This window comes from Polypterus senegalus, chromosome 3 (assembly GCF_016835505.1).
Source record: "Polypterus senegalus isolate Bchr_013 chromosome 3, ASM1683550v1, whole genome shotgun sequence".
Taxonomy (NCBI): domain Eukaryota; kingdom Metazoa; phylum Chordata; class Cladistia; order Polypteriformes; family Polypteridae; genus Polypterus; species Polypterus senegalus.
Genome location: NC_053156.1, coordinates 249980146 through 250052234, shown reverse-complemented (window position 1 = coordinate 250052234; position 72089 = coordinate 249980146). Strand labels below are relative to the sequence as shown.

The following is a 72089-nucleotide window of genomic DNA, read 5'->3' as shown; positions in this document are numbered from 1 at the left end:
TTCATGTTTTTGGTAACGTATAAATCATAATATGATTTTCTTAATATTGTTCATCATCTTAAATGCCAGGATAGTTTCTTAAGAAATTAATTTCACAACATAAATTATGATATATTGTATTATAAGCTCTGATACCTAAAGTTTACAAAAATACACGGAATATAATGCACCCAAGGAATGGACTGGGGGCCCATTCCAGACAATCAGTGAGTGATTGAAGTAATGAAGTAATTTTTTTTTTTTTTTCTGTTTTTTCAGGTTGTAATAACAAGCAACCAACAGCAAGTCGGTTTCAGACAGTATTTAGGCAAATGTTAATGCAGTGTGGCATCCTCTATCAACGTGGAACTGGAAATACAGCGCAGGGGAATGGAGATTTTTTACTTGCCATCTGGGCCTACACAGTTCCTCCTCTAAATAAAATCTCAGTCTTGCCATTTTCTTCTGCATCCCTAATGCTTCCTAACCAATGCTACACTTCACTTAGATTAAGGTCACTTCTGGAAAACTGTGATTTGTATGTTGCAGGTTTGGTGGTCAGAAAAGCCATGGAGTACATAACATGCCCTGAGTGTCGTTGTGCTTTGGTGGCAAAAAAGTTTCCAGTAAACTTTTGCAGTCCTTACCATCTTCTAGAACTGAAAAATGATGGTGGCTTGTTTGTTGCTTCAAGTGGAACAATAAAAACCATAATGGCAGCTGAATGTGCCTTACATGAACTAATCAAAAGTGGATACCATTCAGTTTCAGAACTGAAATTGCAAAGTATAGTTCTTACTAAAATTGGCAATGTTGATGTTTTTGTTTTAGGAGAGCATATTACTGAAACGGAATGTGGCATCGATAATCACCTTTCTAATTTGGTACGAACACTCGTTTCTGTATTCTACCTTTTGAAAAAAGACAGTATTTCAGAAATCCTCAGGCTGAAGGATATAGTCTACCCCAGGTCCTTGAAAGTAAAATAATTAATGCAAAAAATACTGCAGTTTCATTTTCAGTAAGTATAAGTACAGTTTGAAGTTTGAACCAACAGGAAAGGAATGTCAACTGTTTTTACTTGCTTGTTTCCCTCCTAAATGCCAATACGTTTACCTGATATAATGGTATTTTCAGGACTTTAAATGTGTTTTCTTTAGTATGCATTAAGTATGTTGTACTTATTTATTCAAAACTAATATATTCTAAAAAAAATCATATTGGCAAAGAATACACTGGCAAATAGGTGGAAGATCCAATGTAGGGCAGTTACAAGAAGATGTCAGTGTAATGTGTAAGTTGACTTGTTCTCACATGATGCATGCTCAGCTGCCCTGGTGATCACAAATCCTGCTAAATAAGTGAAATTGTACAAAAATATATTTTGCACTCTTGTCATACTTGAAGTTCCTTTAAATTGTATGTGTACTTTATGGAGGACAGCCTTAACCAGGAATATGCAAACCTTGGACAAAAGTGTGTTTAGTCAAAAACAAAATGGCTATCTTTTATAAAACTGAAGCCTGTTTTTTTTTTTTTTTTTTTTTCTTAATAGTTTGGGTATTCAGCCACCCGCAGCTAATTAAATAATTTGAAACATCAAACCTTAAACATTCAAACAGTGGACTTGGGAAAAGCAGGTGCAAAATAGAAAATGTGCTTAGTTAGAAATGGACTGACATAAAAAAAGTGAGGTACAAAAAATTTTTGTATATACCCATTTAATATGTAATTAGTTTGTCCAAGACTATTTTTATTTTTTATAAGTAGATGATGTTCAGTGAAAATAGTATTAATTAATTTTCTGGGGTATTTAGTTGAAAATTAGCTGATGAAGTGAGTTGTCAGTTGCTTTGAATTGTTTTTATCTGCACTTTTAAAATTTGATATAAATGTATATGATGAACTGCTGGTCATGCCCACGTACTGTATCTTATAGTGTTTTTGATGGAAAGTTATGCTCAGTTAGATAATAACTTAAGCAAATCTGACAGAAGCTCATATTTAAATTTTTGTTAATATTAATTTGTAAATAAAATCACTGAACTTATTCTAATATTAAAGAAGCTTGAGCAGCCTTTCTTTTCCCCTTTTGAGTTTTATAGTTGCACTAATAAAAGCTCATAGTTTCATTTAAGTAAAAACAAAAGGGTTTACTGTGAAGCAGGGACTATGAGCTCAGAGTTTTGTGTTATTTCAAACTTTTTTTTGGGATGGCATTTAATGTCAGTTTTGGATTGATGTATTGAACAAGAATCACAGTGCTTAGTTAGAAAATATACAGCTTGATTATAGAAGCTGCTGCATTCGTTATAGGTTTTAGCAAAAGTTAAATACATAAAATTAAAAAAATAAAGATTTATTTTGAGCTAAAAAAAAATTCTCTAAAGAGCTACTGACATTTTTGGATAATGTGAAATTCCTAAAGATTGTAAGCTTGTAAATTGTGTTCGATTACATAAAGATTTTGTTCCATCTGATACCAAATAAGTAAATGCACCTTTAGTATGTTATTGTATGTGTATCATGGGTAAATAATGGAACCAATTAAAGATCAAGCAACAACTTTTAAGTACCAGTTTATTAGTGAATAAACAATATGGGTTTGGATGGGAAACATTTTGTTTTACTAATGTGCAAGAATACTGTGAGGAAGAAACAAAAGCATTTGATCAGAAGAGTGCATTATTATTAAAGATCTTGAATTTTAAGAAACTTTAGACAAGGTACTGCATGAAAAGCACAGGGATGAAATTAAAAGAAGCAGGAAATCACAATGCAGTGAAAGACACAGGTGCTTTTCAGTCAGTCAGTCATTCTCCAACCCGCTATATCCTAACACGGTCACGGGGTCTGCTAGAGCCAATCCCAGCCAACACAGGGTGCAAGGCAGGAACAAACCCCGGGCAGGGCGCCAGCCCACTGTAGGGCGCACACACACACACACACACACACACCAAGCACACACTAGGGACAATTTTGGATCGCCAATGCAACAGGTGGTTTTTCTGAATTAAATTATTTTAAAAATGGGTCTACAGCTGTTTTTCATGACTTTAAATGTTCCTGATAAAATGTAATTAGTTGTCAATTGTCTGGAAGATATGAGGATGCAACCTACTACTAGCATTATTGCAAAAATCTTAAAAATATTTTTAAAAAATGGTGATGATGCCCATACGTCTTAAGCCATACAACAAACACCAAAAGGCCGCCCACCATCTTATAATTCTAGAAGAACTAGGGGGGCTCCGCCCCCTGCTCACTTCACTCGCCCACCCCTGTGTTTGGTTTACTGGATATTCAAGTTAAAGAGATTGTTACTTTCGTGGGAATTGTTACATATGCATTATTTTCACTTTTACTTTAAAAACTTTTGTAAAAACAATACTTGTCCTTTATTTCTGGCCTCAGGCGTGGTTGCATCTGTTTCTCGCAGGACGTATAACGCTGCTCGCGTTGTGAAGGGGGGGTGGCTGAACGCACGCTAAGGATATGCCGTTGGATCATCTGCTACTGGTGAGCTGCCTGTTCTGCTTGTCGCATGTAGTTGTTTTAAGAGCTGTGAGCACACCGAATTGTGTTTTCTTTGAAATTCAACTTGTCATTGCTTTAAACTGTTCTGGGACCACAGATTCTCATAGCGTATGGTCCATTATTGTGTAAATCTACGTTTTGTGCATTGAATGATGTGAAGGCAAAAAAGACTTTTTCTGCTCTTTGCCTTTTATTTCTGACCTCACTTTGTCCTACTATTTTTTCAATTACACCTGGTCCTGATGATTAATTTCCTTTTGTTTGCGATAATGCGATCTTTACTATCTTTTTTTTTTGATACTGTAGTGACTGACATAATAAAGTGTCACAAAAGTTTTACTTGAATAATTGCCGACTTCGTAACCCCAAACACAATTTTCTAGCACCCTCTCCAACCCCTCATCCCCCAGATCTCGCCCAATTTACTGCATCAATCAATACCCCACTATCAGTCTTCCATGCTGTACTCCGCCCTCCCTCAATCGTACCTAACAGTCACTTAAAACAAAAAGGCTTCAACCTGGCTGGGACGCTACAATACTTTCGAATTGTACTGCTTTCATATTCTTTACCTTTCTCTGCATGTGTATCATGCCATTGTTTGTTTGAGCCTTTCGAATTCCACTGCTTTCATAATCTCTTATCTGCCTTTTTTTCTCTCCACTTTTGGGTCACTTTTCTCCGCGCTGCTCTTTCTTCTTTGCTTAGTCGTTGATGTTTCGTCTAGAACGTATTGTCCTTATATGCTTTGTGTGCTGAGAACACAGGATCTGTGTGTGCTACGTGCCTTTACACGACTGAGTGTTTGCTGGCTGTGCTCTTTTATTTGATATTGTTTGCGTCTCACGGGTCTTTTAAGCGTCTTCCAAGAAGATCACGTCTCGTCGCCCTGCTTTTCCTTTCCAAGATTTTTTTTATAATAGATCTCTTTTCCTTTATTAATTAGAAACACAAAGTAATAACGAGGTTTCACTTTCTATTTTGAGTTTTATCCTGAAGTTGGTGTTTCTGTAAATATTACAATGTGAGCAGTTTTCTTGGTTATTAATCTATCCATGGATATTTGGTAAGACAGGAATCATCTCCGGCCTCAGGCTACTTGTCTTGCTCCTATATCATGTGACTGGCCATGTGACTGCAGTGGTAGCTGGGAAACCAAAGAGGTATGGAGTAGAAAGAAGAGGGGCAGGAGTGGCATGTGCTAAACAGAAGCAGCACAACTTTGGCTGCAATGGGCTCCAAGCACAGAGCTTTTTTTTTAAATTGACATTTAATGTGATGAATTACTTATTTTAATTTTAAGACAATTTTTAATGTTGATGCAGGTGAGTCACCATTAGAAAAAGCTCTTGTGTGGCCTGCTGTCTTTGCTGTCTCGTTAAAGGAGTCGCACACTTTGACAGCCCGGCTGACTGTCATACCAGGTCCGGTGTCAAAACAAGTCAGAGCTACCTCTCCATTCCTCCATGTGGCTGTAATGCTTCTTGCATTTGCATGATTTTTTTTTCTTCTTATTTATTTTCCATTGTTACATTGCAGTGTTTCAAGAGATTTGCAGTGGCTTTTCCAGGAAGGATCAAACTCTGAAGAAATCCTGGATAGATCACCCCTACATTACGGACCTCGTCACTCACACTTACACACTACACTGCAAGGGTTTTGGATGTAGCAAGAAGTGCAGATGTGTAAAGATGGTGCCATCAGTGGAATTTGAACCTAGGACCTTGGTACTAACCACTGTGGCAAAGTGTGGCCCCAGTTTATTTTCATAATTCTAAATTTCTTTATAATTGTTACTGTTTTAAGGTACAGTGGGATGCAAAAGTTTGGGCAACCTTGTTAATAGTCATTATTTTCCTGTATAAATTGTTGGTTGTTACGATAAAAAATGTCAGTTAAATATATCATATAGGAGGCACACACAGTGATATTTGAGAAGTGAAATGAAGTTTATTGGATTTACAGAAAGTGTGCAATAATTGTTCAAACAAAATCAGGCAGGTGCATAAATTTGGGCACCGTTGTCATTTTATTGATTCCAAAACTTTTAGAACTAATTATTGGAACTCAAATTGGCTTGGTAAGCTCAGTGACCCCTGACCTACATACACAGGTGAATCCTATAATGAGAAAGAGTATTTAAGGTGGGTCAATTGTAAGTTTCCCTCCTCCTTTAATTTTCTCTGAAGAGTAGCAACATGGGGGTCACAAAACAACTCTCAAATGACCTGAAGACAAAGATTGTTCACCATCATGGTTTAGGGAAGGATACAGAAAGCTGTCCCAGAGATTTAAGCTGTCTGTTTCCACAGTTAGGAACATATTGAGGAAATGGAAGACCACAGGCTCAGTTCAAGTTAAGGCTCGAAGTGGCAGACCAAGAAAGATTTCAGATAGACAGAAGCGACGAATGGTGAGAACAGTCAGAGTCAACCCACAGACCAGCACCAAAGACCTACAACATCATCTTGCAGCAGATGGAGTCACTGTGCATCGTTCAACCATTTGGCGCACTTTACACAAGGAGATGCTGTATGCGAGAGTGATGCAGAGGAAGCCTTTTCTCCATCCACAGCACAAACAGAGCCGCTTGAGGTATGCTCAAGCACATTTGGACAAGCCAGCTTCATTTTGGAATAAGGTGCTGTGGACTGATGAAACTAAAATTGAGTTATTTGGGCATAACAAGGGGCGTTATGCATGGAGGAAAAAGAACACAGCATCACAAGAAAAACACCTGCTACCTACAGTAAAATATGGTGGTGGTTACATCATGCTGTGGGGCTGTGTGGCCAGTGCAGGGACTGGGAGTCCTGTCAAAGTTGAGGGACGCATGGATTCCACACAGTATCAGCAGATTCTGGAGACCAATGTCCAGGAATCCGTGACAAAGCTGAAGCTGCGCCGGGGCTGGATCTTTCAACAAGACAACGACCTGAACACTGCTCAAAATCCACTAAGGCATTCATGCAGAGGAACAAATACAACGTTCTGGAATGGCCATCTCAGTCCCCAGACCTGAATATAATTGAAAATCTGTGATGTGAGTTAAAGAGAGCTGTCCATGCTCTGAAGCCATCAAACCTGAATGAACTAGAGATGTTTTGTAAAGAGGAATGGTCCAAAATACCTTCAACCACAATCCAGACTCTCATTGGAACCTACAGGAAGCGTTTAGAGGCTGTAATTTCTGCAAAAGGCAGATCTACTAAATATTGATTTCATTTCTTTTTTGTGGTGGCCAAATTTATGCACCTGCCTGATTTTGTTTGAACAATTATTGCACACTTTGTGTAAATCCAATAAACTTCATTTTACTTCTCAAATATCACTGTGTGTGTCTCCTATATGATATATTTCTCTGACATTTTTTATCGTAACAACCAACGATTTATACAGGAAAATAATGACTATTAACAAGGTTGCCCAAACTTTGGTTGTGAACCTATTGAGTCCACCCAGACAAGCTGCTTATTTTCTGTCTCGGGGACCCATGAATGCAGTTGATAAAGTCTTTCAAAAAATTTTTGCCTTTTAGGATTGTAGACTTTTCTGTAGCTGAGATCAGCAGAGGATGCTAGCGTGATCCTTAAGTTCTAGAATTTTGAATCCATAAGACCCTCGTGATTTTCCAGGACAGGGTTACCGGGACCTACTGCTGGAGCCAGGCTCGTAGTTGGCATTTTGTTAGCGAATGCCTGGTGACAGGTGACCCACATATGTAAATTGGGTTCATTCTGAAGAAGCAATGTAAAGTTTCCATGTGTGCTTTAAGGTGAAGGATGAGGGTCAAGTGCAGTGCTAGTCAACTGACAGACACGTGTGAGATAGATCTGGACATAATACACCTTGCCAATGGAAACTGTCACTTTGGATGTAGAATGCAACTTCTCTAGCAAGAAGTGAACTGGAGTTTGTGCAGGAGGTTAAAAAACACTATTGACTTAGTTGGAGTTACTTCCATGCATGGCACTGGCTTTAGAGCTAGACGTCTTGGTTGAGAATGGTCTCTCTCCTCCTCCTCTTCTGGAGTTGTCCCATGATAGAAGCCCCAGTCACTTTTGGAGGTAGTAGCAGAGAAGAGACTGAAGACTGCATTGATGGTCAAAGTGAACAATGCTGCACATCTTCTTTGACACATTGTCACTGAGGGATTTCAGACAATGAATTGTTCAGCAGAAGTGTGTGAAGAAACACAACTGGGGCTCCTTCACACCTACAACAATACACCTGCATAATTCCTCTTTGTGACTGTGACTGATCTTTTATCATCTTTGGCCAAGTCAGAAGGTTTTTCATCTTTTTTTGTAATTTGTGAATGTATCTGAACAAGGTGGAAGTTGTCATCTATCATTTAAACTCTTCAGCTTCATTTGATGTTATTTATCATTTTTGCACAGTAAGGGCCTCATTTCAACCCTTGGATTGAATACTTATTTTTTTTTTTCTTCATGCAAAAATAACAACTGATTTTCATGAAAATTTGTAAGTGATGCTCAGTGTTGTTCTAATTAACTAAAATTAAACGAAATATGTTAACTAAAACAAATAATCATTTTGTTAACTAAAAGTAAAATAAAAATGACAAAATATCAGAAAACTAAAACTAAATGAAAACAAGAAAACAAAAAGAAAATGAAACTGTTTTGAGTTATTTAAATCCACACAGTCGTATATTTGGTTGGAAAGAGCACAGATTTGTGTGCATGTGCAAGTGCCCCTTACTTTTGGTGTCTGAATCTGTACATTTCATTGGTCATTTCTTCCATCAGTCAGTTTTTCCATCTAGAACTAAGAACGAATACCAAAGCTCCGTCACTTGTCAGTTACTTATTCTGTGAATTTCATTGGCCATAACTGATTGTCATTGACAGACTGCCCATTGTTTTGTCAGCATAAACCTCAAGGAAAAGGTGCCTAAATTAAAACGTGCTACATGTTACTTAGACAAATAAAGTAGTTTTTTAAAGTAGTTTTAAAATTAGAGCCATGCAGGATTTGTCAAGATCGAATAAACACCTCTACATTTCAAATTCAGCCAATACTTAGATTGGAAATAAGGTCATCTTTATATGCCAAAGAAGGCAGGAATTTCAGCAATTTCATTTTACTTTGCAAAGATAGTACTTGTTTGTCGACTTTACCTCGTTACCTTGTTCATTATCGGCCGAGACGACAGTACACATCTTGATCAGGTTTTTGGCAGTGATTAACATGAGGCGACTCTGTCTGCTGTGTTTACTTTGCAGCACCACGGAGGCCAGGTTGGGAGTGTTAGCTCTGAACTGAACAGCAAACGAATGAATTGGTCGATGTCCTTTTAGCAGCCTTTGGCTGTAAAACTGATCGCCAAATCCGCTCCTGTCCTGTTCATTTGTCATTAACACTGTGGATGATTGTAACATCTACATTTATCTTCCTACATGTAATTGTACAAAAAGTGTGTTATTTTTCCATGGTTTTCTTCCTTATAGTCCTGCTTGTTTCTTAATCTAATTCAGATTTGTGACTTTAAAATATTTATTAATGTTTGATATTAATTTGTATCCTCTGTTATTAATGCCATCTCTGCTTTTATTTCTATGCCTTTGACTATTTGTTTAGCACGTTGAACATTTGAAAGGTGCTATATGAATAAAATATTTTATTATTATTATTACACATCACCATGAGCTCAGGTTTGATTGCTAGCCTCGTCAGTGTCTGTATGGAGTTTGCATGTTTTCTTCATAGGTATGTGGACTGAGTGTACAGATGTAGTTTTGCAGATGTGTCATTAAACACTCTGAATTGCTAAAATCTGTTTATTTGTACACATGTTGTTAAAGCACATCTCCCAGTTTACAGTTACTAGGAGCTCCGCAGCTTTGGCATTTTACTTACTAAGTGTATGATCTGAGATGTTACTGTAACAGATATAGAAATGCAGTATATACATGGAAAAACATTCATCTGTAGTTGTGATATTATTATTACTAACTCAGTTCAAGTAGTAGTTACAGGGGTTTGGGGAATCATGGCAGAGTGCAAAACCAGTGGTAATGGTTATATGGTAATGAATTTAGCATATTGTGTGTCAGTTTGGCCTTACTTTTAGTGATGGCTGTATGTCCCATAGTGATTCAATCGAAACAGCAGCGCAAGTTGATGGGGAACCAACAAAAGAAATCATGCATTACTCAGAAATGACTATGTCTGCTTTCATGAAGTGTTGTATTTGTTATAGTTCATGCAATTTAAAATATAGGCTACAGGGTATTTGAAGAATTCAAATGAGGAGTCATAATAGTAGGGCTAATATCACAAAAACCACACGTTACTCTGAAACAGCTGAGTTGATGATCATGAAATTTTGCATGTATGTGACAGTTACCTCAACTAAGCATACTGAGTTTCTGGAGTTCAAAAAGTTTTGTCATGAGTGGAAAAACTACCACAAAAACTGATAGATGTGCCTGAGTTACATGCTGTAAGGGCAAGGGTAGCTGTGGCATGCCATTCGGACCCAGAACTTGTGAGGTGATCTGTGTTTTTATAACAGGTTTTAAATTCATTCATTTGAGAGGATTGGAATCCATCATGACCCGGGTTCGCTTCCCAGGTCCTCCCTGCGTGGAGTTTGCATGTTCTCCCCCTGTCTGCGTGGGTTTCCTCCGGGTACTCCGGTTTCCTCCCACAGTCCAAAGACATGCAGGTTAGGTGCATTGTCGATTCTAAATTGTCCCTAGTGTGTGCTTGGTGTGTGGGTGTGCGTGCCCTGCGGTGGCCTTGCGCCCTGTGTTGGCTGGGATTGGCTCCAGCAGACCCCTGTGACCCTCTAGTTAGGATATAGCTGGTTGGATAATGGATGGATGGATGGAATCCACAAAGTGTGGATAATTTTTGTGGAGAGCATGTCTATAAAATATGCAAATGTTTCAGGGTAATCCAGTTTGAGAAAAAATTGAGAAGTCTTCAGTTTGAGAATCTTAGGTTTGCATTTCTGAAGTTTGAAGATGATGTCCCTTTGGCCTCAACAGACCCCTCCAATGTGAACTGTAGCTGAGTGTATTGTGGTTCGAATGAAAATTAGTACCCTCAAATCTGAGGTCATGGCCCTCTCCCAGAAAAGTCTCTTTACATAAGAAGTGATCAGCTACCCCAAGTAGAGACGTTCAAGTACTTCTGGGCTTTGTGCAAAGTGAGGATATAGGCAATCATGACAGTGACTAACAACTCAGAATAGTGGCAGAAGATTAATGGATATTGTACAGAACCATGGTAGTGGTCCTTGGAGGTGGTTTTCAAATTATCGGTTACTGTGAAATGAAGGCATTGGCAGCGGGATTCTGGAATAAATTATACAAGTAGCAACCTGCAATTGCCTACTTTGGGAAATAATATATTTTTTTCTTTTATATGTTCTATTATGTAGTAGTAATATTGTACAGTGCAATTCTAACCAACATATAACACATTGTGGCCCATTGTCTACAGCCTGCTGAAGAGAGAAGTGGGAACATGTTAAAGAAGTAAGAAAAATCATTTCAAAATGTATTTTAGAATCTGGGATAAATGAATACAAGTTACACTTTCATTTGGTGCCAATTTCACCCTTTAAAGCCAATTATTAATTTTCCATTCGAAGAAATATCCACCATTGTTATTCTAATAAAAAAAAGCTATCGAGAGACCCATAGTGTATATACAGAAAACGTGCCACATCCACTTTGGAGTTAATCTTGATCTGTGTTTCTTTGTTTTTAGATAACAAAGTCAGTTTTGCTTGAAATATCTAATTCAGTTCTCCAAGATTTTATGTTAGTAGTAGATGTGCTGACTCTTTAACCATTTTATTGTTATAATTTTAAATACAATGCTGACTTTCTCTCTCTATCCGTGCTCTACCTTTGGCCACAACACTTCTTGAGGAAGCTGTAGATAAGCGGAAGAGCTCCTTGCCAGTACTCAACTAAGTTTCTGTTTAAAACTCAATGTGTGCCACTGTGTTACATACCATCCAAGTCATTTCCTAATACAATACTCTTCAAATCAATAGGAAACATGGATGATTTAACCTGGGAGCACCTTATTATGGCTATACAGTGTGTACAGCAACACAATTCACTGATAAAAAAGACAATGATGTTGCCAAAAAAGGGAAAGTGACTTTAAAATCAGTTAATTCTCCTATCTCTACCACCACAAATAATTTTGCAAAAATGTACACGGATATTATTTATTTAAAATTTAAAACTAGAGCAGTTCTATTTTATCAGAGAGGAAGAGATGGACAAGTCCCGAAAGAGGTTACTAGCAATTTTTAAAATTTGCAATTAGAATAAAATATATTCACTTTCAAAAATAATATTCTAAGAGCAAGAGTGGCAAATGGGTAACATTTCAAAGAAATGATTAAGAGACAATTCTCTAAAAAACGGACATTCTGTTACTTGGTATAAACAAAATCAGAAATCTAAGCATGCTTTTACTAGCTAAAAATGAGCAAGAAGCCCTAATTATAATATTTTACATGGAAATAATGTAAATATATGAGCAAAAGACTGATCATGAAACATGACAAACAGGCATTCAGCAATGCAATATAAATTCAAATGTACTTTTAAGAGAAAATAAAACTTGTAATATAATAGCTTTGGGGAAGCTGATAAATTTGCAGCTAGCTCACACTATAAGGCTGTGTTTACACTGCTAAAGACACAACCCCAAATGTGTTCAGTTTTTCTCTGACCTTTCCTATTTATACTTGCAGAGAAATTCAACCCCCTTGTGTACACAGGCAGTGGTTTCCACTAATGCCCGTTGTATCTGAGTGATGGTTTAAACAGGCACCATTCAGTTTACTTGTGCAACACAAAGTAGTGATCTACAGACACAAAGACAATATATGGAAGCAAGAGTGTTCTGTACAAAAGTCATTTAATGTTTGGTTGGCAGAAAAGATAATGAGTACGTCTTTAAATTTTGTAGTACTGATAGTAACAGCTGTCTAGTTTTGCTTGCACAAAGTCACATGGCTACAGTCAGAATACAACTTAGTATTTCTAAGGTTTTGTTTTATTTTTTTTGGCTATTTACATAAAACAGGAAAAATGTAATCCTTGTCTCATAAAATTAGAAGCTTTTAAATGAAGATAGACGTGTAAACATACTCTAAGAAAGCTAAGATACATTTTAGTTTTCCATCTATAGGATTAATAAATTGCATCATAAAAACGCTGTGTGATCTGTCCCTCTTTACTTGTTAACATGGCATCAATTCCTCATGCAGCTTCTTTCTGCGGTGTCCATGTTGGAGAAGAAGATCCATTCTTATTAGTGCCTGTCCAATTTCCGTGTTCATTCTACTTCCAATATTCTGGTTCATTGTATTTGGAACTTTCTCTGAGTAAAATGACACATATTCAGGTAAATGTTCCTCTTCCCTTGGCCTTCCCTGAAAAAATATAGAAAAATGCAAGCAATCTATTAAAAACATCGGCAAACAATATTGGAGTAATACTGTACAGGAACTCAAATTTATATAATCAAAGATTTTACACCTTCGTGACTCATTTCACAATTAACATATCTCCTGTAACTCAAGGTTTTTACTGTTGTGCCACCGTTAAATCCGTCTCAGGTGGCTCAAAGACATATCGGTTCATCTGTTTCAGAATTACATGCAGTTGTGCAACTTACTTACAAAGTTCTCAAACATAATACTTCTGTTATGCCAAATTATTCTCTTTACCTCAACCCGCCAAGTGTACCAAGTGGGTGCTGTTGCTCTTGACCATATGTAGGGGTCTGTGTTGAATGCTGCATGACCAGCATTAATTACAGTAGCTTCAGAAAGTATTCCGACCCCTTCACTTTTTTCACATTTCGTAATGCTCCAGCAAAGTGTAAAAATCAATTCAATTATTTTTTCCCACTATATTTCCCAGGCAGAGAAAGCAACAAGATTTTAGAGGTTTTTGTAAATTTATTAAAAATAAAAAAACTGAAATATCACACTGCTGCAAGTATTCAGACCCTTTATTATGAGACTTGAAATTTGGCTCAGGTGCGTCCCATTCTATTCATCATCATCAAGGTGTTTCTACACTTTGTTTGGAGTCCACCTGTGGTCAATTCAATTGATTGGCCATGATGAGGAAAATCATACACCTGCCTATAGAAGGCCCCACAGGTGACAATAACCAAACCAAAGAAACTGCCTGCATAACTTAAAGACACCATTGTGTCAAGGCACAGATTTGGGACAGGCTGAAAAACATTCCTGCTGTACTGGAGGTTCCCAAGAGCCTCTGTAATTGAAAAACCTTGCAACAATCATGATTCCTATTAGAGATGGCCACCCGTCCAAACTGAACAATCATGGGAGAAAAGCTATGGCAAGAGAGGTGACTAAGAACCCAATGGTCACACTGGTTTGATCATCAGAGAACCTGTGTGGAGTTAGGGGGACTTCCAGAAGGATGACATCATTATGTAACACACCACTAATCTGGGCTTTAAGACAGGTTGGCAAGCCAGAAGTCTCTCCTCAGGAAAAGACAAATGGAAGCCTGCTTGCAGTTTGAAAAATGGCACCTAAAGCACTCTCAGACTGGGATTAGTGTCACGTCTGGACCACATCAACCACTATTTATCATCTGTGCAATACCATTCCAACAGTGAAGTATTGTGGTGGTGGCAGCATCATGTTATGGGGTCATTTCATTGGTGGCAGGGACTGGAGGAATAGACAGGTTCATGGGAAACCTGAATGGACCAAGGTACAGAGATATCATTAATGAAAACCTGCTGCAGGGTGCTCTCAACCATCCAAGAACAGTTTGGTGACAAGCAATGCATTTTCCAGCATGATGGAGCACCGTGCCATAAGGCAAAAGTGATAACTAAGTGGCTCGGGGAACAAAACATCGAAAGTTTGGGTCCATGGCCAGGAAACTCCCAGGGTGCTGGGTTCACAGCCAGCCTCGGTGTATGAGGAGGACAGTATCTGACTTCTCCAGATCTAGATTATTTTATAGGCAATTGCATGCAATTCAGATCACTAATGTTTACTCCACAAAAATTGAATTACAGTTTAATAGTGTGGCTTTTGAGATTTAAATTTATAAACATGGAGTTTATATGATCACGTGCTACGCGATTGTTTAAAAAATATTATTAAGACACTTACCAGTTGATCGAAGTCCTTCAGAAAACTCCAGTTCCTTTCCCTGTTTAAATTAAGCATATAAGAAACAGAAGTATTCCAGTTGTGCAAACTGTACATATCTACAACTTCTACGGCACAAACTGTTACATATTTATTAAAATAATATATTGCAGTTTGTTAAAAAATAGAAAACACATTAGGCAAATTTCCTTTTATAAAATATTAGTTTTAATGCACAAATAAATCATTTAAATCAGATTTGATAATACAGTATTAATATTTCTGAAGGAAACTGACAGAAAGAGCTTGTGATATAGCAGGTCCGCAGATCAGAAAAAGATTGCCAGTTTTTAAATAAATAATCATATCGTGAATGTGCCGCTTTGCTCTGAGGATAGCTGGGGGTGCCTGGCTGATTGAGAAGGCACGTTCAAGTGCGTGTGTCAGTCAGGTGTCGCATTAAATCCTCGGAGCGTGTGGCGTGTTCACACCTGTGTCCTGTTAGGAGCGTGAGAATAAAAGGAACCGGCATGGGCCAGAGAGAGTAAAGGAAAACAGATCAGCAGAAGTAGAGAGGGGGTTAAGGACAGGCACAGTCATGAAGAGAACGCCTTTGGATTGAGTGTGCGGTAGACGCTCTGGTCACTCCGCCTGAGCGATTTAGGGAGCTGAAGTGATTGGATGGTGCAGGCGACCCACCTGGAAGGTGGTGTGTGTCGACGAGGTTCGGAGTGGGAGCCATGGACAATGAGGACCCGAGCCAGGGTTCGGATTGGGGAGCCCTACTGTCAGCTATGGGGCAGCAGGGATCCGGATCTGTGGAAGGATTGTGGGGACTGTGAGTTAGGCACTTTCCCCTCCTGCAAGGTTCGGTTAGGATAAGGGGAGGAGACGCGAGGCTAAAAGAAAGCAACAGGGACTAGCACATAAAGGACAGATTCCTTCCTGTGGGAGTTTTATCCTCAGTTTTAAAGGAATAATTTGATTAATTTTAACCTCCACTATCAATTTTTATTGGATTATTTATGGATCTTCTGATGCTCTGCACTTTTGAACACAGTTGTTGGATCTTAAAGAAAAAGCACAGGATGACTTTCGCCCCCCCACCCATACTTTGTGTCCTCATCTACTATGCTCATCCCCCGGTATGTTCTCGGCAGTGGTGGATTCAAGAGGCTGCCAGACGAACCAGGTAACGTTGGGCCGCACCTTCACAGAGTTTAAGCAAAGAGATTCCTCTACATCCATCCATCCAACCCGCTATATCCTAACTACAGGGTCACAGGGGTCTGCTGGAGCCAATCTCAGCCAGCACAGGGCGCAAGGCAGGAAACAAACCCCGGGGAGGGCGCCAGCCCACCGCAGGATTCCTCTACATTATAAATGAAATAGTACCATTATTGTTTTCTTATTTGTACAAATAAATATTGAAATACTGTGATTCAAAAGAGCACAACAAAATAAACCTTAACATGGATCATAATGTTGGTTAGTGTTGCAACTCCAGGAGCCTCATGTATAACGACATGCGTAGAATTCACACTAAAACAGGACGTATGGACAAAAGTGGAAATGTGCTTACTCACAAAAAAAAAATCCAGACGCATAAATCTGTGCATATGATAAGTTCCATGCACTTCTCCTTTACAAATCCTAACAAACTTTAAATTTAATGCATGTGCATGTACCTACAGCCCAACTCCCACCCCAACTACTCCCAGAATTTGTCATATTTTAATATGCAAGTCAATATAGATACTGTAGATAGATACTTTATTAATCTCCAATATCACCTTCTATTCAGTGTTTGGTTAAAAAACAATGGAAAAGGCAGTGGCAGCACAGAAAAAAATACTATTTGTTGGCTTACGCATTGGTATAAGAAACAAAAGCTTGGCAGAGACATTTGAAAGTTCAAGTTCAGAAAGTCGCACGGTGCCTGAAAGAAAAAAGAAGTGGTCATATATCTGAGTCAATGTGAAAAGGTGAGTCACAGCCCACCGTCTGTTTATTCTGTTTCGGACAATGTTATAAAAACTGACTCCCGTGTGATGGTCAGGCGGTGATGATGCTGCTATGCCAAGCACATCTTTGGACGCTGGCTGCACACACACACCTCTGCTTCAGAAAGTACGGGGAGGCCATCTGGCTGTGTGCTGACAGACAATTCTGGAGTCACAAAATGCAATAGTGGATGCTGTAAGAGATGTGGAAAATAAACTAAGGGCTGTACTATGTGATACTGACCACAAATGAAATGAATTGGTTAAAAAACAAATAATGGACCTGATTACCTGTTTTTGCATTCAGCTAATAACATTCAAATGAATTTGTAATGCTGGCTGATCATCTGGTGGATCAGGGTCAGGTTCATCATAGCACATCTGTTCAGGTACATGATTGTACACTGCAACACACATTATGTGTATTATACTGTACAACAGCACATTAATACAGTGGAAATGCTTTCTATTTACATAAGCAAATTCATTCTCTGAGGATGCCTTTATAGCGTAGTGATGGCAACGAGTGCCACAACGGAGCAATTCTCTGCTCTTCACTTTGAGGTGACTTGCTATCCTTAAAAGGACTGTTTGCCTTTTGCCACACTAGTTGGAAAAAGCACCTGCGACTGTGCGGAGCTGCTATTTTTATAGGCTCTCCTACTACAGATGATGTAATGCCAGCTCATTCTTTTGGCGATTTATCCCGGGCTGATGTAAATTGTCTGGCGTCATTGCAATAGCAATGTGCATGCAGTTGACCTCTCTAATTACATTTGGAAAACCGGACTTTGCTGTGAATTGCACTCTTATGTTTGCCAGTTCAACCACAGTGTTAGGAAATCTTATTTACCTGAATGACAAGCAGGTAAAACCATCCCATACAGTTGGCATGGCGCGACTCAGTGGTGGTTGTGAAATACCCAATCGGTCAGCAAGTTCACATTGAAAAGCTCCTATGACTGAAAACTTAAGAGTGGACAGAACTTGCAATGGAGCAGGTACAGCGCAATTCTTCGAAGTCTGCCTTTGTAAAGCTGGCGCCAGTTCAGCACACAGCTCCAAGAGGATAGCTCTTGGAAATCAAAATTGACTTAGAAGCCAGTCGTCATCATCATCTGTAAATATCCATTCTCTTCTAATTCTTCCCTTTGTGAAGTACTCTAACAACGCTAAAGCAGTCATTGTAGTTGGAATAGTTTGGGCATTCCATTCACCATTATATTGTTACACAATGATTACAATCAAGTGAATTAAATTTGTAAACAATATGCAATTAATTTGTGTGTATTTGATAAAACCCGATTATAGATGTGAATCTAAAAAAGAAAAGCAAACCACAGAAACGGTAGCTCTGCTGTGACGCTGGGTGCTACCAGTTTGCGAAACCGAGCAGAAACATGCGTATGCAAGGGGGGACCCTGACGTTAAAATGTGCGTGGCTTTACGCCAACTTTAGTTTTTAAACATCTCAAAGTGGGCGTACGCAACATTTATACATGAGGCCCCAGATGATTTTGTTGAAACCTAAGTCTGCTCGCTGTCTTCTCTACTATTTTAATGTTGCATCCCAGACACAGGCCCTAATTTTTATTTGTCTCTCTAAGTCTACCGTATGTGCACACCATTTGATGGACTTTCCAACATCCTGGGTCAATGCCTGCCTTGTACCATGATCCTAAAGTGGCTTAAATGAGTTTGACAACAGATGAGTGGATTAATACATTGATAAATTAACATGGTAGTAATTTTAAAAAGGGGAGCCTATGTAATTACAAAATTGCAAGATTGACTAAAAAATATAGTAATTAGATATATAAAGTGTCCACATTCTGTAAACATAAAAAGTGAAAGAATCAGAATACAACATGTAAAAAGCATGCATCACTAAAAGGGCATTAAGTCATTACAATAAGAACAAGTTTTCATAGTATTTTAAAGCTGTACCATCAAATTTTGGTGCACATTTCCATCATTCACTAATAAAGAAACACAAGTAGATGCAGTATACTTATAATTTAGGTCGTTATTTTGAATTCTAGTTAACATGCTTCGACAAACACAGTTGTTAAAATAAAATACCAATGCAGGAAGCAGCAGTTTACCAATTCCATCCATTCATTTTATGAACTTTGTTTCAGGAAGGGTTTAAAATATAATGCTGGCGCAATGAAAAAATTAGTAGGTCTTTTTGACGTCAGCCCCAATGCATTGAAATCATTGCTAAGTTCACTTTGAAAACGGCACCACTTCGTTATCCGCCTCCAGTTGGTCCACTAGCGGACACAAATGCGCGCACTCCGGTCACCAGCGAGCACATAAGTGCGGCACGCAGACCCACCATTGCTGGACTCCGCGCTGCTCAGCGTGCACAGACTCCCGCCAGACACGGTCCTCCTTCACCGTATCCTGCTTATCGACGTCTTCTCCGCCACGATGCCCGCCTGGCGTTCCACTCCCGGTCTCTTTCGGCTTGCGGCTACTGCTAACAGAAACAGCAGAGTTAGAGGTTAGTGCTGCAACGGGTTTGCTAGGCACCCGGTAACCGGCTGAAGTTGTCCGCCGCAAGCGGCCCATTGGGAAGCGCTGAGCACGCGTGCCTTTCGCCGGAGCAGCCTGAACTCCTGTGTCAGGGATTTCTAGCCATACAATTTACAGCGGGCGCGCTTTGGGCTTGTTTATTGTTTCCATTGGCAACGGAACTGAAGTTTAGTGAATATTCACATCAGAACAGCACATCCCTTTCCAAAGACTATCATTCGGCATTTCAGGAAAAAAAAAATAAAAGAAACAGATTCCACGCGTTGGAATTTATGTGAGGCAGAAGGTCAAGAAAAATATAGATAGATAAATAACTTAATTTTTTTATCTATTAGATTGCAAGTGCATGTTGTTTTGGGAAAGCAATTATTTAAATTCTTTTTTTTTGTATTTATTTATTATGGCATGCCTCCAGGCCACATGAAACTGTCCTCTCAATGGGCTTCTGGCAAAAGCACTTGTGCCCCCAGGATGTCATTCCCTGCCAGCTTAAATACAGGGCCAGTGTAGGGCTACAAGTTAAATGATCACATAAATTATTTCTTTGGGGCAACGTGGTGTAGTGCAAGCTACCTCATGGAGCCACTGGCCTGGTTGAAATCCCACACTTGGTCATTGTCTGTGTGAAGTTTTAATGTTCTTCCCTTGTCTCTGTGTGGTTATCCCCACCTACATCCAAAAGAGAGGAATGTTAGGTTAATTGGCAGCTCTAACCTGGCACCATGGATGAGCAGGCCTCAAATTGGACTGCTGTCCAGTCCAGGATACCATTCTGCTTGGTGTCCAGTGCCGTAATCCTTCATTGATTGTATATTGATTTAAAAATGTTTGGAAGAACTATGTTATTATTTCTTTGTTTTCTATGTCCTAAGCACTGGTATGTCCACTGCAATCATGTGTATGAACACCAAGTTTTATTGTGAAATGATATCTTTTTTTGGTTTGTATGCACAGTTTTAAAGCAAAAATAAAAACACGGGTGGAAAAATTAGTATGAAGAGCTCAGGGGGTATTTTCCGTACGTCGCTTAAATCATCCAAGATCAGATGCCTCATCTTGGATGAGTTAATGCCAGTGAAGCTCATCCGGGATAAGTCGGTTTTTCAAACACAGCAGTGTAGTAGATTAGTCTAGCTGGATCTAACCATCCGAGATGAATGCGCGCGCCCGCTGATTGAAAAGCCCATATATATTGGGTTTAGAAAACATGATCAGCAAGTCTTTGATAGGCTGCATCAAAATGACGAAAGAACGGGCGCATTTTTTTCACACAAGCTGTGCGTGCGTGTGTGTGTGCTACTCAAAGGATTTCAAGATTTAATATGCACAAGGGGTACTGCAAAAGCAGCCCAAACCAGAAAAGACGGCTGGCAAAAAGTGGCCGACAGATTAAACGCGTGTGCATTGAACTTACTGAAAGCAGAGTTTCATTTCCTATGTGTCAGATTAATTATTTAATATGTCATAATTCCAGATCAGTGCAGGATTTACGTATAAGCTACACAAGCTATAGCTTAGGGCCCCGCTTCTCGGGGCCCCAAAACAAATCATATTTGGCACTTACATAGAATATCTGGACTTATAAAGGGCCCCATGTCTCAAATAGCTTAGGGCCTTATCAAGTCTAAATCCGGCCCAGTTCCAGATCAAACGTGAGCACAAGGAGAACATGGGGGTTAAAGTGAAGTACAAGAATATACTTCAAACTAGTAAATATTAATATATAACTATTTAAAGAATTGTTGACATAAAGAATCATATATAATATAAAAAACATTTAATTTTAAAGCTAATAAGAAGGCAGACAAGCAAAAAACAGGTGGAGGTTCACGCGGTCCAGACCTAACCCCTGCAGAAGAGTTGGCTCTCCAGCAAAATGCCCATCGCTCTGTTCACTTCATTTCAGGTAAAGGATGGCCATAGCATATATTTGTCCTCAATGTGTGCCATAGGTATGTTCAATATAGCCCTCTTTTTTGTTGGGTCATTTGCAGTGAATGTCATATCCCCAGAACTTGTGTCTGACCAACAAGATATTTACGGAGGTCAAATATTTGATGAAGACACTGTGTCTGATTATTCATCAGGAGGAGAGGTAAATTTCCAAATAATGTTTGATCAAACTCCACTCTGATCAGTCCCATGTGCCCCAATCACATTTGGAAATCCTGGGTAATGAGAATGTTAGGCTGATTGTGAGATTCTTTATGGAACTGTGGGTGTTTTTGTCTGTGTACCTGCAATGGCATGAAATGCCTCTTTTATTGTCTGCACATGCAGGTGTCCAGGAAACACTATGAAAACCTGAAGGATATATTTCAGAGACAAACAGACTTTACGAATTGCCTGGCAAACTGCACTTTTCGACAGATTTTCTGCATAGCCTACAGTATATAAAAAAAGTGCCGCTTGCAAAAAACCTCAAAGCAATGTATACTGTCTGTGTGGTTGTGAGAGCCCGACTTCGCCAAGTTTGACTTTGAATATAAGGTGCTAATAAATCTTTAAGGTACAATATTCCCACCCGGCTAAAGCGGTATCTTTCGAAAATAATTTCATCCGGGAACAATAAAGGGTTTTGCCGATCGCGCAAAACCCTCTCTATATGAAATTCTCTTCTTATAATTTGCGTAACGACAGCAATTGGTCGCTCATTCATGAACGGCGAAGCCATGACTGAATGAATTCCATGCACGAAAACTGATTAAGTGTGTGAGCTAATCCTTGTTTACATAGAACAAACCTACTCCAAGCAGGTTTGAGGATTTGGATGTGCTGCTATGACAACACATCCAGCAAGAGTTTCAAAAAACCGACAGATCCAGGATCAGGCCAAATCGTCAACTATTACATCCGGCTAAACGAGTAATCCATGTACGAAAAATAATCCCCTGGACTCTAGAATCCCAGCACTGATATTGTGTTGGCATGTTCTCTACACTTGTGTAGGGATCTGTCTGATTCCTCTTTGGCCAAGTCAAGTTGGGGAGCATGCACTGGTACAATGTTTTGCCACACCCACCACTCTATGAAACAGCTCAGGATCTCGGTTGGCCACCCCCCAGGCAGACACGTCTTCCAGTCCCATCCTCCAGAAATGACCCTCTATCTGCTACAGCCAGGTGTTACGTGGGCGACCCCTTGGCCTGGACCAGACACTCGGGTCCCCAACAATGAGGATTTTACGAGCTGGATCACCCTTAGGGAAACGTGCCACATGGCCGCAGTGCTGTTAACTGACGCTCCCTCACAATGCAGGTAATGTACCTCATTCAGAACTCCCTGAGAAATCGCTCATTTGATGCAAATTTTAAACCAACGGTACCCAAGGATTTTCCAGAGAGACACAATACCAAAGGAGTTCAGTCTTCATCTCAGGTCACTGGATAGCGTCCATGTCTCACAACCATATAGCAAGACAGGAAGCACCAGGACTCTAAAGACTTGGACCTTCATCCTTTTACACAGATATTGGGAGCGCCACACACCCCTTTCCAGCGACCTAATGACCCTCCCCATGCTCTCCCAATCCATCTACTGACTTCATAGGAAGAGTCACCAGAGACATGAATGTCACTGCCAAGGTAAGTAAACCTCTCGACAAGGTCGACACTCTCTCTGCAGAGAGACCCACTGCTGATGGCTGTGCCCAAGAGGTCATTAAAGGCCTGGATCTTAATTTTCACCCAGGAAACGCGCAAGCCCAGACACTCGGACCCCTCGCTGCGTCTCTCGAGAGCCCCGATCAGAGCCTCCATTGACCCCACGGAGATCTCAGCATCGTCAGCAAAGTCAAGATCCATGAATCTTTCTTCACCAATGGATGCCTCACAGCCGCTGGACCCCATGCAAGCATTGAACAGAGTAAGAGCAAGAACACACCCCTGACGAACCCCAGAATCAACTGGGAAAAGCGCAGAGGTTCTGCCTCCACTCTGCGCAGCACTCACAGTACCGGTGATGGCCATGATATCCAGCAACCTCGAGGGGATCCTGTGAACCCTCAGGATGGCCCACAGGACATCTGCTTTTAAATCCAGGCTGAAGACTCACTACTTCAGTCTAGAACAGGGGAGGGCCGCAGTGGCTGCAGGTTTTATTCCAACCCAGTTTCTTAATAAGAAGTCAGTTATTGCTGATGAAGCACTTATTGCATAAGTGACATTTTGATGCTTCATTTTAGTGGTCTTGCTTGTTAATTACTTATGCAGTCAGCTGCATTTACTGTTTCTAAAGGCTCCTTATTAGCAATAAGCTACACATGACAAAGGAGCCAGCAGTTCTCCATCAAACTTGTTTCCATTTACGCCTGTGTGGTTTCATCATGCACTGTTTGGTTTAATGAAACACTTAATAGAAAAATGTGACATACTGAAAATGATCCATTTTAGGCTTCAAATCAGTTGGAGGATATCCTTGGAAAGGACACAATCTATGATAGAAGAACCTAACATTGCAGACTAACAACCAATAAAATTAAATAAGGTCTGAGGTAAGGATTGGTTTGTAATTAAGCAGCTGGGTTGGAACGAAAACCTGCAGCCACTGCGGCCCTCCAGGACCTGCAATGCCCACCCCGGTGTAGAATACCCTAATTGGAGCTGCTGATTAGCTGTGCATACTGCATCTCTGTTTGTTAGCCATAAGTATTGTAGTTCTTATGGACTCTTACTAAGCCTCTACTCTGTTCTGTTTCTCTTCTCAGTGTCCTGCTGTGTGTGGCACTTGGTGCCACTCTCCTGCTTCCAAGCTGTTCTCCTGCCCACGGAATGACATTGATGTCACTAGGAGCAATGGATACAAAAATTCAGTCATCAGATTAGATGGCCCAGCACAGACTGTACAATAGAAATTCAAGGACAGTGTGGGCGGCTAGTCAGTCGAGGTCTCCAGGATGGTAACTGTGTCTGGCTTTGTCATTGATGTTGTCTGTTATAACTGACTGTGGCACATCTGAAGCTTATAGGTAATGCTGATTGGAGTTTTTTTGTTGTTTTATCTCTTCTCTTTTCAACTGGCCATAGTTAATAGTAATTAGTATTAATTACATTTATATAGAAGTTTTAACACGCTATCAGTGCTTTCTTTATATATATATATACACATACAGTATATATATATATACACACATACAGCATATACATACAGTATATACATACAGTATATATATATACATACATATAACTATATATGTATATATATATAACTTTCTCATTAATGAAAGTGCTTTAACATAGACAGTGAGGAAGCACTTCAAACACCAACGGGTGATGTGATGGCAGCCGTTCTTGTTCCAGTACACTCACCATACATTAGCTTTTAGGTAGTGAAGTAGTAAGAGAGATAGCAAATTAGTGTGGTGCTGAGGTGTCACCTGCTGCACTCGGGACCCAATCTAAGAGTTCTGTTGTAAGGTGGGAGCAGCTACACGTTATCAGCACACACTCCTAACCTCTGTCTATAATAATAATTACCTCCATCTCAGGTATGAATCTCAGTTTTTTTTGCCTCTCAAATTTCTCTTATCCTAAAATGGAAGACAGACCAGTAGTTTATATTTTTTCAAATTAGTAATACCATTAATGATTCATTGCATAATTTATTTAGCTACTTATTTGCAATTATTTTTCCATTACATTTTAAAATACAAAGTAAATTGGTAAGTTTAAGTTTTATCAAGAAATGTTGAAATTTTACTGGCATTAGAGTTAAAACAAATAAAAGTTTTGGTAAGTAGCTGTAGTGTGAGTTCCAAGAAGAGTGTTGTAACCATTGAGGGGGAGGATTTGTACAAATATGACTTGTGCAATGTCTAAAAAGAATGCGCTAAAACTGTATAATCCATTGACTAAAGCCAAAGAAAAAGCAAGACAGACAGCAAAAGAAGGTAAGAAACATGTATCTAAACTGTTATGCTTGTGTTTGGTTTAATATATGGTCTGGTCATACAATTTTAAATGGCTTTATGATATTTACAGATCAAGTTTTTAATAAAATCTGATGTGATTGTAAATATAGTACAAAACAACAATATTACTACAGAATGCAAGATGGGTTGAATTTACAACAAGTTACTCATCGGTGTGTTATTGCTACAATATTTTATGTAATTATTCTCTTTGCCAGTCATTGTGTTCCATTTAATCTTTAAATATGAAATGCACAGATGAGCAGTTCTTCAGCTAGTAAACTGCAATCATCAATCCAAAGAAAATACGCCTTTACCCAAATTATGTCAAATGGAACAAAAAAAAGGTTTTATTTTACTGATTCAATTGAAGCTTTAACTTGAAACAAACAAAAACAAATCAACACAAACACCATTCCTTAATAACAGGATAAATGACAAAGCATAGTTCAATTAAAAACTCTCAATCCAGATTATTTACATCCACCTTGCACAAAGCAATGAAAAACATTTTTGTTTAAGTCATTAATAAGAGCACTTGACTTTTGTTAAATAGTGAACATACTGATGATATTTATAACAAAAACTTAAAGCCCTGTATACAAAAATATATTAAACATGTTATAAAATGTATGACTGGTATAACATTCTGGTGCTTTCAGTGATTTAGTTAAATGAGAGGAAAGTATGGAGCATCCATCCATCCATCCATTATCCAGCCCGCTATATCCTAACTACAGGGTCGCAGGGGTCTGCTGGAGCCACTCCCAGCCAACACAGGGCGCAAGGCAGGAAACAAACCCTGGGCAGGGCGCCAGCCCACCTCAGGGCACGTGCACACACACACACTAAGCATACACTAGGGACAATTTAGAATTGCCAATGCACCAAACCTGCATGTCTTTGGACTGTGGGAGGAAACCAAAATACCCGGAGGAAAACCACCCAGACACGGGAAGAACATGCAAACTCCACGCAGGGAGGACCCGGGAAGCGAACCCGGGTGTCCTAACTGTGAGGCAGCAGTGCTACCCACTGTGCCACCGTGCTGCCCAGTTTGGAGCATTTTACATTTTTTGGTTACTTCCTCAAAGACTCAGTTATCACATTTTTGTTTATTAAATATTTTTGTAACAATGAGGCATATTCAAAAATAACAGTGATAATAGAATGTAATCACATGTTCTAGTAGACTACATTAAATGCCTGAGTTTAAACAGCACCTTACAATGTAATGTATTGAAAAATAGGGCACATATATCTTATATATAAACATCTATGCTTGGAAGTGTGTGTGTCTGTCCGTCCAGCCCGGAAGTGTGATGCTACAGCATGGAGCTCAAAGAGCCGGCAAGGCGGCCCCAAGTTAACGAGTCGAATACAAACTTACTTAGCTGCTAATACATAAGTAAGGCGAGCACATCGGCAAAACGAAACCTCTGAGGAGAGAGAAACTTGCTTAACTGCTGATAGACAAAGGGGGCGACCATGTCTGCAAAACGAAACTGCCGACTCTGCATTTCCATTTTTTTTCTGACGACTTCAATAGTTTCTAGGACCCTGTGCTTTTTACAGCACGGGCTTACACAGCTAGTATATATATATATATATATATATATATATATATATATATATATATATATATATACTAGTAAAATACCAAGGCTTCAGCGGAGAAGTAGTGTGTTAAAGAAGCAATGAAAAGAAAAGGAAACATTTTGAAAATAACGTAACCTGATTGTCAATGTAATTGTTTTGTCACTGTTGTGAGTGATGAGTGTTGTTGTCATATATATATATATATATTTACACACACACACATAAACATATATATATATATACATATCTATACATATACACATATATACATACATATATATCTACATATATACACACACATATATACACACACATACATACATACACACACATATATACACACAAATACATATACATACATATCTACATATATACACACACAGCTATTTCAGATCAGTGCAATACGCTGTTTGTTAAAACGGTTGACTCCGCTCTTACGTGCAATAACAAATCAAATCATTCAGTTGTCTTTGCTCATATGTCATTTTAGAGCTGGACGCCTGGCATCTTTTTTTGGCCACAGGTTCGTTTCTGTTTGGTGTGAGGTTCTGTGTTGTGGAGATTCTCAGGATGGATTGCAGGTGCTCATCAGTGAGGCGACTGCTGTGTGCTGTTTTGTTAGTCTTTATCACTGAGAAGAGCTTCTCACACAGATATGTGCTACCAAACATGCACAAGGTTCGAGCCGCATGTAGACGGACTTTTTTTGTTCATCAAAGTCACCAAAGCGCCGTGCAAACTCAGTGCGCAGTGTGCTCAGTTTATCAGCAAAGTGCGATTTGGGAACACCGTAGTGACGACTTGGTTTAACAGTACTTGGCAACAGGGAAAGTGGGGCAAGGTGAACTGGTGCATTTGTGTCTCCCATAAAAGCAGCTTCACTTGAAATCACTTTGTGATTGTGCACGGGTTAAAACGTCCGCTGAAGTGTCAGATTCTTATTTAATTATGCTGTTTTCTGTATCTTCTGAATTGCATTCAGGTTACCCTGATGCAAGGCAGCTGAAGCGCTGCATTATGGGATCTGTAGTTTATTGTGTTACCAGCGCTTCATATACCCGGCTTTAATAACAATAATACAGTATATAAAATGATCTCGGGCGGATATAATTACACGCCGGGCGGATGTGGCCCGCGCCCTTGAGTTTGACACATATGGACTAAATAGAACTTGAAAAGATATGTTTTTCAAATGTGATCGCGCAATTCAGATAGAGTTGACGCGCACTACAGCCTGCATGCCTCAATGAGTCATCCTCACCTCGCTCTTACTTTTTTACCGTTCATCTAATGAATACACTGAGTATGGCTTTACCAAAACAATCATTGATGGCGAATAAAGTATCCATTATTCGAGTATGTAGAGCGGGATATATATATATACATATATATATATACCCGCGTATCGCAGCGAGTAGTAGTGTGTTAAAAAGGTAGAAAAGAAAAGGGAACATTTTAAAAATAACGTAACATGACTGTCAATATACAGTATTTGTTTTGTGAGTGTTACTGAGTGTTGCTGTCATCAAGGATTTGATTATCATTATTTCTTTCAATCAGGTTCGATTTGTAGGATGTGTTGTGTTCAAGTTACATTCCGTGTTTGTCAATCGTTGTAAAGATGACAGGTTTCATTCATCGATTTGTTTCTTACTGCATCAATAAACAGCTCGTCTTCTTCTTTATCTGAGACCTGACACACTGCATGCACGGGTTTTTTACACTGTCTTCCTTTAGCGGACATTGACTTTTTCCACCGTGTGCTTTGTTTCCGCAGTAGCTGGATTTATGAATATGCTTATCAGACGCTTCATATTTTTGCTGCCTTTTCAATTGTGTAATTCGGTTTTGTTCAGCGCTTTGGAACTGTTGCTTTTATCTGTGCACTGCGTCAGTTCACGTGAGCCGCTCGGTGTACATGCATTGAAGGTTCCCAGCTGTGCTGGTGCCATCTCGTGCTATGTCCGTGGCTGTATTTAATGTTACCTTAGTCCTGGCACTTAAAACTTTCTCTCGCAGTTTCGCTGAGTTTGTGTCAAACACCACCCTGACCATCTCATCTTCCTCTCCATAAGCACAGTCCTTCACCCGTGAATATTTACCCGTGGCAGTTTGCTATTGGATTGCCGCTGACGGACGGCCTTATATGGGCAGGCACTAAATTACAAACGCCAGCGCAGCCTGTCTATGAACTTAATTTAAAGTGTAGGTTTACATCGTGCTTTGTTTCCGAAGTAGCAGAACTCATGAATATGGTTGTATATGTCACTCGCTCGCTTCTTATTGTTTCGCTGCCTTCTCAATTATATAATGCATGTTTTCTTAAGCGCTTTTTTGAGCTCTTCCTGGTTTTCTATGTACTGTGTGATTACGTGGGAGGCGTGATGATGTCACACGAAACTCCGCCCCGGCGTTGAAGCTCATCTCCATTACAGTAAATGGAGAAAACTGCTTCCAGTTATGACCATTACGCGTAGAATTTCGATATAAAACCTGCCCAACTTTTGTAAGGAAGCTGTAAGGAATGAACCTGCCAAATTTCAGCCTTCCACCCACACGGGAAGTTGGAGAATTAGTGATGAGTCAGTGAGTGAGTCAGTGAGTGAGTCAGTGAGTGAGTGAGGGCTTTGCCTTTTATTAGTATAGATATATACATATATAAAATATATATATATATATATAATAATTATGGTGGCTCAATAGCTTTCATATACAGAAGATTTCAGTTCAAATGTTGTGACAATGCCATTGACTGATGTGTTTTTTTACAACAAAAGAGAGCCCAAAAAGATAAAAACACCAATTACCACCCAATTAGTTTTTAGAGCAGTAAACACAATCTCCTCTTTCTCAGCCTTAGTGTTAATATCACCACACCACTCAGTTAAAAGAAAACTAAAGGCCAGCTCATACTAAATGAACAATAAAGTGAAATTATCTAAAGAGAAATTACCTCAAAAAGAAAATAAGCAACACTAGGATAAAATCACAATCAATGTTACTCCATGAAAGCAGAAAAGCACCTGAAATAAGATCCCCATCTAATGTATTAATATTAGTTGAACACTGTCATTTAATAAAACTACATAAATAAAAACTTGGAAAGGAACGGATTTATTGTACTGTACAACAGGAACACCAAAGGTGACACTTACCATAAAGATTTTACTTTTAGTCAGAAGATACACTGAAGGTAAAACAGTTCTTAAGGCTGTAACTCCAACACTTTGTCAAACGTTATGCCGCTAAGCGACGGTTTCAGATCAGCAGAGTTCTGCTCTATCTTTGCTATTTGCAGCTCTCTGTGCTGTATAGAAACTGAACGTCACATTGTGGTCCTTGTCATTCGCCCCATTGCTCTGATCTTCTGCCCGTATGTAAACTGCAGTTCTCTCTCTGACCCCATGCTATCTTGATATCGCTTAGGAAAGCTGCACCTTCATGTGTGATTAATTAGTTCAAACACCTTTTATTTGCAGGTTGATAACATCTAGTCTTTATAATAATAACATGCAGATAATGGAACCATGAGGTTGTTTATTTTGTTTTCTACGATCTGACTGTGGTTCTACAATTAGCTGGTGGACAGATACTTTATTATTATTTTTCATTTATGTTAATTAGTTTCTACTTTCTTTTTGATGTATTTGAACAAATCTGTATCCTTATATGTCATAGTTCTGTATTCAGTAAGCGGTATAATCTATTATCGCATTTTGCCTTAAGAGTTGCCGTGATGCTCAAAGCCTGCTCTTGGTGAGAAGTGCTGTGCACGAACAAAGTAGTTTGTACTGTTATATTGTATTTCTGAGGTGGCGATGACATCCTGTTCTGCGCAGAGGAATATTTGTGTTCTGTTTTTTGTGTAGCCTAGTTTCTTGACACCCATTGCACGCCCAACCTACCTGGAAGGTAGTTTCTTTCTGAACTGCCTTTCCTAAGATTTATTCCATTTTTTTTCCTACAAGGGTTTTACTGTCTTGTGTTAGACAGTAGAACTTTTGGAACCCTCAAAACTAGACTTGATGTTGTTTTGGAAGAATTAAGTGGATATGACTGGCGAGATTTGTTAGGCTCTATGACTTGTTCTCAACTAGATTGTTCTAATGTTCTACGTGCTGTTGTTTGTGTTCATTGCCTTATAGGACTGAAAATGAGGTCTTGGAATGAGGACAGTAATCAATAATATCACTACCAGTCTGCTCATTAGCTTCTTTAAAAAGCATACACTGTAGAAACTTACTATACATTTTACTAACAAGGTGATACCAGTTAGTGTATCAAGTGAATTTATTAACTAGACAGAATAATCCAATCCAGCAGGGAGCGTTCGCTTCACAAATGGACCTGGTTCAATGCTAGGAAGCACAATGTAGATGGGTCACTCTGCTTACAGTGCTGTCTCAAAGGCAACAAAATTATCACAGTGACAACAAAAATCAATCCTGACATAATCTTATAATTAGCTTGTAATAAAGCCTATTTAAGCCCTGTTGGGAGACCCCCATTGAATTATGGCAGGGCGAATATTGCTGTAGTGGTCAGGATGCTTGCACTCACTGTGTCACTTTGATCGCTGAGGTGCCCTTCTCACATGCCAGCCTTGGGGTGTTCCTTACCTCTGCTTGAATGAGAGAACTACTTAACAGATTTAGATCGGGTTTTTTTCTGGAATTTGCTTGAACATTCTGGTTGATTTTGTGACTTCTCTCATCACACTAAGAATGATAGTTTGATTGTGTGAATGATATGTTAGTGCTAATCCGAGACAGAGGCTGTGGTCAGAGAGGAGGAGGAAGCGTGACATCAGGAGTAGGGAGCCGGGCAGGACCCTCCTCGCTGTCCTGTTTCACTACTACAGTATGTGGGCGGAGCCACGGGGCACAGCTAGTTAATAATATAATAAACCAATGAGTAGTCCGACTGGGAGCTTCGTCCCCCTTTTGCTAAGAAATCTCTAAGTACAAAGAACTTTCTCATGGTAGAGCCCACAAAATACTATCATACAGACTGACATAAAACAAAAATTAAGTAAATATAATAGTGCAAAGTAAGCAATGTAATATAAAAACACTAAATAGAAATAAAGGACATACAGTATTACATGTGAAAGACAATATGTTATTTCATAAGGAGGTTATTTATATGAGTTGAAAGTTTCTTAAATACACAGGTAACAGTAAAGCTTTGAATACTGTTGATCTTCTCTGCTCCGTACACCTGTTATCACAGATAGACAGATACTTTATTAATCCCCAAGGGAGTATTTACAAGAGGAAGTGTGAACTCAAGCAAGAATTTATGTCTTATTTTGTTTTTCAGAACTGTAACTTTGTATGATGTGGTGATTTTGAAAGATTCTAAAAACATTTGCAGATCATTACATACTGTAATACATATCCACATATTTCGAGGTTATCAGAAGACGGTTGAAAGACCTTGATGAGCTAGCTGCACAGAGTTACAAGCTGCTAATGAGACTCAGTGATATGAAGTTGCTTTGTTGAGGTATCCATTTTTTGAATGAAAGAAAAAATACAGTACCAAAAATGACCAATAGTTATCCACTTTCATCTGAGTCTATCCATTGTCAATTACTGGTTTAAACTCTACAGCAAAGGCTGCCTTAGATGGAGTAAACTGCAGGCCTGTGCAGGCATCTCATAAACAGGAAATAACAAGTCTTTAAAACTTGAAGTGGTTATTAAACATTTCTTAAAGTAGTGGTAATTAAGTACAGTATCATTTGTGCCACTTCATGAGGGTTTCTCTTGTTGTCTGACTAGATTTGGTCCAATACATTTTGAACTTCTGTTCTTTGTGTCTTGAGCAGCATGTGACAGAGCTTCAGACATGCCAGAAATGTACGTGCAGGCTTCAAACCTGATGGCTTTGTTTAAGTTTTGTTATCTTGCATACTAAACTGATTTCAATTAAATCCACTAACTTGTTTGTTCTTCACTAACTGTCTGGATTATTGTGCATATTTTAGGGTTTCAATACAGTATTTTGCATAAGTCCTCATTTTAAAAGGATTCAAACTGATCCAGACTGAATAACGAAATGAAGGTTTTTCCTTTACATCACTGGTTTTATGTAAATATGTTATATTTAATCATTGTACCTCTTACATTGTACCTTTTTTTTAATAAAACATGATGTTTACTTGTATTTGATGATTTTGAGTGATGACTTGATGACATTAAAATTGAAACCTACTTAAAAGCATGAAACACAATCCGCATAAGATGTGACATCTGGACATATCTCTGCTTTTTCTTTTAGATCATACTGTCATAACCATCCAGGTCATGAACCTCTTGTTTGCTTGTATGTGAATACCAGTGTAGCAAATGCTAATATAAACCATAAGGTCATCACCCAGGTCAGAATGAAGGCTTTTAAAGCAGAAGTGTTACAAAGAAGCTGAAGGAGTATTTTTTATTTGGTAGCAAAAGTAATTGCTTCTTGCTGGATGTTATTCTGCCATATATTTGACAAATATTTTCACTGATGTGTGGAATATTGTTTGTAATCCTGTTATGTTACTTTTAATTCAGGTAGAAAAAAATATGAAGAAGATCTTCTGGAAGATGGCTGTTGTCTTTGCAGCTTGGTGCTGCTCCACATCCTTTGCCTGTCCCCATAACTGCACTTGCCATTTAAATGCCAATTTCACAGCTGTGGTTTGTAGTTCTTTGCCCATAGAAGAATTTCCCACAGACATACCCATTAACACAATTTCACTGTCCATTGAGTTTACAAATCTGAGCAACATTATGTCACACCACCTCAGGGGGATGCCCAAACTAAAGGAACTCCATCTGTCTGGGAATAAGATCCGATTTTTGCCATCTGGCTTTCTGAAAGATCTCCCTTTACTTCAGAGTCTTGATCTTACAGGCAACCTGCTCCATGATCTTCCTCAAGATGTGTTTTGCTGCTCAGCTCTAGAAAATCTGGTTCTCAAAGGCAATCAACTATTGAACGTAAACAGCTCGTTGTTCCATAATCTAAACAACTTGACTTGGTTGGACTTATCTGACAATCATCTAGAATCTTTGCCACTGACTCTGTTAAAAGATATGCAGAGTCTAAAGAGCATTGACCTTTCCAACAATAAGATGGAAAAGATCCCAAAAGGTTTGCTACAGTTTGTCCCTCAATTAGAAAGGCTGCATCTCAACAACAACAAGCTTAGCAACATGGAGGCTGAGATATTTAATAAAATGGGTAATCTCACTCATCTCTTTCTTCAGGAAAATCTGCTGAAAAAAGTTCCCTATGATCTCTTACAAAACTTAAAATCCCTTGTTTCTCTTGATCTCAGTGACAATGGCCTGACTTCCATCCCACAGGGACTCTTTGATAAGTTGGAGAGACTTGGAGAAAGTGAAGGCCTGGGTCTTGACTTAAGCAATAATCCATGGAACTGTGACTGCAGCATCAAATATATGTGGCAATGGCTTCAAAATCATAAAGAGAAGGTCTTTTACTTGGACAAGATTAGATGTGATACACCAGAGCCCCTCAAAAGAAGGAAAGTCATTTCTTTATCAGAGAAAGAGATCATCTGTTAAAATAAATAAAAATGTATTGCTCCGACACAAATTAACATTACCATTAATTGACTCTGCCTTGAGCAATACCAATATACAATATATTTCAGAATGTTTGAAGATTGTGTGAATTTATTATTGTTCATTTTTAAAATATCTACTAAGAAAAACTTGAATGCATAAATAACAAAGGATTAAGTAACAATATGCTACTATATCTTCTTATTCATTTGTCTTTTCATTTTCAAAACTCACTTTCACTAGTACTGGATTACAGTAACATGAAAACTGCTGTACTGCATTAAATCATTAAATCATACTGCATTGTCACACGGGAGCAAGCCTTGGCATGGCACCACATGCACCCACACTAACTCAGCCGATCCACTTAATATGATAGGAAATGCTTAGAATAATTTCACATTCCACACAGGGGCTCTGCCTGGGAATTGATCCGCCAGTAGCAGTAACCTCTAGACCTCAGTGCTGCCTTACACACCTGTGATTTAATAGAATGGCTGTTCATCTTGCAAAGTTGTTTGATAGTACACCAGAAACAACTCAAGAGGGTGCTAGAGTCATGGCCATCCAGCTGAGGCTCTGCAAAATTTGTCATCAACAACACCGAACTGAAAGTGTTGCTCTGTTTGTGGGTGTCAGCATGTCTGTTTCAAAATTTGTTAAAAAAATTAATAAACTTTAACATTCAGATTAACTGAATTAGATTGTTATTGCGTGGTCAAGACTATTAAATTTGGAACAATTTCCTAAATGTCTATGGGAAAATTATCTATGATAACATTTAAAAGTGTGTTATTGGTCAAAAGTGAATTACAAAATAGAACAAATACACTGATATATTAATTTGTATTTTTTTTAAGTCTTCTTAAGTTTATTCTACATGATATTATTTTCTATTATGCTCTGTTGTTAGATCAGCACAGTATTGTACCATACTGGATCTCTGGTCCGCAGCATTTGACATGAAACTCAAGTCCACTCTTAGATTTTTCCTACATTTGTTACAATCACAAGTCCAGTTTCCTTATTGCCTGGAGATTGTAATGTGCATTAGACTCTATATGTGTGTGCCTACTACCCATCTCATAGTATCAGTTTTTGTCTTGTACCCATTGATGGATACAGTAACCTCAGGATGGCAGAGTCAGAGTAGAGTTAAATCATTTTTTTTCTTTTTCTGTAACATAACATTCTGAAACCCACTAGATGAACATTAGGCCAAGGGCAGATAAAATCTGTATAGACTTGAAAATTGTTATAATTGGCATTTTTTAATTAATTTTTTATGAGATTTACTGAAGTATTATAAACAAATTATGTATATTATTTTAGGGGCTGTATTACGCAAAGACTTACATCCTGGATTTTGTTTCATCAAGAAGGGTTCCTAAAAAAGTTCAATAATTTTACCATCATGCCGCAATTCTGTTTTGTTTAATGATGTGCACCACCATATTGAAAGATTAGCATCATCAGTCGCGATGGCAATCTTCCCAGAATGTTTGAGGAGTATGTGATGCGTGACATTATTGAAGCGACGGTATTAAGGACAGCATGTATATTTATGGGGTTTCTGAGATTACGATGATAACACTGTTTCAGTGTGTTTCCTACGACAACAAACATTTCCTGGTTATCAAAGTTTCTTTTAGTGTTAAGGTCTTTGATTTTGATCAACATGTTGAACTTGACAACAGATCAGTTTGACTACATCTTCATCAATTTTTGACTACATCTCATCTCCTGATCCTTTTCATTAAAATTCTATCTGTCTCTTTCTGAGGCAGTACGAATTTGCTTTTCACATCTCAGTTTCAAGTGAATCTTACTTAAATATATTAATGGTTTTTAACTTTTTACCAGTATTTACATGCTTTAAGAATCATTGTACTGATCAACTGAGCTGACCAGGCCACCATATTTCCAACAACTGGGATTCCCAGACAAGTATGACTTGGGCCTGTCTCTCTGTCTTTTCTCAGTGGGCTCTAGCCAATAGACCACCTTTGGGAGGTTCTCAGGGCACTTGCTAACTTCATGTTCAAACCACTTCAGCTGGCTCCTACTGACCTGGAGAAACAGCAGCGGTAATCTAAGGTCCCTCCATATTGCCTATGTTTCCTACTGTGTTGCAGATGTGATGTGATACCAGCACACCACACAGAATTCTAATTTTCGTGGCTTGTATTTATGGCAAAAGGTGAGAATGGGAATGTAGATTGATTGGTAAAGTGATGGTTTCCTTCAAGGATTTAGCTTCAACTTTACCAACATGGTCTGGAAGACAGGCACAAAATTTGGTCACTGTACTGATTTGTGAGTGAATCTCACATTCCTCTCTAGTTCCACTTGTGAGTAAAACCACAAGGTAGTTGACCTCCTCCAATAGGGTCTGCAACTCACTCTTTACCTGCAAGCAGCAAGTTGTGCATTTCTGGAAGGAGACCATGATTTGGCAGTGATCATTTTCATCCAAATGGCATAAGGTTCAGTTTTAAATTATTCAAGTGTACATCAGAGGTCACAGTCTGAGGCCAAAGGTACAGCAATGCAACCCTTATGTTCCCAAACTGGATAATCTTCAGGCTTGATATTTTTTTCTGCAAAATTATTTAACACTTTATGAACTTCATTTAAAAAAATATGGCTTTATTGATTATTTGTAATGAATACGTTTATAGAATATGATTCGCTACTGCTTTTTTGTGTGGTATTATATATATATATGTAGTTCTCTGGGTTTGTAAATTGAAATGTACTTTATAAAATTCATTGAATTGAAATAAATTGAATTTAATTGATATGAAATTGAGAACTGACTGACTGATGAAGTTGAGGGCAACAACAGTACAAGAAGATCTAGAACTCTGCACATGTGGATTGAAAGAAGTAACCTATAGAGAGGTGGACATGTGGTGACGTATACTGGACAAGGACACACGAATGGAATGTGAGTAAGTGAATTGAAAGTATTTTTGGTAAGCAGTACTAAGAACTCGTTTAGGGTATTTAACTTTAAGTTTGTGCTACATATTCGACACCTAGCTCTCTGCATTTTTTGCTTTGTTTTCTTTGTTCTTTTATCTCTTTTTACTTGTGATGATCAGTTCTTTTGTTCTATAGTCTAAGATCAATCAGCAATGCTCTAAAACAAATTGAAAATACTTAGAGACACCATGTTTTGCCTGTGTAGCCATCACTGAGCTGTTTCACCTGATAAAGACTGCACATCCTAAAGGTGTTGTCCCTAATGATCTTTTCTGTTTATTTATTACAACCAGAGAATAACCTTTATTTATTTTTTTGTTTGTAGATTTATTTTGATACAGTCCTTGACTAACCATGTAACGATCAAGAACTGCTTTGTGGAAAATCTCTGCTTTCTCACACATTGCTTGATGTTTTCACACTAATTCATACCAAGACGAATTCTTTCTGATGCCGATCAAAACACAAATTTAAATTAATAAGTAAGGGCACGTGTCTTTATTTAAACAAGAACAAGGGCAGCAAAGTCATTGCTGCTTTAAACAAAAGTATCCCGTCTTTGAATTATTGCATTTAATCAGCAAACCGTTCTTTTCTCCTCTAGACCTGACATCATTTATTCTTGGTGGAATATATATTACCATCAGGGCAATGCACATTTAGGTCAAGCTTAAGACAAACTTTATTATTGCTTATGGACAATCAGTCGGTCATGCTCATAATTATAAGTCAATGACAAAAATATCACACAATGTGAAGGAGAGGAGCTCCTCATTAATGAGCACTTTGTGTAGTTTAAAGACGAAAATGATCTGTTATATTGCATTCGTTGTATTTTACATTGGAGGATCTGCTGACATAGCAGACTACTTAAACAGATTTTACAGCAGTGAGCCGAATCAACGGATTACATCAGGCAATGGTTATGACAAAGACTGGATAGAAGTCTTTCATATACCATTGCAAATAAACATTAACTTTCAGTTTTATATGAAAACTAGTTGCTTTACCAGGACTCACCTGGAAAAGTGATAACATGTGCATTACATGAATAAAATAAATAAAAAGGCAGATCAGGCCATTACGACTTCCTGACTGCTGCAGAAAAATATTTATTTTTTGGATATAATTTAGAAACTTGTGCTTTTGGGCTTATTAAGCCCTTGTGAAATTTTACTGTGAAATTAAGTGTAAGATTTAGAGAAGCAGAGGCAGTTATGCAGGAAAGAGCAATTTATAGAACAGTCATAATAATTATCTCAATAGCTCAGTAATAATATTGAAATGTTACAGAGTGCATCCCAGTCATAACATACAACTCAGTTACTGAGGTACAAATGAGGGCTGAGTGACACAGATGGCCCCCTCGTGTCTGAGCAGTGCTCCAGGCAGACCCCTCCAAGTGTCCCCCCAAACACCTGCTGTCTCAAAGGGCTTTTGTTACTCAAGCTCAAAAATGGATCTCATCACAAATGGGTCATTTGCTTGCTTATTATTTGCTCTTGACAAAGACTGAAAATAAGCATTCCAAAAAGAGGGATCAGATTTCTTGTATAATCAACCATTAAATAGTTATTGAGTGGCAAGCTTAAAAATCTCTTTCTTTTTCAACACACTTAAATATTTTAAAATTTCTTAATGAATATTGTGGTCAACATAACTACCTGAAAATTGCATTATTCTGTTGCACCATTTCTAAATCTTTTAAAATGAAAATCATAGCGCTCTCATGGAGATATTGAGGTTTAATGGTGCAAAGGTCCAGCAAAAATGGCAGCTTTTAGTGAGAGCGTCTCAGTTTTTGTTTTGTATTTTTTTTCTAGATAGTTGTACGTACAAAATCAAAGATTTTATTAGCCAGCATTAAAAGTGAAATTATACTAGAAATAGCTGCAAAGTTTTTTTAGAAATAGATGTGGAGGTTTTTGGCTGATGCTTGAACAGACAGGAATTCATTTATATAAGAATTAGAATAAAATATTAAATACATTGATATTAAATAATCAAAGCACCATTCCTTCCAAGCAATTTCAATCAGGCACATTATTGACCTGTTGCAGCCATCTAGTGGACATGCAGTGCCATTACTTTTATAATATTTCAAATAATAAAGGAAACTTTTATGGTCCATTCACACCTAGGTGTTTTTCTAGTGTTTTAGTGCTGGACTTGAACGCTCCTAAACCGCATGTAAAATTATTTGCCATTATTTTCAATTACAGTATTCACACCTGAGCATTCTATGAGCGAGCAGTTTAGAAAACTCCTACATGCAGCAGTTTTCAAGAGTTTTAGTGCTGAAATCGTGATAAAGCCATGCAAATGGTAACACTTGCAAAAAAGAGGAGCGTTTCTGAAGGGCTTTTACAGGAAGTCACTGCCTCTTCCTGAATGAGCCAGGGGTTAAGCAGCTAATCGAAACAAGAAAAATCAGAAAAAGAAATAAATCCAGGTCTCATCGCGCACATGCATGAGTAATGCATGTTTGTTCTGACTGTGGACCACTTCCCTGACAGCAGGGAGTGCATCTTAGGGACAGTGAATCCAAACAGGTCATTGTCACTTCAGAGCACAGTTTACTTTCACTGTCAAATTCTGTCCATTCAGTCCACAGGACAAGTAAAGGTGTTTCTACTTGTTAGTCGGTTGGCATGATACATGTTCTCACTGTATCTGCATGGATTTTTCTTCAGCTACTGTGATTTTCCTCCCTCTTCTCAAAGACATTGACAGCTCTGAATTGGCTGCATATGAATGAGTGCTGACCATTTTGTTTGTAATTTTATTGTTTACTTTTAACGAGACTGACAGTATATTTTGTATTTTCCACTATTTTCTATTTCTCGGTTATTTCTTTAAAAATAGTGTCAATTAAACCCATTTCTTCTTTTTTTGTGTATTGTTTTTCCAGGCTAACATGCTTTCCTTTCATATTTCAAAGATGTGCATGTTAGGTTAACCAGCAGTTCTAAATTTTCCCATTATGAGTATATGTGTCCCCGTGTGTGGTTGGCTCCCATCTTGTGCCCAGTGCTTCTGAAATGGACCAGCTCCCCCATTATTTTGAACTGGTTAAATGGCTTACAAATTAGATGACTGGTTAATGTAAAGAGGTATAGCAAATGGCATCCCAGTGGAGAATGAATGCATTAATAAGGATGAGGAATAGGTGTCAGTATTACTACAAGTCAAAGCACCAAGTGCCATCTCAGCCCCTGCAAAAGTAAAGAAAAAATGTTCAGATGGCCTATAATTACAAGCCTGAATGATGACCGCCATTCTTTATTTTAACGACTGGTGCCATATGTCCCAATTGAAAAGCTTCTCCAGATGCTCTCAGCTGTTTCTCCATGATGCAAGTATATTTTATAGTTGTGGCCCTAATCGGTACTTTTATTCATTATTTTCTACAACTCTCATACTCTGTATTAATATGGCCAGTGTATACTGAATTGACGGCTGTGAATAATTTAGGCTTTGTCCCACACCAACTGCCATGTCTACTCAAACCGCTTAATAGAAAGCCTAAAAGTTGTCTGCTGTGGGTGAGCTGCATTATCACCATTTTAGTAATCTTTACATATTTAGTATTCTGCTGTGTTCCTGGGAGAAGTCAGACCCTCCTGACCATGGGCAGTGCATAACAAGTTTAAAACTCCAAACTCAAAGACAGGAAAATGTAGATGCGTTCAATTATAAGCCACATAATGAGTGTAAGAATGGCCTCCAGCAGGGTCAATTGATGTCTCTACTTTCTTTTACTATGTCATTTTCAAAAACACATGGTATAGTGACCTCTATTTTCTCGCATGGCTGCATTGTCTAAAAATCTCCAATCAAATGCAGGATGGAGGTAAACTGAAATAATTTCATTATATTGCAAGTTAACCCATGGTATGCACAGTAAAATAGCAAGATGTCAATTTTCAGCTGTGTGAAGTTAGATTTGGGCTATATCTGCTAGTGTTGTGAATTTGTGTTTATTTTCATTTTTCTGAGCTTGTCATTGTATTTTTCTCAATTTTAACTCTTCTATTTTGGGTTTTGAATACAGGAGAATTCATATTATGTAACAACATGTATTGATGTTAAATATCAATGTAATATTTGTAAAAATGTAATAATGTTTAATATTTTTGTACTGTTTTCTTAACTTTCCCAGGTACTGCTATTTTTATTGTGCTTTGTTGTAGCATTGCTAAACAACAACCCAGTTATGCACAGCACATACAACGGGATTAAAGGTCAGCACCGACGTGTCCTCGCCATCCGGGATTACGGATGAACTCGAAAACAGAATGCCCATTTAGAAATTGGTAAAACCTTTCCTGGTTCAGAGTTTTATGCAGTGTTTTGACTATGATGTTTGATTACATCTTGTCTTTGACTGATTCTCTGACTTCCTGCTTCAACGCTCACTTTGTTTTCTTAGTTAACATATTGCCTCATTTTTTTTTCTTTTACTGATAGTAGACCATTGCTAGCAGAAGATGCTGAGGAGAAAGCATCCCACAAGTCTCTTGAAGTTGTATATATCCATGCACTCATGGGGAGCTTGGCCTATCTTGGCAGTACTGGACACAAAGCAGAAAACCACACTGGACTGGGTGCCAGTCCATCTCAGAGCACACTGAGGCCAAGTTATAGGCGTCAGTTATTCTAACCTTTTGAGGAGACACACTAGGTCTGTGCCACAGCCACAGTGACCACTTTGCAACTCCTTGTGTAATTATCTTATTTTATTTTAGAGCAGGAAAATCAAGCTATATATTTTGGAATGCATGCAATTGCAACATTGTAATGACTTTCAATAATATTTCATAGCGTCCATCCAATTTTACAACTGCATTTCAGGCATTGGGTGGCAATGCAAGACAAGACCTGATCTTGTTTTGAATGGCACATTAGAGTCAGGGCCGTCTTAACGCATGGACACGTGGGCCAGTTGCCTGGGGGCCCCACAAGCATCGGGACCCCATGCTAACCTATGTATGTCATGACTTGCTGAGTGGTTGAGTAGATAGGGGGCCCAGTGCACTGCTTTGCCGGTGGGCCTATAATGCAATTAAAATGGCCCTGATTAGGGTGCACACTTACTAGAACAATTTTGTTTTTCTCATTTAAGGATAGTTGATAACAGTTCTTGACTTTAAAAGCAACAATTAGTTTTAAAGGATGGTGTAGTGGCCAGATTCCCAGGCATTGATGGATCAGATATAATTTGCATCCGAAGCTAGGTTTCTGCCTGAGTGAGGAGGTCCGACTCGATGTACTGCAGTACTTCTTCAGTATCTGCTTCTGCTTGTCTCCCTTGCCTTACTTGTTCACATCACTTTGGTAGCTCTCTCTTAAAATGGTATATAATTTCTACAGGATGCCTGTGAATAATGTGACGATCTTCCCTTGCTGCTTTCACACAGCTGCCACATACAGTATGACCCTGCACTCTGCTGCCGGACCCTGGCTAGTCTCGCAGGGTCAGATGTGAATGAAATGAATGAATATGGCTGGGAGCAATTAGATGGTTCACTAAAGTGACATTTCTAAATCAATCCAATCAAGAAGGCAGAACTCAAACTAGAGGCAGTAAGTTAAACCACAAAAACCAATGGTGCTCTTGTTAGCTTCATTAGGTGGATGGCAAACCCATGCTTATGATGGTTAAACCATCTATAGCTAGTAAGTCTCCCAAAAACATTCTCGTTAAACATATAAATGTTTGTTGTGTGTGTGGATAACACATTATATATGTTAAAAAAGGATTATAAGGGAAAAACCATTCTGCAAAACCAGATTATACTTTATCATTTGAGGACATTGTTGGACCACTGATGAGTGCAAATGATCCTATGCCAAATGCTGTGGTTTCTGTCACTTACAGTTACAACTAAACGGTTGGAGGACAATTTAAGATTGAAAGAACAGGCAGCTTAGTCTTCACAAATCTGAACTCTAGAGAGTGCATTTTAGCTCAAAGCTGTGCCACAACACAGTAGCGTAGCTAGAGTTTGTGCCGCTCAGGGTGAGGCGATGTGGTGCTTCAATTTGCCACCCTCCAACATATCTAAATATGTTAATCTATTTAAATAGAAAATTAAAATGACGTTGTCAGAGATGGTTGGGGTGGCGACCTGGCCGGGACGCCCAGGAGGACCAGAGGAGGGCTTGTGCCTTCCCCAGACCATGTGGGGGTGACCACCCTGGTACCTTTTGGGGGCCATGGGTACAGAGCTTTGAAGCTCCATCCTGTAGGGTCCCATGGTCACCGCCAGTGCATTGGAGACCCTGGACCTCAGCACTTCCACCACACCCGGAAGTGCTGGGGGGAAGAAGAGCAGGGACACCCAGAGTGCTTCCGGGGATGCAGCTGGCAGTTCTGCCATACTGGTGGGAGGTTGCCAGAACACACCTGGAGCACATCCGGGTGCTTATTAAAGGGGCCGCCTCCCTTCAGACAATGGCAAAAGTCGGGAGTGGAGTAGGACGGAGCTCGGGAGGAGAGACAAGGAGGCGGCCTGAAGAGAAAGGCATTTGTGTTGTGGCCAGGACTTTGGGGTTTGTGCCCTTTATTGACTTGTAAATATGTGAAATAAATGTGTGTTGGGTGATGTCAACGTGTCCACCTGTCTGTGTCCGGGCCGGCTACCACAACGTATAGAAAAAAATTAAGATACATTTTGCATAGATTTATTCATATATAGAGAAACAATAATTTTTCACATATAATTATTTATAAGCATCAACTAGACAAGAATATAGTATAGACGCACTGATAAGCTGTGTTCTTATTATTAGTTTAATATAATTACACTGCAAAAACCAGAACAGTGTAGTGTACAAGTTATAGGTGGGGATGTTTTCTGCGCAGAGGAAGAACGCATTCAGATTCATAACGAAACGAATTATAAATTAATTGTTTATCTTCCTAGAAATTATTATCAATGTAATGTTTATGCTTATTATTCTTATTTCCTCATAAATTTCAACTGCTGTTTCTGATGCCATCACAGAAGGACAGTTTGAAAATTATTTCTGAAGCATTTGTGGATAACCATCAGAGAATTTTACTTTTTTCATTCATGAGTGATATTTTTCCGAACCCTGCTGCTTACGCACGAATTGTACTGAGCCTTTTGGCCAATGATGCCTACCCCAAAAATGTGCTGCCCGGGGCAGACCACCCCTTCGGCCTGCCCCTAGCTATGCCACTGCCACAACACCCAGTTAAAAGGAGCTGAAAAGAACTCTTAATAAACAAGATCTTTTAGCAGGTGATAATGAAGATTTCTGTAGTCAATACATGCAAAACAACAACTCTTACACCACCACCACCACCACGAACAACAAGAACTTACATTTCTGTTGTGTATTTTTATACATATACATAGGGTGTAGCTCAAAGTGCTTTACAAGAGAAGAAAAACATGCTGAAGGCATGGATCACATTGTGCTTCTTCTATAAGTTCTAACTGCACGTCTAAATGAAATACTAAAATGAAGTTTCCAATTACTGTCTAATTTTAAATGCCAAACAAACCATTCCGGAATAAATAGACTACAATACTGAATTATACATTATTCTTAAGATCTTTATTTTGAAATGTTACTCTTAATGTTGCATTAACCAATGCAATAAATTTTGCTGGCCATCACAATGTTGTTTCCCTTGTGTTTTAGTTGCACCCCGAATGTTCAGAGTGCGCGGACTGGTGGAAGTCAGGAGAATTGGGTTTTTAGGAAGAACCCCTCTGGTGTAGTCTGTTTTAGCATGTTTGGCCCCTCGATACTACAGCCCACCAGTCAGACTCAAAATCACTGATATAAGTCAATACTGAAGCAGTGCCAAATAATGGATATTTTATTAGTTGCTCTATTGAGTCAATTATGTTGTTTTTTATTGTAACATGTCAATTGTGGAGGCTATATTAATCATTATATGTTTAGATGATTTACTGAAGGTATTTGTGAATAAGAATCGTAGAGCCTGTGTGACTTAAGATGATAAATCAACTCAATTAAACTAAACAACACAGTGTTCCTACGGTGTATAATACGAAGAGACAAGAGACATGGCAAGGTTTGGAGCAGACTTCCGTATAATTCTGTATCCTGGCTGCAAAAAGCAAATGTTTTGAGTCTGAGTCAAGTTTGCAAGACAGAGTCCAAAACAGAACTGAATTCCAGGGAAAAGGGGTGAGGCTTTATAGGAAGTCTGGGGGAAGTGATGTCGTCCTTGGGGCTGGGACCGGAAGTGGGGTGTCCTGAGTCAAGGCGGTGGCTTCTGGTGGGATTTCCCAGGAAAGGTCTGCAGGGAAGTTAGAAAGAGTATTAGCTCACCCTGTCACCCTCTGGGCAGATGTATTATCATTCATCTCCAAGCCCTTCAGCTGCCTCCTATTCACATGTGTGTGACAGGTGATAAGAAGGTGACACAGTGATGTTCTCCCATTGCTCATGTTTGATTCTCTGTTGGCAGAGTACTAAGAGTACCAAGAAATTTTTCGCAAGATCAAAGCCTCTCTGTACGGCTCAGACCACAAAGAAGTTTTTGTTTGGTCATGATTTCTGACATTAAAAGTCTTTGCTTCAATGTAGTTTAAACATCGTTCTTTGTAAATCATTGACAGCATATTTAAACCATTATAAACTTTAATTGGCAGCCACTTCCCATTTTTGATTCCGCCATTTGTTTCTGTTCTACTTCCCTGAGTTATAACAATTAGAGACAAAGCTTTCTTCCCATTCCTGCTGATGGTCTGTCTTCATGTGTGTAATTCACCGTTGCTTCTCTTTCTCTGTTCTCACTTTAGTTTACCTCAAAACCGTCTCTATGTTGGTGGCTGTGAATTTAATGGAGAATCGCTAAAGTTCTTACATGATGTTAGGTTGATGAAGATTGTACTCCAATTGCCGTGAGGTCAATAACAACTCGCTACTCTCAGGCTGAAGGACATTCGTCCTCTTAGAAGACCTTTATTTAAATTCCACTGATTAACCAGTCTTTTTTATCCTTCCATGTACAGTATTATATTTTAACTTTCTTTTAATTCTGAGTATGAAACAGGGCTTCATTTCCCTTTCTGGCTTATTTGCCATCGGCTTACTATTCAGAGCAAAAGCAAAACAGAAATTTCAGCCTGCATTTGAAAAGCATTTCCTATGTACCTGGAGATTTATCGCATTCATTTTTTAAGTGCTCTTTCTAGAAGAGGTGTGCGAAGCATGTCTACTACAGAGGAATTTTGTTCATTTTAATTTTAGTTGACAAAAGTATATTTAGAAACTCGACATAGCAGAAATCTTTTTATACTGAGATAAACTTGAGAGAAAGTCTCACAAGTATCACATCAAAGTCTCAAATAATTGCTCAAGGGAACTATTATAAGACAAATTCAGGAGAAAACACAATGTGCAAGTGGAAGGGAAATCTTTTAGAAATCAGTCACCACTTCACTCCGCTTTTGTCACAGCTGAGGTTCTCTTACTTTCTCCACTCATTTTATTGTGAATGGAAACTGGGAATTAATTAAAAGGGATTGTCTCTTAAAATCTGAAAACCCAGAAGACATAAGAATGCTGGGGCGTTCTTCAAATTCAGTATGATGCTGGAGACTGCCAAGGCATTTGTGCCGCTTTTCTTAGAGTTTTCCTTAATAATTTTGCCCATTTTGAAGTGTTTTGCAGTCTGCATGTCCCAACGCACCCAGCATTGTTACTACAGACGCCATGTTGTGTTCATGCAGATGCACATTTTTCTTTGGTGCAAGAATAGACTCTACCAGTTTATTCTAAAATGTATTACAAAATATTATATGAAAAGAAACAGAAGTTTAGAGGAAAGACATAACAAAAATAATTCTTGTTAGAAGTAACGGCACCTAAAAAGATGCATCTCTGCCAAGAAAAGAACTCTTTTGTTTTATTGTTTCATGGTGACTTTATAGCACTGTAGGCCGGGCCTGCTGTCAGTGGACAGACTGATTTGAAACTGGGAGCTGAACACACAGCTTCAGAAAAATTTCAGATGACCTCAGTGTGTTCCTGACCATGAGCTTGTGAAAAAATTTTAGTTTACATTCAGATTTCTGGCTTTGGCTTTGCATTGGATACGTAATTATGGATTTGCTGAGCAAGCATTAGACAGACTGCTGCCTTAAGCAATGCTGCTCCTACTCCATGCTCCTAAACTTGTCATCAATAACTTCCAACACTGCACTGAGAAGATCTGCAATGATTATAAACTTTACACTATCTGATTGATTCGAAAAAAACACTTCCCAAAAGAGTTTTACTTTTAGACAGTCCCAAAACATATGTCCAAGTGAGGCCGGTGCTACCTGGCACCGTTCACAATTAGGCTCCAATCCTTGATACATTTTAGATCATTTCAATTAGATTTTGATTTTATTAAAATCACACAACATTCCGTAGAAATAAATCAATTTCTTCAAACATAAGATCTAAAACAAATCAACCTCCACCCTGATAATGAGAGCTAAGCCAGCAGAGTAAAACTTCAAGCTAGTAAATATAAGTAAGTAAATGAATTCATAAGTGAATATAGATAAATGAAAAAAGGGGAGAGAATTTGCTTCTTCAGTATTTTAAGAGCTTATTCTAAAATATTATTGATTAGATCCGGCCAGGTTTTGAAAAAGTTCTGCACAGATCCTCTAAGTGTGAATTAGATTTTTTTCCAATTTCAAATAATATATAACATCAGTTACCCACTGACTTAGAAGGGGAGAGTTAGGATTCTTCCAGTTGAGCAAGATAAGTCTACATGCTAGTAGTGAAGTAAAGGCAATCACAGTTTGTTTGTCCTTCTCCACTTTAAGCCCATCTGGGAGTACACCAAACACAGCTCTTAATGGGTTAAGATTGTGACCCCAAGACTAAAGATTTAGGTCCAAAATGATGTTAATTTGGTGGAGGCCCAGAACATGTGACCCAGTGAAGCTGGAACTTGATTGCAGCGTTCGCAGGTTGGATCCTGCCCTGGAAACATATTGAACAATTTTAAGCGAGGCAGATGTGCTCGATATATCATTTTGAGTTGAATAATTGTATGCTTTGGACATATGGAGCTCGAGTGGATTCTCTGCATTGCTACTTTCCACTCCTTTTCTGAAATATTGAGTTAATTAGAATTTTTTTGCATAATGTTATGAAATACTGGATTTCTGTCTGAGATGTTGATGGATGTCTCTTTCCCAGCATTACTGAAAGTACTATAGAGTTCATCACCGTGACAATAATTGAGAAAGTCTGGAGATACCACCAATATTCTTTTCCTTATTAGTTAAAATATTTTCAAGTTTCAGTTTTGGTGGAGGATTATGGAAGTTAGGCAAATTCTTTTTTTTACAACGTTCATAATGTTTAAATAGAAAAATACGTTTGTTGAAAGAATTTTATATTTACAACAAATTTGACCAAAACATGCAAACACATTAACAATATAAAAATCTCTAAAGGCTGACAAGTTGAGTGTGTTCTAAGACTTGAATGCTGTATAGCTGAGGGAGAGCAAAGTTATCTTGTAATGGTGCAGAAGACAGCAGCTTCCTTTACTTGAAGTGATTTCTTCATCAGTTTCATAGTTTGAGTGATTAAAGGACAATCCGTCAGGTACAGCCAGCTGGCCTTACCTTAACAGTACACACTATTATATACTAAATAAAGGTACATGTTTATTGGCAATGCTAGTTTAGCCTAGTCTGTGTGTGTGTTTTCACCCTGCGATGGACAGGCACCATGTCCAGGGATTGCTCCTGCCTTTCTAGGATGGGCTCAAATTTCCTTGCAACCCTGCTCGGAATGGAGAGTGTGTGGAACATGGATGTGTGTGTGTATATATATATATATATATATATATATATATATATATATATATATATATATATATATATATATATATATATATATATATATATGTATATACACACCCATACATGCAGTATATAGCCAGTACAAAACTATACCAATTCAACCATTTCCTGAACCTCCATAATCCAGTGTCATGGTCACAAAGAGCAGCAGTGCATGCCAGCGGTATCAAGTGCTAGGTTTCTGTATGAACCAGTCCTAGAAGGGGTGTCATCACAGGGCACACACACCAATTCATACTGGGACAGTTTAGAGACTCCAGTTAGCCTACAATGCACAATTTTAAGAGAGTGAGAGAATATCCAAACTCCTCACAGACAGTGACCAGGCCAGGATATGAGCCCTGTCCTCTGGATGCAAAAGGCAGCAGCATTAAACACTGTAAATGTCATTTTGTGTTTAGTTTCCAAATCAAGTTTTTAAGCTGAATAATGCCCCATAGCAAAAGGGTGGAATGTTTCTAGGAACGTGACAGTGAATTTGGTGGAGTAAGGTGGAATGAAGAATTCAAAACATGAGTTCTCCCTGCTAATTTGCAGTTACTTTGGGGCACATTAGAGTTGACATTGACCAGAATTTCTTGACTGGATCTTTGATGCCTTATTGATGCCATTGATTCCTATTTTTTCATCTCGAAAATGTTTTGAATGTATTATTGTTGTTAATATTGCTTATTTTTAAATTTTTTTTTTAATTATAATTTGAATTATTTTTAATATTTTTTTTTGTTTTCACTGCACCACCATTTTGTCTGTCCCACCAGTGTTGTGCTTGTTTGTGTTGATTTTATGTTATGATAAATGTAAACGCTCTCTTAGTGTATGATCACCAAACTCTATTGGATCTCCGACTTTCTGCCAAAATTTTGGCAAATTGGAACTATGCTGAGCATGAAACCTTTCCCACGTTTCTGTCGGAGATTCCGTACCATCTGTGGCGTGTCCCGGCTTCACCTCGCCGGTGTAGGCGCGGCCGTCGTTGGGGGCGCCGCAGTGGTTGGCTAGTGAAGCTGAAAGCTTCTTTGGGGTGTCCTTCTACACCTTTATCCAGGGAGTGCAGAGCGGTGTCCCGTTTCCTTGTCTCTCGGCTTTCGCTGGATCCTGTCGACGCCTGGCTGGTACCCGTCATCGGTCTAGATGGGACGTTCCAGGCCCGCAGGCCCTGCTCTTCTCGTCCCCGCTGGCGTGGGGTGAATCTGTGGAACCTGCGGCCTTTGTGTCGGGCTTCCAGGACGCCTAACGACGTGGATGCTCCGCTTCCTGCCAGGATTGGCTTGGTTAATGTTCGATCCTTGGCAAATAAAACTTTTGTCCTGAAGGATTTTTTCTCGTCCCGAGGACTGGATTTTCTCTGTGTGTGTGAGATGTGGCTGAGCGATGGTGAGTCCAGCATCTTTTCAGAACTGCTACCGGATGATTGCTATTATTTTAATTCCCCTCGGACGTTAGGCCAAGGACGAGGGACAGCGATGTTTTTTAAAAGTCACTTTAAATGTAAGCAGCTGTCAGTTTTGAAGTGAGTGTGTTTGAGTTGGGCTGCTCTCACACAGTGTTGTGTGCGGTGCTTTATCGCCTCCCAAAATACAACAAGAACTTTGTGAATGATTTTGCTGACTTCTTGGCTGAATATTTGCCAAAATATGATTGTGTTCTTATTGTTGGAGATTTTAATATTCATGTCTGTTGCCCTGATATGTTGATGGTAAAGGGCTTTTTAAACCTTATTGATTCTTTTAATCTTATGCAGTATGTGGCTGGTCCCACACATGAACGTGGACACACACTTGACCTTGTCTTATCACATGGTTTGCCTGTTTTTAACTTAGAGATTTGTGACGCTGTGTTTTCTGACCATATGCCTGTGATATTTGAAGTTTCTCTTGCCTGGACCACAGTTAAACCTCGCGCTGCTGCTCGGCGCTGTCGTGTTTTTAATTCTTCCACTGCTGAGCAGTTTTCAACAGCTTTTAAGCAGAACTGTATCATTCCAGAGTTTTCATGCTGCCAGACTGAGGAGCTCAGCTCATGGTTTTATTCCACCTGTCGGACTGCATTGGACATTGTTGCTCCATTGAAAACCAGGCAACCTAAAACTAAATCTGAGCCCTGGTTAAATGAGGTGACTCGTGCTGTTAGATGCGAGTGCCGTCGAGCTGAGCGCAAGTGGAAAAAAGACAGACTGCAAGTGTCACTTCAGATGATAAAGGACTGTTGGCGTCTTTATCAAACAACTGTAAAAGTTGCAAAAAGAAAACACTTCTCTGACATTGTTGTGTCAAATTGTCACAATCCCCGTGTTTTGTTTAAGACCCTTGACTCTGTTCTTAATGTACCACAGGCTGACTGTATCGAGCCCTCTCTTACTGCCTGTGAAAATTTTCTACACTTTTTTACTGAAAAGGTTTCCTCTACTAGGGCTCAAATCTCTCCTCTTGCTCATGACCCCTTAGTCCATGTCCCCTGCTCTGCTCTCTTTGACAGGTTTGAGCCTGTGACATTGTCATTTTTACAGGAGATTGTTGGTCATTTAAAACCTGCAGGGTCCCCAAACGATGGTGTCCCGCCTCGACTCTTTAAAGAGGTTTTATCCCCAATTGGACCGCTGGTTCTTGAACTGGTAAATCATAGTTTGTCATCAGGTGTGGTCCCTAAGGATTTTAAACATGCAGTGGTTCAACCTCTGATCAAAAAACCCGCTCTAGATCCTTTAGCTCTTGCAAGTTATAGGCCTATCTCCAAACTACCCTTTCTTTCTAAAATCCTTGAAAAGAGAGTTCACAACCAATTGATGGCCTTTCTGGAAAAACAAAATATGTTAGAGATTTTCCAATCTGGTTTTAAACACTTACATAGCACCGAATCAGCCCTTTTAAAAGTTTTTAATGATATATTTTTAGCTACTGACTCTGGCGACTGTGTTGTTCTTGTGCTTTTAGATTTGACTGCTGCGTTTGATACAGTGGACCATGCCATTTTACTCTCTCGTTTGGAGCAGTGGGTGGGCATCCAGGGTATAGCACTAGAGTGGTTCAGGTCCTACTTGGCTGAGCGAACCTTTTGTGTCAGTCTTGGTGACTATGTGTCCTCTTCCACTCCTCTCTTGTGTGGTGTCCCACCAGGCTCAGTTTTAGGCCCCCTCCTTTTTTTTTTGTATTTGCTCCCTCTTGGTTTTATACTTAGAAAACATGGTGTTGGGTTCCACTTTTATGCGGATGACTGTCAGATCTATGTTTCTCTAAAGAGAAAAGGCACATTTTCTGTACAGCCATTACTTCAGTGCCTTGATGATGTTAAAGCCTGGATGGCTTTTAATTTCTTAAAATTCAATGAAAAAAAGACTTGAGATGATCGTTTTTGGTGGCCCCACTGAGACCCCCAAAGCGTATTTAAGTTCCTTGGCCCAGTACAATAAGCCAATTGTCACAAATCTTGGGGTCAAGGTGGATGCTGATCTTAAGTTTGATAGCCAAATTAAGTCGGTCATTAAATCAAGCTTTTTCCAGTTGAGGCAGTTGGCTAAAATAAAGCCAATTCTTTCCCGGCACCATTTTGAAACAGTAATCCATGCCTTTGTTACTACTCGGCTGGACTACTGTAATGCACTTTATGTAGGAGTCAGTGCCTCATCGATTACTCATCTCCAGAGGGTCCAAGATGCTGCTGCTCGTCATTTAACTGGCACTCGGAAATTTGAGCACATTTCCCCCGTTTTAGTTACACTTCACTGGTTGCCCGTTTTTTTTAGGATCCATTTTAAAATTCTTTTATTTGCTTTTAAAGCTCTTCATGGCCTTGCCCCACCCTATCTCTCTGAGCTCCTACAGCCTTATTCACCCACTCGCTCTCTCAGGTCAGCTGATCAGCTGCTCCTGAATGTACCAAGGACTAAGCGTAAACTTAGAGGAGACCGTGCTTTTGCTGTAGCAGCTCCCAAGCTATGGAATGATTTGCCTCTAGAGATTAGACAGGCCTCTTCTCTGTCTGTTTTTAAATCTCTTTTAAAAACCCATCGCTTTTCCCTGGCCTTTGACACCTTGTGAGAAGTTCGTTTTAGCTCATTTTACTTTTGTTGTTTTTAGCTGATTTTATCCCATTTTATATTGTTTTATCGTAGGGCTGTTTTATTTATGTATTATACCATTTTTATTCTATTCTTATTTATGTGCAAGAATGTTGTGTTGTTTTACCTATCAACTATTTATTGTACAGCACTTTGGTCCTGTGCTGGTTGTTTTAAAGTGCTTTATAAATAAAATTGGATTGGATTGGATTTTGTTTTCTGTTTTTCTTTGGTAGCTGCCATTTGGTGAATTGTCCACATGAGTCCCACCATTTTGTCTGAAGAAGTGTCCCGCCTGGCTAGTCATGTGCTTTGTGACCTTATGATGTTATCACATGTTGTGTTGTTGAATTCTTGGACTGAAGATTTATCTTTAAACAAAAAACTAGTGCTAGTGAGGGAAATACCAACCAGACAGTATTCAGATTTTCGGAGTCCCATATGTGGCTTTCTAATGACCATCAGGAGTGTGAAAGTGAAAAGTGAAGATGGTGAAAAAAATGGAGCAGAAAATGGAATTTAACTAAAAGAGCAACAAAAAAATAGTGAGATAAATTGTCTAAATCAAAAAGAGCAAAGTTCAGGTGCCAGATTAAAAATTTGAGAAGCCAACATTAAAGCAAAGAGTCCTGGCTGCCTAAATATCTTTTCCTTAATTAAATTGCAAAATAAAAGAATGCTGTTTGTTATGAAAACATCCTGAAACCTGAATGTCGTGCTTACTGTGCCGTCATCCTAAACACTGATGACACGATGTGTCACAACAACGACAGTCTCAAGGTAACAATAGACAACAAAATCGTTTGTGGTCAGGAAAATGTGAACTAGCAGCTCTGCCAATCAAAATTCAATCACAAATGGTGCTGCTTTGATGTCACAGTAACAATGATAAAATAAATTAACAATAAGAAGAGTTAAAGAATATGTGCAATGACTCAGGAACAACAGAAAGTGACCAAAATGAATATTTACTTTTTCAGCTTTTTCATTTTGGTGTTTGGTTAACAATTATTCTTTTGTTTGCTTCAAAAACCCATTATTTCCTGATTATTTAATGTTCCATTATTAAAGAAGCCACGTTTTTCCTTTGGTTTTGCTTCACCTGCCTAAGCAATTCATGACAGTGAAGTCCTTCCTCTGACCAAATCTGTCAGACACCAAATAAGTGTTGCGTCTCAGGCACGGCCTATTCTCAGGCTGGGGTCCTAATTCATGTTTTATGTTGTCTTTGTTCATATTTGATTTTTTTAAAGTATTCATTTTATTTATGTTTATTTACTATTGATTCTGTTTATATGCCTTGGCGCTGTTCCATGTATGTTGTGGATGGTCCCCCAAGAGGCAAGACCACCAGACAGTCACCGCTAGGAACTGCACTCCACCTATAAATCTGGAGGGTCTCTCACAGTGACTGGCAGATCAATGTGAATGCGCTTTGCAATTGGTGAGTTTGCTTGTATTTTGCTGTGTTTGTGCCTTTTGCTTATTTTGGAATTTTGACCCTCTTGCTCTGTTTTTTCGACCTTGCTGTTGGAATCTGTATTGGGACTAATTTGATTTGGATTGCCTTCTTGTTACAGGCAATTTCATCTTGCCTTTGTGCTCCACAGAGCTTCATTGTGATTTTTTTTTGTGAAGTATAAATCTTTCATTTTTATAAAAATTCTATGAGGCCCCTTTGTTTCCTTTTTGATAAGTCTCTTGTGGAGAGGATGCATGAACATTGGAATTCCTAGTTTATAACAATAAGGGAGCAAATTCACTTTTAAGCACATACAGCAGCAAAGTGACCACCCAATGTATATCCGTCCAAATAAAAGGCATACTTTGATTTGATGGTGATTGCAGGTTGTGTTATGTATTTGTGGAATTTTGTAGTGTGAAATCACTATAACATCTTGTTTTTTATATCAATGTTGTCTTAAATTATTCTCTGACATCATAAGGTGTTGTTTTCATTGAAACGCAATATCGCAAGTCCTAAAGAGCAACTCATTTAATTATATCCTCTGACCTTTCGGGTGTGTGAGCAAAATATTCTAAAGCCAATTTTTTCAAGATTTAATCAATGCAGCTGTGAATTGCTCATCAGGTCACTTCATTACTGCGTCATCAATATTTTTGTTTCCACTCTTTGCACACATAATTTGCTCTGAAGAATATCAAGGGCTAGAGTCAAATTTTTTCCTGGAAAATTATATCAGTTTAACCTTTAGTGCTAGGCAAGTTGTGGAGAGAGGAAACAAAAGCTGATCCCTCAAAAAATAGTATGCAATATTATAATCCTGTACTTACTGGACAGACCCCAGAAGGAGCTAAGGTTCAATTGCCTACCAATTCCTTGCTGACATGCTGATGGTTTGGTCAAAGTGCAACATGGGCTCACCGATGGTGTAACCTCTAGACGGCTGATATCCTTAAGCGAGGTAAGCACGTCCTCGATGTATTTTACTCATGTGGCACTATTCAATCATTTTAAAATGTTTAAAATACAGGAGACGCCGCATGAATCTTGATAGTAAAAATCTTATGTGATGCATACTAAAAGATTAAACATTCTTTTGAAACACATGATCACGAGTCACACTGTTTTCTGGCAAGGCAAAGAAGATTCTACTTGAAGCTTGCATTTTGGACCGTTTGTAAAGTGAAATTTGCCGTAACTATATATTACATATATGTATTTTTTTTACTTTATTTATTTTATTTTTTTTTGGCCATCCCTTTCCCCTTTAAGCTGAAATTATTACATTGATATTTCTTTCATTAATTATATGAACATTTGGGCCACTTATGGCTACATCTTGGCTTATTGGTTATCAAAAAGTAAACAGTTAATGTTTAAGGTTCAGTTACAATATTAAAATTACTTTTGTTAATTACATGCCCATTTTGGTTACCACAAAATAACAAGCTATTGTTAAAATTCAACTAACTTGCCTTTTACAATGTTTTTTTTTATAGTTTTTTTTCTTTAACATCATACCCTTGGTCTATTATATTTTGACATGCTCCTTCTCTTGGCACATCAGAGGACCCAGACTATACAAAGTGTGGCTTGCAGAGGCACGATGGGATGGGGGTAGAGAGGAGAGCAATGCTATTTCTGTTTTATCCCTTATACCCCAATACCCGTTAGTAACAACATAACAATATGCTCCATAACTACGTCACTTGGCAATAATATGAAATCTATGTCAAAGCTATCATATGTAAAAATGTACTACCTTATGCTAAGACTACAAAATGTCAACAAACTTCTTCTTCTTCTTTCGGCTGCTCCCATTAGGGGTTGCCACAGCAGATCATCTTCTTCCATATCTTTCTGTCCTTTGTATCTTGTTCTGTTACACCCATCACCTGCATGTCCTCTCTCACCACATCCATAAACCTTCGCTTAGGCCTTCCTCTTTTCCTCTTCCGAGGCAGCTCTATCCTTAGCATTCTGTTCCCAATATACTTAGCATCTCTCCTCTGCACATGTCCAAAGCAATGCAATCTCGCCTCTCTGACTTTGTCTCTCAACCATCCAACTTGAGCTAAATCCTCTAATGTACTCATTTCTAATCCTATCCATCCTCATTACACCCAATGCAAATCTTAGCATCTTTAACTCTGCCACCTCCAGCTCTGTCTCCTGCTTTCTGGTCAGTGCCACTGTCTCCAGCCCATATAACATAGCTGATCTCACTACCATCCTCTAGATCTTCTCTTTCACTCTTTCTGATACCCGTCTGTCACAAATTACTCCTGACACTATTCTCCACCCATTCCACTCTGCCTGCACTCTCTTTTTCACCTCTCTTCCACAATCCCCATTACTCTGTAATGTTGATCTCAAGTATTTAAACTCATCCACCTTCGCCAACTCTACTCCCTGCATCCTCACCATTCAATTGACCTCCCTCTCATTTACACACATGTATTCTGTCTTGTTCCTACTCCTCTCCTCTCTAGAGCATATCTCCATCTCTCCAGGGTCTCCTCAACCTGCTCCCTACTATCACTACAGATCACAATGTCATCAGCAAACATCATAGTTTACGGGGACTCCTGTCTAATCTCGTCAGTCAACCTGTCCATCACCATTGCAAATAAGAAAGGGCTCAGAAACGATCCCTGATGTAATCCCACCTCCAACTTGAATGCGTCCGTCACTCCTACCACGGACCTCACCACTGTCACACTTCCATCATACATACTGTATCCTGTACAACTCTTACGTACTCTGCCACTCCCGACTTCCTCATACAATACCACAGCTCCTCTCGAGGCACTCTGTCATATGCTTTCTCCAGGTCCACAAAGACGCAATGCAACTCCTGGCCTTCTCTAAACTTCTCCATCAACATCCTCAGAGCAAACATTGCATCTGTGGTGCTCTTTCTTGGCATGAAATCATACTGCTGCTCACTAATCATCACCTCACTTCTTAACCTAGCTTCCACTACTCTTTCCCACAACTTCATGCTGTGGCTCATCAATTTTATTCCCCTGTAGTTACTGCAGTCCTGTACATCACCCTTATTCTTAAATATCGGCACCAGTACACTTCTTCTCCATTACTCAGGCATCCTCTCACTTTCCAAGATTCCATTAAACAATCTGGTTAAAAACCTCACTGCCATCTCTTCTCACGGCCTTTCCATTTTTCATCCTCTTCATAGCTTTCCTTACTTGCACCTTGCTAATCCGTTGCACTTCCTGATTCACTATCACCACATCATCCAACCTCTCCTCTCTCTCATTCTCTTCATTCATTAGCCTTTCAAAGTACTCTTTCCATCTGCTCAACACACGGTTCCATCTTTATCCTTTATCACCCTAACCTGCTGCACATCTTTCCCAGCTTGGTCCCTCTGTCTAGCCAATCGGTACAGGTCCTTTTCTCCCTCCTTAGTGTCCAACCTCTCATACAACTCATCATACGCCTTTTCTTTAGCCTTCGCCACCTCTCTCTTCACCTTGCGCCTTATGTCCTTGTACTCTTGTCTACTTTCTGCATCTCTCTGACTAACCCACTTCTTCTTTGCCATCCTCTTCCTCTGTATACTCTCCTGTATTTCCTCTTTCCACCACCAGGTTTCCTTTTCCTCCTTCCTCTTTCTAGATTTCACGCCAAACACCCTTCTTGCTGTCACCCTTATTACATCTGCTGTAGTTTCCCAGCTGTCTGGTAACTCTTCATTGCCATCCAGTGCCTGTCTCACCTTCTCCCTAAACTCAATCTTGCAGTCTTCCTTTTTCAACTTCCACCATTTGATCCTTGGTTCTGCCCTTACTCTCATCCTCTTCTTGATCTCCAACATCATCCTACAGACCACCATCCTATGCTGCTTAACTACACTTTCCCCTGCCACCACTTTGCAGTCTTTCAATCTCCTTCAGATCAACTCTTTTGCATAAGATCTAATCTACCTGTGTGCATCTTCCTCCACTCTTGTACATAACCCTATGTTCCTCCCTCTTCTTAAAATATGTATTCACCACAGCCATGTCCATCCTTTTGGCAAAATCCACTATCCTCTGACTTTCTTCATTCCTGTCCTTGACACCATACCTACCCATCACCTCCTCGTCTCCACTGTTCCCTTCACCAACATGCCCATTGAAATCCGCTCTAATCACGCTTTCTGTCCCTTGGGTACACCGTTCATCACTTCATCCAACTCGCTCCAAAAATCTTCTTTCTCACCCATTGCACACTTGCGGGGCATATGCACTAACAGCATTCATCATCACACCTCCAATTTCCAGCTTCATAATTATTACTCTGCCTGACACTCTTTTCACCTCTAAAACACTCTTGACATACTGTTCCTTCAGAATAACTCCTACTCCGTTTCTCCTCCCATTCACACCATGGTAAAACAATTTGAATCCACCTGGCCTTACTCCCCTTCCATTTAGTCTCTTGCATGCACAATATATCAACCTTCCATCTCTCCATCATATCTGCTAACCCTCTCCCCTTACCAGTCACACTGCCAACATTCAAAGTTCCTACTCGGTTCCACTCTCTTTACTTTCCTCCTCTCATCCTGCTTCTGGATACGTTTCCCCCCCTCTTCTTCTCCTTCTTCTTCGGCCAACAGTAGCCCAATTTCCACCAGCACCCTCTTGGCTAACAGTACTGGTGGCGGTCGCTGTTAACACAGGGCTTGACCGATCCGGTATGGAAATTTGTATTGTTGTCCTTAAATTGATTTGGCATAATTTTACACCGGATGCCCTTCCTGATGTAACCCTCCCCATTTATCCGGGCTTGGGACCGGCACAAAGAAACACACCGGTTTGTGCATCCCCTGTGGCTGGGTGTGTCAACAAACTCAAAATGTCAACAAACGTTCAGAATAAATATTTCCATGTCCAAATTGTGAACTTTGTGAACTGGAATGTCAAAGGTCTCAATCATGAATTACAGTAAAGAGAAAGAAAGTACTCTCACAATTAACAAGTCTAAATGCCAAGGTAGTATTTTTACAAGAGACTCACTTATTAGGCAAATACCAGTTTTGGTTGCAAAGAAAGTGGTCTGGCTAAATTTTTCACTCTAGCTGTACAAAGAAAACCAGGAGTGTGGGAATCTTAATACACATAATTGTCCAATTTGTAGTCTCAGATGCAATATCTGATTCTGAAGGGTGATATATCATGGTGACAGGTATTTTTTCTAATACTAAAATGATTTTCATTAATATCTATGCACCTAATGTGGGTGATAGAGCTTTCTCAAAAATGTATTTGTATCTACCCAATATATGAATACTTACAAAATTATAATGGCCCAGAGACTTTAATTGTGTTTTAAATCCACACCTGGATAGATCCTCAGATACAACAGCGTTAACATCTAATACTGCAAACATAATTACACAGTTTGTAATGGATCAGAACTTATCTGACTCATGGAGGTTCATAAATCCTAACTTCTCACCTGTATTTCATTATTACTCAAGAACTGATTATTTCCTCATAGACAATAATTTTTTGTTCACTATCAAATCTCATAAGTATGACACTATCGTTAACTCTGAACATGCCGCTCAGATCATGAAGGTTAAATTACTGTGTCCTACACACTCATCTCGTAGCTGGCGTCTTAACCCCGTCATTAGCTGATGAGAACTTATTTATCAGACTTGAAGATAGCACCTCTGCAATGTATAAAAATGTTTTAAAGTCTCTTCTTTTCAAAGACCCAAGAATTACACTGGGGAAAAGATCTGTCAATTAATATTTCAGTAAAGGAGTGGAAGGCAGCCATGCACAGAATACACTCGAGCATCATATGTGCAAAACATTCAGTCAATTAACTTAAAATCTTTTATCAAGTGCATTTATCTCATTTAGATTTAAAATTCAACCTGTGAACGTTGCAATCGATCTCCAGCCTCTTTGGGCAACATGTTCTGGGTGTGCACCAAATTAACTAAATTTTAGACAAAAATCTTTGCATGCCTTTCAGACACAGTGAGACAATGGGAAAAGAATGGGAAGGCAAATCTGGTACTGGGCACACTTGGGCACACACCTTCACTCAGTCAGACTCAGAACCTAACGTGGACATCACTGGGATGGGGAGAAATTGTAGGACCTGAAGAAAGTCCAATCAGAACAACAACAACAACAACAACATTTATTTATATAGCACATTTTCATACAAACAGTAGCTCAAAGTGCTTGAATGTAAAATGGATTAAGACAAAGTGTCAAAGTGAACTTTATTGTCATCTCAACCATATACAAGTATACAGATAGAAGAAATTGCGAAGCTCAGGGTCCACAGTGTAACAACATGACATGCAAATATTAAATTAAAAATAGAATTCAAATTTAAATTAAAAATTAAACACAAACAAGACAAGACATTGTGCAAAGACAAGACAAAGAAGTAGCAGCAATATTGACGTGTAGTTAGCAATATGAACATTGATGTAATGTATGGTATTTGCAATCTAGATACATAAATATAGTCCATAGATATGTAATATAATAAATAAATAATAGATATAGATAACACAGCAATGTATGATAATAGTTGCTTAAGACATGTGTAAACAATGACAGGTCATATTGTTTCACAGCAGAAGGATAGCAAGAGTGTCAAAATATTTAAAGGACAGAATGAGATTTTCAGTTCTTTTCTACATGCACATTCGTCTTTGCAGGAAAGTGGCACTGGGGACTCTAGAGAGGCGAGAGGCTTTGTCACTGATCACTTGGCCATTCTACTGCTCCTCCACCAAGATTTAGTCTCTTTAAAAGATGTATTGCTTGTAATACATTTTCAGATTTTCAGAATACAGTAATTGGAACCACTTTATTTATTAAATGCCGCCATATTTGCATGCTTGCTTGTCAGGTAAACCAATCACATGTATACATTTACAGATTTTGTTTTCCTTTTATTGGATATTGCAGTGGGATTGGCATTGTTACCTCCGATAACTTTAGGGACATTAAATCCTGTAGACAGACAAATCCCTTTAAGGCAATATTACTGTTTACTTCTGTCCTTTAGGTGGTTAAAATATTATTATTTAAGCATCTCAGTCCTGTTGAAGCAACAATTTTCTAATTCCATACACATGTATGGACAATATGCATGTAACTTTTATTTTATTTTACTGTTTTTGTTTATCTCATGTTGTGATATTAATTTGATGTCATTTTGGAACCTGCTTCATCCAGAACAGGGTGGCAGGGGTGCTGGAGCCTATCCCAGCTACCAAAGGGTGCAAGGCAGGAACAAACCCTGGACAGGGTACCAGTCCTTCACAGGGCAAACACGCACACACACACACACACACATACAAACCCTGTGCTGTGGACCCTGTTCTTCTTACTGCAAGGCAGCAGCACTATCATTGTGCCACCGTGAAACCCATATTGTGATATTCTACATATTTGTACAACAATACGCCTACATCTACTATATCAATCCATCAATTTTATGAAGCAAATTTTACTGAGACAGGACTGTTGAGAGACTGAACACCACTGGACAGACCAATTCTGTTTGACTTTTATGTAAGATAAGTTATTATTTTGGATTTAGCCTATTTTAATTTTACTTTGCTGATATCACTGCATTATTTAATGGCTTTGTTTTTCCTATTTGGTCACTGCCTTGTACGTTTGATTTTTATATGTTTTACCATTTTGGTAATGTGTGTGTCTAATTGATAAGACCCGTGACATCGTGGTAGTTGTGATATGAAAGCAGCAGGTGTCCAGTCTTTGAATTAACAAGGATAGACACTACTCTCACCTAAATAAAACTTTAATTTGTATGGTTTTGCCCTATTCTTTGGTATGGTTTCTGTTTTCAGATTAATGTTTTGGCAAATCGTTTTCACAGTATATCGGTTCTAGCTGCTGTACTGTTCTCCTGCCTCATCGTTTCAATGCCATTGCATCTCTGCCACAGTATCCGGCTGATAATAAACATAACACCATTTGTGTTTACGTCTACTCATTGGAATTAAATTTAACATGCATGTTTTTTTGGAATGTAGGAGGAAACAAAGAGCTAAACCTGTGTGGGCACCTGAAGAACTTGAACATCCCATGCACAGGCTGACACGGTGAGTACTGGGACCCTGTCTCCTGAAGCTATGAAGAAGAAACACTGACTTTCAAAGCATTTTGCTGACCAATTGACCCCCTGATCACTTAGATTTGTCAGCAACAGAATAACACATTAACATCTTAATGTGGGAAACATTACATGTGTAATATTCTGTATTCTGAACATTTTTAAAACTGAGAGGAAACCAGCTAACAGCTTTAGTTATCTTATAGCGTATTGTTATAGAATGGTGGTGTATTGGCTAAGGAAATGGGCTTTAACTGTCAAGGTCAGCAGTTCAGTTTCTGTCTCTAACTCACTATGTGACCCTGAGCAGGTATCTAAAGTGCTCCAATTGAAATAAAAATGTGCCAACAATTGGCAAATATAATGGTCATATAACAGCATTGGTAAAGCATGTAGGTCTGATGAAATAATATCACCTATAACATACAACAAATTTAAGAATTATACCTTTGAACAGAACCATCATCTGAACATACAAACCGGATTCCAAAAAAGTTGGGACACTATACAAATCGTGAATAAAAACTGAATGCAATGATGTGGAGGTGCCAACTTCTAATATTTTATTCAGAATAGAACATAAATCACGGAACAAAAGTTTAAACTGAGAAAATGTATCATTTCAAGGGAAAAATATGTTGATTCAGAATTTCATGGTGTCAACAAATCCCAAAAAAGTTGGGACAAGGCCATTTTCACCACTGTGTGGCATCTCCCCTTCTTCTTACAACATTCAACAGACGTCTGGCTACCGAGGAGACCAGTTTCTCAAGTTTAGAAATAGGAATGCTCTCCCATTCTTGTCTAATACAGGCCTCTAACTGTTCAATCGTCTTGGGCCTTCTTTGTTGCACCTTCCTCTTTATGATGCGCCAAATGTTCTCTATAGGTGAAAGATCTGGACTGCAGACTGGCCATTTCAGTACCCGGATCCTTCTCCTACGCAGCCATGATGTTGTGATTGATGCAGAATGTGGTCTGGCATTATCTTGTTGAAAAATGCAGGGTCTTCCCTGAAAGAGATGACGTCTGCATGGGAGCATATGTTGTTCTAGAACCTGAATATATTTTTCTGCATTGATGGTGCCTTTTCAGACATGCAATCTGCCCATGCCACACGCACTCATGCAACCCCATACCATCAGAGATGCAGGCTTCTGAACTGAGCGTTGATAACAACTTGGGTTGTCCTTGTCCTCTGTGGTCCGGATGACATGGCGTCCCAGATTTCCAAAAGAACTTGAATCTGACTCGTCTGACCACAGAACAGTCTTCCATTTTGCCACACTCCATTTTAAATGATCCCTGGCCCAGTGAAAACGCCTGAGCTTGTGGATCTTGCTTAGAAATGGCTTCTTCTTTGCACTGTAGAGTTTCAGCTGGCAACGGCGGATGGCACGGTGGATTGTGTTCACTGACAATGGTTTCTGGAAGTATTCCTGAGCCCATTCTGTGATTTCCTTTACATTAGCATTCCTGTTTGTGGTGCAGTGACAGAGATTGTTCCAGATTCTCTGAATCTTCGGATGATGTTATGCACAGTTGATCATGATAGATGCAAAGTCTTTGCAATTTTTTGCTGGGTAACACCTTTCTGATATTGCTCCACTATCTTTCTGCACAACATTGTGGGAATTGGTGATCCTCTACCCATCTTGGCTTCTGAGAGACACTGCCACTCTGAGAAGCTCTTTTTATACCCAATCATGTTGCCAATTGACCTAATTAGTGTTAATTGGTCTTCCAGCTCTTCGTTATGCTCAAATTTACTTTTTCCAGCCTCTTATTGCTACTTGTCCCAACTTTTTGGGATTTGTTGACACCATGAAATTTTGAATCAACATATTTTTCCTTTAAAATGATATATTTACTCGGATTAAACGTTTGATCTGTCATCTACGCATTCTATTACAAATAAAATATTGACATTTGCCATCACCACATCATTGCATTCAGTTTTTATTCACAATTTGTTTAGTGTCCCAACTTTTTTGGAATCCGGTTTGTAGTTATTGTGTCAATATCAAAGCAAATTACAGGAGTATGTGATAAATAAAACGTTTAAATTTCATGTTATGAAGTACAGAAGCATTTAAAATCCAGTACTTTTAATCACCATATGGGGAAATAACCTCAACAAATAGTAACTGTAGAGCGTATGGCATTAAATTAAAAATTACTATGGGGCAGAATAGCACAACCAGAATTTAGCTGCAATCCTTGCTAAAATTACTATAAAACAAGCAGCTTTCTCAAACTTTAATATTGCTAACAGTGTCAAAATCACAGAATGCACCACCAGTCTATAAATATGTATGTTGACCTGTATGTCCGTACTTCTCCGTATCCAAACCCTTCAGCTATGGCCACACTCGTCACTCATCTCTTTCTGATGTCTAGAAACATAAGCATTTAGGGTGCAGAGGTTTATGCTGGTATTGCCATTGTCATACCTGAAGGTCTGCAGATGGAAGCCCAGTTCATCGAGATTATGTTTCAGCTGAGTTTCAGATTCAGTGTTTATGGCAGCAGACCTTTTAACAAACACCCTGGTAACAAACGACTGTAACATGCCGAAGGTTCACAGGGTACAATCTTTAACCGTAATGATATCTTAATTGCCAGAAATAATCAAACATGAAGTAAGTGGGCAAAAATGCATTGAAACCCCGGCTGTGACACCTGAAGCTTTTCTATTATGCAAAGCAAATAAACATTCAGTATGCTATCACAGAACACAAATTCTGGAGAACACACGTTCAGTGATAAAACTGTAAACATCCTTCACTACTCAAAAGGTGAACTGTGTCCCTGTTTTGTTGACATGAAGCCACACGACAGGCACAGTTATCACCAGCTGTTTTTTTTTAAGCACATAAATTTCTTATTTTTTTTAAGCATCAGGAGGATTTTCTTATTTGTATGCAGTTGATTTATGATGTTACTGAAAGCCTAATTATGAATAAATGAACAGCCTCAGGAAATATGTTCCATGTATTATGGTCACAGTGGCCAAGTGTTTCTCCGATTGAAATTGTTGTAATATGTGCAAAAGATTAATGAGTGTGGAAAGTATTCAAAAGGCTAATTGGGATAGTAGTGCATGTGTGTATATATATATATATATATATATATATATATATATATATATATATATATATATATATATATATATATATATATATATATATTACTGCTGAAAAAAAAATGAAAGGAACACTTTTTAATCAGAGTACAGCATAAAGTCAATGAAACTTATGGGATATTAATCTGGTCAGTTAAGTAGCAGAGGGGGTTGTTAATCAGTTTCAGCTGCTGTGGTGTTAATGAAATTAACAACAGATGCACTAGAGGGGCAACAATGAGATGACCCCCAAAACAGGAATGGTTTAACAGGTGGAGGCCACTGACATTTTTCCCTCATCTTTTCTGACTGTTCTTTTACTAGTTTTGCATTTGTCTACGGTCAGTGTCACTACTGGTAGCATGAGGCACAGGTAGACCAACTTCTCCAGGATGGCACATCAATATGTACAATTGCCAGAAGGTTTGCTGTGTCTCCAGCAGAGTCTCAAGGGCATGGAGGAGATTCCAGGAGACAGCTAGTTACTCTAGGAGAGCTTAACCCATCAGCAGGACCGGTATCTGCTCCTTTGGGCAAGGAGGAACAGGATGAACGCTGCCAGAGCCCTACAAAATGACCTCCAGCAGGCCACTGGTTTGAATGTCTCTGACCAAACAATCAGAAACAGACTTCATCAGGGTGGCCTGAGGGCCTTACGTCCTGTAGTGGACCCTGTGCTCACTGCCCGGCACCGTGGAGCTTGATTGTCATTTGCCATAGACTACCAGAATTGGCAGGTCCACCACAGGCACCCTGTGCTTTTCACAGATGAGAGTAGGTTCACCCTAAGCACATGTGACAGACGTGAAAGGGCCTGGAGAAGCTGTGGAGAATGTGATGATGCCTGTAACATCGTTCAGCATGACCAGTTTGGTGGTGGGTCAGTGATGGTCTGAGGAGGCATATCCATGGAGGGATGCACAGACCTCTACAGGCTAGACAACAGCGCCTTGACTACCATTAGGTATCAGGATGAAATCCCTGGACCCATTGTCAGACCCTATGCTAGTGTAGTGGGTCCTGGGTTCCTCCTCGTGCAACACAATGCCCAGAATTGACACGATTGAATAGTTCCCACGCTATCCTGACCTAAATTAAACAGAACACCTGTGGGACATTATGCTTTGGCCCATCCAACGCCACCAGGTTGCACCTCAGACTCTCCAGGAGCTCAGTGATGCCCTGATCCAGATCTGAGAGGAGATCCCCCCATGACACCATCCATTGTCTCTTTAGGAGCATGCCCTGACGTTGTCAGTAAGTGGGGGCCATACAAACTACTGAGTACGATTTTGAGTTGCTGCAGTGAAATTTTGGCAAAATGGACTAGCCTGCCGCATTACTTTTTCACTTTGATTTTCGGGGTGTCTTTGAATTTTCATTTCCATCAAACGATGTGGCATCCTTTTGTTCCTAACACATTACCCAGTCCATATCAGTAAAGATATCCAGCAGGATTTGAGGATATCCAGCATTGAGATCTGATGTGCTTTCAAAGTGTTTCTTTAATTTTTTTGAGCAGTTATTTATTTTATTATTATTTATTATTTATTTATATATATATTGTGGACTGTGGGGGTTGATTGCATATTGTCTCCCAACCCAAATGATGACCATAAGGAGCAAAATAACAAAACAAAATGTGGTTTATTTACAAAGCAACTGAACAATCAAAGCAAATACCAAGAAACAGGTACAGCTGAAAATAATCAAACCTAAGTCGCCTGGTGTCCTAATTCACCTTGTCAGTTTAACTTTCTCTCTTCGGCTCTGGCCTCTTGGTCTGTCGAGCCATTGGCAGTGGCTAATTCCCAAATCCAAGCCCTCTGTATACTGTATGCAGTTTTTTTTTTTAAAGCCAGGGTCCAAGAACCCTTCGATGAAAGCTTTTGGAAGTACTAGTGGGTTTCCTGTTCAGAATTCAAATTTCTGCTGGTACCCCGAGGAACCCCCAAGACCACCTGTCTTTGCCACTCTACCTGCGAGTCTAACATGAACCTGGGTAACAAACCTGCAGTATCATCTTCACAAAATGCACACTTTATATTACACTAAAAACAACCTGCTACATTAGCTGCAGATTATGCTGACAGAATTTCTCTGACTCTATAATTAGTTAGTAAAGTGCCACAATGACGTGCTCTCCGTCATGGCCCCAAGCAGCCAACACCTTTATCTTAAGAGTTCAACATAAATTTTATTTCTCCACCAGGTAGTTCTTTCAATAACTATGTTTTAGAAAATGAATTACAATTAGCCACAACCAACAAATGGGCATTATTTGATATAATCTGTACATCATTTGAATTCGAATCTGCTGTCTAGTATCTATGTAGTCCAGTAATATATGTAATTGTATTTTAACATTATTATTCTTTCTTGTAAAAATTTTCTAAAACTATTTCTGAATATGGCACATTATTACAAAAGTATTTAATGAATACAAATGTGATATCTGATCTTTGAAGAAGTAAGTAAACACAAATGTAAATGCTGCATCTTTCAAAGCTGTTCCCTAAGTCCCTGAATGCTCCTGAATGTTATACCATACTGACATCTTTTTCTTGGACAATCCAAATTCTTTCCTGGTCATACCAGCACAAGCCTTACTGCTGTCGCAAAGTTGGAGGGATACCTGGAAAAACTGGGACTCATCAGACCACGCTAGAGTTTTTCAGCATTCAGTTGTCCAATTTTGGTAATCATGAGCTGACAAGCCTCCTCCACCAGTTCTTAATGGATGGATGTGATATGGGCTCCTGTAACCCACAAACTTCAGTGTTTCATATGATGTTTGTTGTGAGATGTCCCTGTCTGCACCAGTGATGTCAATGGCTATTATTTAAATATTTGTTTTATTTAGTTTGAAAGAGTCTCCTTATTCTCCTTTGACCACTGCCACTAAGAAGGTGTTTTGTCCCCCAGAACTCCTACCCACTGGACATGTAATGTTTACTCTGTAAACTCAAGAGCCTGAAGCACATGGAACTTCCACGAGGGCCCTTGTTAATGATATGCTGGATCCACCATCTCTGGTCTCAGTAATATTACTACAGTCACGTTCTCTCAGACCAATCACCTTGTACAGCACAATGTTTGCCAGACAAAAACATAACCTTGTGACCGTACCTGCATACTATGCTGTATATACTGAGTTTTAGGCTACGTCCACGCTGTTATATTTTTGTTTACAGATGCAGACATTAATCTCCATTTTTGCCCTTTGTACACACTACCCTGACGATTTTAACCCCCAAAAATTGAAACTTTTAAAAACAACCTCCAGAGCTGTACACTTCTGACTTGGCAGCTCGCCGTTGTAATGTGGATGTGTGAAAATGTCGATTCTCGATAACGCAGACTCTAATCACATTTTGATTTGTTTGTGCTTATTATGTAGCCCTTCCCGAGTTGGATTCTGCTCCTTCCCTGATTTTCATGGAAGAAAGCCATATGCCAACATAGCGGGCACAGAAGAGTTGCTTGTTGTGTTGCTTACCTGTATTCACAGTTTGAATTCTACATACATGTTCATTCACATTTACCAGATGCTACAGTTTTGTGATAAATTCCACGCCTGATAGCGTTACCATCTCTTGAAAAATTTTTCCACTGATGTCTGCATGCCCATTGTAGGCGAACATCTACATCAGAGGTCCTCATTTATGGTCCTGGAGGGCCGTACTGGCTAAAGGCTTTCACTTCAACTCATTTCTTAATTAAAACCCATTTATTTACTACAAAAGCAATATGCTATTTGGGCTTAATTTTAGTTGTCCTGCCTATTACAATTCAGAACCCTTAATTGCCTATTTTAGTATTTGGCAGCTACATTTCAATTTTAGCTGTTGCCTATTTTCTTAACCAGACATTAGTTAACAATGAAATTCAGAAAACCAATAAACCAGCAGCTCTTTAGCTAACATGCTTCCTTTTAATCCTGTGCATATGCACCATGAAGTATCTGGAGAGGGGAATTGGAAGGAGTGTTAATTTTAAATCTGTTCTAGTTTCATTACCAGCAAGGACTGACGTCTAATTAGGAAACTAATCAGAAGATATTGCGGCCCTCCAGCACCGTGACCGAGTACCCCTGGTCTACGTCATATGCGATTTTGGTTGTTCTAGGGTGGATGGAGGTACTTTTGTAAACATTGAGAAAGCACTAGTGTGGACAGAGTAGTAGTGTGGATGTAGCCTCAGCCACAAGCCACCATGAATGTAAATCAAAGTGCACTCACTTCTTTAAATAAGTTTCAGCCCTGAAAATATTTATGCATTAAGAGATGGTAAAAAATATTGGTCTGCAATATTTTAGCTCAACTTTTGTGTCAAAGGGAGGCAGAAGCTGGAGAAGACACAAGCCCATGATGGAGAGACTCCATACCGGGTCAGAGTGGTGTTAGAGATTACATGAATTGGGATTTCTTTAAGTCTCACATTAACTACTTTCTAAAAATGCAGCTCTGTTTTAACCACTGGAGCAATTCTGTGTTGCCACTCATCTAAATGTAAAATAAACCAAGTTAATGCAGCTCTACAGTAAGCTGAGTAGCCCATTAATACTGCAGCACAGTTTAGGCAAAAATGTAATTGACTTCAAAGATATTGTCACGAGAGGCTAAAAAGGTCTAATTTCATTACGCAAAAAAAATGATACATAGCAACAACTGCAGCATAGTGTATCACTAAAAAATAAAATACAAGCTTTAGTAAATTTCATAATAACAGTGAATACATTTGTTTTATTAAATCTTTTAGATTAAGAACACCTGCAGACACAGAAATGTCAGCACACAAAGTTCAAGCGCACTCACCTGTTCTGCTCCTTGGCCCTTAAGTTGAAATACGAATAGGGTAACGCCATGGCCAGGGCTCCGAGCTCACAACGACGTTTACAGTGGGAAATGGCAATAAAATGACATATTTCAGGAGTTCAATGGGTTTACTTTGTCTAGCTGTACAAGCAAATAATCGCCTCCATAGCAACCCTAGTTGCTATTTGCGAAAGAAGTAATGCTAATCCCTTTGAGGAAGATGTTATTTAAGGACAGTCCCTTTGTCAGGAGGAAAAGAAAGAGAAAGAAAAACAAAACAAATAAACAAACAAAACCTAGCTCGACATGAATATTGGGTTACTTGTATTTGCATTCTTTGCAGGTTGCACAAGCCGTCCATCCACAACATGTCAGTTCATATTCATTAAAATAAAGATAAAAGATTCTGTTAATAATAAAGGGGAGGTCTGTTCCAGCTGTTTAGTCTATTTTGCATTCAGTGAGCTACTGTGCATCCCTAGCCACCGTTCTCTCCACAGTATTAGCAAAGAAAAACAAGCATGTGACACACAAGGTGGGAGAATGATGATGGCGGGCTGTTGTTAGGCTTAGGATGAAACCCAACGTGAAGAGATCAGAATGCAGTAGAGGGGGTGCACTCTGCGTCCTTTTTCAACTTGCTGTTATCTCTCCACCTTTCAAATCTGCTATCTACAGACCTTAGGGAATGCTGTGTTCCTGTCGGCTGCAGACATCTCATGGCGACATGCACTACACGACGGGGATGTCACAATGCCAGAACGTGTTCAGCTCGATGCCAATGCAGTGACATTTTGCAATACTCGATGCCTACTCAGTACGACGGCAAAATCAGCTGTTTATTAAGCCAGCCTCCATTATTCAGTCATGTCAGTCATCGTCCAACCCACTAAATCCTAACACAGGGTCACGGGGGTCTGCTGGAGCCAATCCCAGCCCCGGGCAGGGCGTCAGCTACTAGTCAATCTAGTAGGATTGACTACTGCAATGCGGTGTTCACTGGCTGTTTAAACTGTTCTCTATACAGCCTCCAGTTAATCCAAAATGCCGCTGCAAGAATTATTACAAGAACAAGAAAATATGAACACATAACCCCAGTTCTTAAATCTTTACACTGGCTCCCAGTTAAGTTCAGGGCAGATTTCAAAATCCTCCTTTTAACATATAAAGCATTAAATGGCCAAGGTCCGGCTTACTTGTCTGAACTTATCATGACTTACAAACCTGAGCGCACATTAAGATCTCAAGATGCCGGTCTGCTTAGGATTCCAAGGATTAATAAAATAACAGTGGGAGGTCGAGCTTTTAGTTA

General features: G+C 39.1%; 2 protein-coding genes across 5 annotated transcripts; one reads left to right on the top strand and one right to left on the bottom strand.

The window, feature by feature from the left end:
• Window positions 1-12418: 12418 nt before the first annotated feature.
• On the bottom strand, window positions 12419-70957 carry c3h2orf50 (chromosome 3 C2orf50 homolog). Of its 3 annotated transcripts, none has more exons than XM_039748908.1 (4): window positions 70778-70957; window positions 19013-19156; window positions 14690-14729; window positions 12419-12952 (listed from the first exon to the last, which is right to left on the bottom strand). In XM_039748908.1, exons 1-4 carry the CDS (start codon window positions 70825-70827, stop codon window positions 12761-12763), a joined length of 426 nt encoding a protein of 141 aa, XP_039604842.1. In that variant the 5' UTR covers window positions 70828-70957; the 3' UTR covers window positions 12419-12760. The 3 variants fall into 3 exon arrangements, with proteins under 3 accessions (XP_039604842.1, XP_039604843.1, XP_039604841.1); XM_039748909.1 differs by having other exon boundaries at window positions 19013-19153; XM_039748907.1 differs by lacking the exon at window positions 70778-70957 and having other exon boundaries at window positions 19013-19347.
• LOC120526052 (leucine-rich alpha-2-glycoprotein-like) lies at window positions 24072-35532 on the top strand. Of its 2 annotated transcripts, none has more exons than XM_039748906.1 (2): window positions 24072-24178; window positions 33280-35532. In XM_039748906.1, the coding sequence occupies exon 2, from the start codon at window positions 33292-33294 to the stop codon at window positions 34297-34299; it is 1008 nt and encodes a 335-aa protein (XP_039604840.1). In that variant the 5' UTR covers window positions 24072-24178; window positions 33280-33291; the 3' UTR covers window positions 34300-35532. The 2 variants fall into 2 exon arrangements, with proteins under 2 accessions (XP_039604840.1, XP_039604839.1); XM_039748905.1 differs by lacking the exon at window positions 24072-24178 and adding an exon at window positions 24985-25099.
• Window positions 70958-72089: the final 1132 nt, after the last annotated feature.

What these genes read in the sequence shown, in the direction of transcription:
- LOC120526052 (XM_039748906.1), top strand. Translation starts at nt 33,292, where the DNA reads ATGAAGAAGATCTTCTGGAAGATGGCTGTTGTCTTTGCAGCTTGGTGC.
- c3h2orf50 (XM_039748907.1), bottom strand. Translation starts at nt 19,248, where the DNA reads ATGGGCCGCTTGCGGCGGACAACTTCAGCCGGTTACCGGGTGCCTAGC. An exon ending in CAGCGCGGAGTCCAGCAATG is followed by an intron (nt 14,730 to 19,012) that starts GTGGGTCTGCGT and finishes TAATTTAAACAG; the next exon opens with GGAAAGGAACTGGAGTTTTC. An exon ending in TGAAGGACTTCGATCAACTG is followed by an intron (nt 12,953 to 14,689) that starts GTAAGTGTCTTA and finishes ATATTTTTTCAG; the next exon opens with GGAAGGCCAAGGGAAGAGGA.